Source organism: Notolabrus celidotus, chromosome 15, assembly GCF_009762535.1.
Source record: "Notolabrus celidotus isolate fNotCel1 chromosome 15, fNotCel1.pri, whole genome shotgun sequence".
Classification (NCBI taxonomy): domain Eukaryota; kingdom Metazoa; phylum Chordata; class Actinopteri; order Labriformes; family Labridae; genus Notolabrus; species Notolabrus celidotus.
The window spans coordinates 32,441,162-32,513,250 of record NC_048286.1 but is presented as its reverse complement, the minus strand read 5'-3'; the positions used below and the strand labels follow the sequence as shown (position 1 = coordinate 32,513,250).

General features: G+C 39.8%; 3 protein-coding genes across 3 annotated transcripts in view; all 3 read right to left on the bottom strand.

Annotated features, from left to right (window-relative positions):
• The window catches only part of LOC117826695 (potassium voltage-gated channel subfamily B member 2-like), a 5,121-nt gene extending 1,771 nt beyond the window's left edge, over positions 1-3,350 (bottom strand). The window contains exon 1 of the mRNA XM_034702950.1: positions 2,766-3,350. Within this exon, the coding sequence (XP_034558841.1) occupies positions 2,766-3,350 (585 nt within the window). The remainder of the gene's footprint in view (positions 1-2,765) is intronic.
• A 12,738-nt stretch (positions 3,351-16,088) lies between these two features.
• On the bottom strand, positions 16,089-34,087 carry LOC117827165 (dnaJ homolog subfamily B member 6-like). Its single transcript, XM_034703666.1, has 8 exons — positions 33,885-34,087; positions 28,172-28,278; positions 26,451-26,560; positions 24,359-24,424; positions 21,137-21,247; positions 20,902-21,048; positions 19,081-19,321; positions 16,089-17,011 (listed from the first exon to the last, which is right to left on the bottom strand). Exons 2-8 carry the CDS (start codon positions 28,234-28,236, stop codon positions 16,906-16,908), a joined length of 846 nt encoding a protein of 281 aa, XP_034559557.1. The 5' UTR covers positions 28,237-28,278; positions 33,885-34,087; the 3' UTR covers positions 16,089-16,905.
• Positions 34,088-35,939: 1,852 nt separating this feature from the next.
• On the bottom strand, positions 35,940-46,640 carry exoc3 (exocyst complex component 3). The gene is made up of 16 exons (XM_034703622.1): positions 46,494-46,640; positions 45,738-45,948; positions 44,334-44,553; positions 43,991-44,163; positions 43,669-43,881; positions 41,629-41,807; positions 41,394-41,510; positions 38,936-39,053; positions 38,584-38,709; positions 38,370-38,470; positions 38,105-38,215; positions 37,843-37,984; positions 37,533-37,655; positions 36,676-36,837; positions 36,459-36,580; positions 35,940-36,337 (listed from the first exon to the last, which is right to left on the bottom strand). Exons 2-16 carry the CDS (start codon positions 45,879-45,881, stop codon positions 36,142-36,144), a joined length of 2,247 nt encoding a protein of 748 aa, XP_034559513.1. The 5' UTR covers positions 45,882-45,948; positions 46,494-46,640; the 3' UTR covers positions 35,940-36,141.
• Positions 46,641-72,089: the final 25,449 nt, after the last annotated feature.

Below are 72,089 nucleotides of genomic sequence, written 5' to 3'. Positions count from 1 at the left end.
AGCTGTTGAAACACAGAGGGAGTTTTAAGATTCAATATCATGTTTCATAAGGTGCATTTCGACCAAGAGTTCCTGGGTCTTTTAGCACCCCAGAACTACTTTCCCCCTGAACTAAAAGGTTCCTGTGCCCCCATTGTTGTCTGCGTTAGATTGTGCAAATCAGGCGGCCAGTGACAGATGGAGAAAAAAAATTATGTTAAATAATATTTTGAAATCTTAATAAAAAACTAAACTAGTATGCATTCCCAGGAACTCCCTCTGTGTTTCAATAACTCCACAAACACTGTTACGTTCAACCGAAAGTCCCAGGACCTTTGAAAGGTACTACCCCCTCAAAGCAGGGGCTTTTCAGGAGGGGGAGATTATCTACCCCTGAACTAAATTTAGACCCTGGTTCCTCTGGTCGAAACGCATGTAGTTCGGGATCCTTAGTTCTGGGGTAAAGTTCCTGCAGTTGAAAAACGCCTATACATCACAGGGGATGTAGGAGGCAGGAGCTTTCATAATCTGGATAACCATCAAGATAACTCCTTTTGAACACTCCTTTTCTCCTCTCTAAATCCCTCCTCGCTCGTTCTTACCCTCCTGGACTTCTGAGGAGAGTTTTGAGCGACTGTATTAAATCATTTTGTTTGATTTGTATGGTTTGCTCCTTTAACAGGAAGCACTTGTTTTCAGTGTGAAATATTCAGAGTAACAGAGTGGGGGTTTCATTGATATCTGAAAACAAAACAAACCTAACAAACTGTGTCCTCAGGTCAAAACAATACAGAGAAGTCTGATGTGTTATTCCTCATGGCGGCTTTTTAAACGGTCAAATTGACTCTTTTAACACTAAACCCCGCTAACCTTCCACAACCAAGGACAGACTAATGCTGTGCTAACACGCCAGAACAAGGGGGAGAACATGCAGCAGTAATCCCTCCTTTTCCTCCTCCTCCTCCTCCACCTTCCCCTCCCCCTCTTCTTCCTTCTCTTGCTTGGTGTCTCTCTACTTTGCAGGTGAAGGAGGATTATGGACCTGATGGCTCTCTAATGGCCTCTGATGTCTCTACCAGGATCTGCATGGGGCAGCTAATCATAGAGGCGCCTGAGCAGAGCAGGAGGAACACACCTGAATTCACTGGGCATCTGACACTCACTTCTAGGAATGATTTGAACTGAAGGGTTTCCTCGGTCGTGTTGGCGGTACAGACATTTAATTAGTTAGATATTATAATTTAAATATTCACATGAAACTTAAATGTTCCTCAAACTGGCTATTTTTTCCTTTTTTTCTGTTGAGAATTAATCTTCATTGTTATGTGACTTTGACCAATTAGATTCAAGTATTTCACACAGCTGGGTAATAATTTGAAATAATGTATATTTTGTATGTGACATATTCATATTTAGGTCACTCTGCTCTGTACTGTCATTTAAAAAAAAAATAATAATAAGAGAAATAATAAAATTTCTGATAGTAAAAAGAGGCAATAATAAAAAGTAATAACAATAATACTACTACTAATAATAATAATAAAAATAAAAATAGTACAAGTTCTAATTAACTAATTATAATAATAATAATAATAATAATAATAATAATAATAATAATAATAATAATAAATAATACAAGTTCTGATAATAGTAATATTATTAAAAATAAATCAATAAAAATAATACAAGTTATAATATAACTAATAATAATTAAAGTTCTGATAGTAAAAAGAGGCAATAATAAAAAGAATTGCTATTAATACTAATAATTGTAATATTATAAAAATAATAATACAAGTTCTAAAGGTAATACTAATAATAATAATACTAAAAATAATAAGATAAAAATAATACAAGTACTAATAAAACACCTAATACTACTAACACAATAATAATAATACAAGTTCAAATAGTAATATAATAATAATAATAATAATAATAATAATAATACAAGTTCTGATAATAGTAATATTATTTAAAATAATAAAAAATACAAGTTCTAATGTAACTAATAATACTACTACTAATAATAAAATGAAATAAAATAAATAAAACAAGTTTTAATAATAATAATACTACTAATAATATTACTCATAATGTTTTGTTATAAAACAATATGTTGTATCTTGATTTGACAGTCACTGTACTATCTTTTCAAGTTTTATAAAACTCCTACAACATTATTAAATATTTTTCTTATTGAATCAGACCTGAAGTTAAATTCTCTGTATGAAATGTGCCGTCCAGATGGATTTTATTATCGTTATTATTCTAATTAAAAAAGGTTAGGGTTTGGTCACTGTTGTTCCTCTGACCTCATTTCTGTCTCTCAGTGAATTAACTCATTTTACACAACAATATTCAGGTTATAAAAAGACTTGTGTTGTAGTTGTTGGTGGTTATGAGATTTAAAATACAGGTCAGTGAATAATTTAGACTCTTTTGTTACAGCTGAGAAGTTTCTGTTCTGTTTGTTCCTCTTCTTCCTGTCTGCTCCCAGAGTGAGAACATTTCAGAACCACAGACAGAGACGAGGGGGAAGATATCCTCAGTTTGGATCAAGTCTGAAGTCACACACACACACACACACTTACAAACATACCTACATACAAACAACCCATCGCTTGTTCCCCCTCATGTTCTGATGGTTTTGTGAGTCTGACTGAGAATACTCTCTACCTGGCTCTAGGTCTCTGACTGACCCTCATCTGTTCTCAGAGACTAGAAGTCTGAGTTAGGGTGAACACTCCCCAGCATGTCAGTGTGCAGTGTGCAGCTGCTGTTACCTTTGCAGCCACAGAGGAGCTGGGTTTCTCCAGCAGATCCCAGAGCTTCTGCCTCTGCTCGGGACAGCAGCCGTGTTCCTCCTCCTCTCCATCATTTTCCCTCAGCGCCTCTGCCTCCCTCCTCAGCTCTTCGTTCATCTGCTCCTTCTTTTGGTGGTACCGGGCTTGGCAGCACGACTCCAGGTATATCTCATCGATTCCCCAGTAGTCCAGCTCCTGGCCGAAAGACAGGGCGCACATCTCCTCCATCATGTGCAGCTTCCCCGTCCTGTAGAAGTTGAGGATGGAGGAGAAGGCCACCGGGTGTCTGTCGAAGAAGTACTCGTTCTCTGTGAGGTTGTAGTCATCACAGATCTCCAGCAGTGACTCGTGAGTGTTGCAGTCCCTTAGGCGTCCCAGGCGAGTTCTGGGTAGCCGGTCCAGTGTTCTCCACAGGACTTCATGTGTGAGACCGCCCACGTTGAGCCGGACCCGCCGTGAGCGGGCCTTCATGCGGATGATGTCTATAGGCTCAGGGGGCAGCACGGGACCCGCCGGGGCGCGCGGGTTGGTTTTGGAGGTGCTGTAGCTCGCTCTGTCAGTCATGTTTGCTGTGTTTGTGTTGCTCTCTCACTTCAGGATGGGTCAACTCACCAAAGCCTTGGTGTGAGTGTGTGTGTCTGGAGCCTGGGGAGGCTCAATGAGGTGAAGGTGACAGCCAGAGGGGGAGGTTACCCAGACCCACCAAGCTCATCTGGTTGTGTTCAGACCTCTGAACTCCTGGTTAGATCCATGTCTGGAAAAAAAAAAGAGAAGTTAGATTATACAAAAAAGATTGAACCATACGAATCTCCTGAGTGACCTCTTGAGCCTCTTCAGGGAGCACAAGATGTGCCATACTGTCAGCATTTGGGACGGTAGTATGTTCACTGGCAGCAGTATTAATCCTCTGACCTGCACTCTCCGGGCATCCATCCCAGAAATCTGTGGCTCTATTCCTAGTCCAGGTAAAATAACCAGGAGGGGATCGCACCGCCATTATCACAAGACATGACCAAGCCCTCGCTTGAATAGAGCCAATGAAGGGATGAATAAGCAGCATTTTAATAGAGAGCTAAAAGTCTGACTCTATACGACATGAGCAGAAAATAAACCCACATCCACCTGAGAGTTATATAAGTCATTGATCTCAGTTTAATGGATGTCCTCTAGCTCTCTTTGCTGATCAATGTTTGTTATTTTCTTCTGAGCGTAGGAATCAAAGTGTCGCCCAGGAATCTTACCAAGTGAAATGGTCTCATTTTTAGTCTAAATGTCTTCTCCCACTTGATTTAAGATAAATTTACTTAACAAGTAACATTTGAGCAAGATAGAGGGACTTGTTTTAAGACATCTTACATATCTTGTTCAGTCAAACAATCTTGAAATGATCTTGTTTTGAGTTTTAATTTAGAAGAAACAAGGTTTATTTAACATTTCAGACATTTTTCAAGCTGAGATCTTATTTGTAGAAGACGGATAATCTTGATTTAAGACAAACACTTTACTTGATTTAAGGAAATGACTTTTATAAGAAAGAAAGAAAGAAAGAAAGAAAGAAAGAAAGAAAGAAAGAAAGAGAAAAAAGAAAGTACGAAAGAAGGCAGGAAAGAAAGAAAGAAGGAATGAAGGAAAGAAAGAAGGAAGGAAGGAAAGAAGGAAGGAAAGAAAGAAAGAAGGAAGGAAGGAAGGAAAGAAGGAAGGAAGGAAAGAAAGAAAGAAGGAAGGAGAGAAGGAAAGAAAGAAAGAAAGAAAGAAAGAAGGAAGGAAGGAAGGATACAAAGAAAGAAAGAAAGATAAGGGAAAGAGGGAAGGAAGGAAGGAAAGAAAGAAGGAAAGAAAGAAAGAAAGAAAGAAAGAAAGAAAGAAAGAAAGAAAGAAAGAGAAGTTGTTGTTTTTAAGGGTGGGTTTTCAGTTTCAGTTTTCAGACTCTGTTTCTTTAAATCAGATAAAAATATTCCTCCTCAAACTCCATGCACACAATGAAACACCTCCTTTAGAGCAGAGCTGGCTTATCCTGAAAAACAACCTGACTGAATATTAGTATATCCAGCTCACTATGAGAAGACATTATATCTCAACATGAGACAATTCAACTTTGTCATCTTATTTCAAGTACAAGATGGTCTTAAACCTAGAGAAGTGCTGCTATAATACAACTCAAATGAAGGTGAATATATCTCAAATGAAGAAGTTTAGTGCAGAAATATTTTTTTGAGTTAATTGTTATCATTCCTGTCTTATTCTGAGACACTAAGCTTTAAAATACTGTAAAATATTACTTAAAATAAGTTTTCCCTGCTGATTTTAAGATCACAGTTTTCTAAATATCACGTCTTATCTTAAGAAATTCACCAAGCACATTTTCACTTCTTCTATTAGCAGATTTTTTTGCTTACTTCAAGTTAAAAGCACCTTGAAATAAGTGTTTTTTCTTGTTTTTGGAGGGGCATTTCTTCCAGTGCTGCTGAGTTGTGTTAACTACAAACTAAATAAAAGCTCTTTGCAGTCCTGAGCGGTGAGTATTGTGTTTCAGTGCTGCGTATTCCTGACAAATCTTCCACTGACCGAGCACAGCAACACAGTAAGCTGCAGATTTCCAAGGCAGGTGAAAGATTCTTAAAGGTCTTAGTAGAGTCTGCATGATCAGAGAGGAGTCATGCTGCAAATGTGTCAACATTACATTTCAATCTCTTGTAAAGTGGAATGCAAAAACACAATGAGACATCTCTGTCCCATTAAAACTGAATCCATGTTACACCAGCACCGTGTAAGCTGATCGTCTCATTTCTCCACACCATGGTTAGGATTCAGCGAGGTCCATAAGCTGTCAGCTGGGAGAGTTATGATCAGTAAGCAGCCGAGTCTTACAACAAACAAAATGGAAAAATCTGATGATTTACATCTGAATCCGACGCCTTGTTCTCTTTATGGATTGAACATGATAAAGTGTGGTGATATCTATAACAACTCCACACACAGAGAGGGAGACTCAGGAGCTTTTAATCAGAACGACTCCTCTCATTAATCAGAGCATGATTAAAAAAAGTGTTTCTTTCTCTGGGTTTTCTTATGTAATGAAAACTAATTTTAATCCACTGTTAGGGAATGAATGGAATCTTCCTTCTGTTGGACTATAAAGGCTTATGTTTCCATTAGAAGTGCTCTGACTGTGAGACCTTTATCTGATTGTGTAATGGAGTTCCACAAATCCCAGTAGTGGCATTAGGGCTTCGTCTCCCCTGGCTCAAGTCTGCCTTAGTTAATTATAGCCTGTCTATCTTCTCCTGGGACACTCATAGGACACATGTCTATGTCAGGAATCAAGCTGCTACGTCACTACTAAAAACAGGCTTATCCGGCCCCTCCACCTTTCAGATTAATTATAGGAATGTGACAGAAACATTAGAATAATAAAAATAATGCAAAACACTCACTTTAAGGTAAGTTAATGACACTACAGATCACCTGAAACATCATTTTTATAATCTGAATTTGAATTTTATAATTCAAATCTGACTTAATGTGTATGAAAGCACTTTAAATCAGCTGCAGAGACAGAGTGAATCCTGCACAAACAACTCAGAATAAGACTCCAAAGTGAGTGCGTCCAATTAGTTGTCAAGAGATTAAGAGACTGAGGCTTAACTCGTGATTAAGCATCTGAGTCTATATGAAGTTTAAGAAGAACAAGGTGGAAGAAAGTGAACAGAAAGTATGTGTGCATACTTGTGCATGCATGTTCTGTCTGGTTGAATACTTACAGCACATAGTCAAACAAGTGTTGATGCAGTAGGTGACCCACCTGTGTGGAAAGTGCTCCTAAAAAAGCAGAACTCCGTCCCGTCCTGGAGGATCCACCATAGCACCCAGTTCGTTATCTCAGCTGCTTCTTCTCCTCCCCTCCGGCCGCCGATTCACGAAGCCTCCCGAGAGCAAGCAGAAACATACACATCCACATTTTGGCGAAGAAGAAGAAACATCAATGCACCAGAGGAAATGTCCGGGAGGGTGTGTGTGCAGAGCGAGGAAACGCCATAAGGAAGAAACACACACACACAGAGAGAGAGAGAGAGAGAGAGAGAGAGCAAGAGGAGACAGGGAGAAGAAGAGCGCACCGGCCGGCCAGGGGAGAGCTGTCGGCCTGGAGGAAGGGAGAGAGAGAGAGAGAGAGAGAGAGAGAGAGAGAGAGAGAGAGAGAGAGAGAGAGAGAGAGAGAGAGGTAATTGGATTGAGGCGTTCAGCACCAAGGACAGCTCCAGATCAGCAGCCTGTTTCCACCTGAACTCCCACTCACCGCTCAGCCCTGCCAAACTCTGCCTTCTATTAGTTTAGTTCATACACACTGAGAGAGACAGAGAATGAACTCTGAGCTATTCAAAGTAAGTTTACTCCTGCAGACTCTTTGTCGCAGAGACAACTCAACTTTATTTATAAAGCACCTTTCATACATATAAACATGCAGCAATGGTGAAATTATAAAAGACATGATAATAAATAAAATACTTAAAAATAAAATCAATACAGTAAAATTAATAAAATAATTAATAGTGGAAATAAAAGTTTAAAATAAGTAAGCGTTAACAAGATCACATGAATACAAGAAATACATAGATAAATAGATAATTCAATAAGATAAATAAATGTTAAAGCAATGATTCAGATAATAATGATTAAAATAATAATAATGCAGTACAGGGCTAAAAATAAATGACTCTGAATTAAAAGCCAGATTAAAAAGCTAAGTCTTAATGTTTACTTTTAAACATAATAATAAAACATTTTTGCAGGATAAGCCTTGGCTTCAGCCTACACCTTTTTTTGGTCTGCATGGAATTGGCAAAAATACATGTGGATGTGTTTGCATGTTTATATGTATGCATGAATGTACTTGTGTATGTATGCATGTGTATGTGTACGTATGCATGTACAGATCGATATGTGTGTGTATGTATATGCTGGACTCTATATATATTGTCTTGATGAATCTCTCAGTGATTGTTTTGTTTTTTGCTTTTATTTTTAATTTTTTCATGGCTCCTATGTTGTGTAGAGACGTGTTGGTTGTTGACACAGAACAAAATAAATCTAATCTACTCCTGCAGACTCTTTGTCGCAGAGACAACTCAACTTTATTTATATTTCACCTTTCATACATATAAACATGCAGCCCAAAGTGCTTCACAGAATAACAGAGACAGAAAACAACAGCAATGGTGAAATTATAAAAGGCATGATTAGAAATAAAATACTTAAAAATAAAATCAATACAGTAAAATTAATAAAATAAGTAAGAGTGGAAAGAAAAGTTTAAAATAAGGTAGAGCTAATAAGACCACATGAATACAAGAAATAAATAGATCAATAGATAATTCAATAAGATAAATAAGGATGGATGTATATTCAGTATTTGGGAAACAGTGTGTGTGGTTCTGTTTTTTGTTTACTTGTCCTTTCTTATATGTTTGTTTAACAGTGTCTTTGTTTGTTACCCTCTGTCTTTGTCAACATACTATGTCTATGTTACACATGGGAGTATATGTTCATGTAAGATGGAGTCTTTGTTATTTCTTGTCTGAAAATCAATAAAAACTGTTGAACATAATAATAATTATAAAAAAGGTAAATAAATGTTAAAGCAATGATTCAAATAATAATAATAATGCAGTCCAGGGCTGAAAATAAATGACTACATTAAAAAGGTAAGTCTTAAGTTTACTTTTAAAAACACCCAGCTTGAAATATATTTTATTTAAAGGGTTATTTAGTCAACAAAGAAACATAAAGTACCTGACACATAATCCTGAGGTAACAATCAGCTTCTGGAGGTTTAAATTGCTGGGGTCAAATTGACCCCAAGGATAAAAGATGTTAGTAATTTTAAGGGTAACAGGAGGGTTAAACATCATTAGAATGACAGTCTTGGTTTCTCAGTGTGTTCAGTCCACTCACAGTGTTGTGCATTATTATTATTTTTTATTATTATTATTATTATTTTAGGTTTATTAGGTTTATTTTGGTCTGCCTCAACAACCAACATGTCCCTGCACAACATAGGAGCCATGTAAAAATTACAAATAGAAGCAAAAAACAAAACAATCACTGAGAGATTCATCAAGAAAATATATATAGAGTCCAGCATATGGTGACAGATATGACACTCATCACTGTGTCCTGTATGAGAAGGTTGGTTGGCCCTCTCTTGAGCAAAGGAGGAACAAACACTGGCTTTTATTTATTTTTAAAGCACTTGTTGGAAAGCTCCCCACCTACCTCACAGACTTGTTGGAATGGATTTGCCGATCCTATGGGACTCGCTCTCCCGATTGACTCATTCTGAAAGTACCACGAATAAATACTGAACTGGGTCGATCAGCATTCTCCATTGATGCTCCTAAATCATGGAATACCCTCCAGCAGACTTTGAGGCTGAGATCCTTTCCATCTCTTGCAGAGTTCAAGACCTTGATCTCTGACCACTGTGTCTCAAACTGTATCTGTTTTAATTAATCTATCATTTTGTGTATGATTGTGTTTGTTTGTTTGTTTGTTGTTTCTAATCTAACTGTGATCTCGACGACATTGGAAATGAGGGAAACCTCAATGTCTTTTCGAGAATAAATAAAGGTTTGAATTGAATATACATACACACACATATCAATCTGTACATGCATACGTACACAGACACATGCATACATACACAAGTACAGTCATGCATACATATAAACATGCAAACACATCCACATATATTTTTGCCAATTTTTTTAATCATTATTATTTGAATCATTACTTTAACATTTGTTTATCTTGTTTAATTATTTATTTATCTATTTATCTCTTGTATTCATCTGATTGTGTTAACACCACCTTATTTTTAACTTTAATTCCACTATCAAATAAAAATAATATAAATAATAATAATGCACAACACTGGTTTATGTGTCAGGTACTTTATGTTTCTTTGTTGACTACCTAAATAGCCCTTTAAATAAAATATATTTTAAGCTGGTTGTTTTTAAAAGTAAACTTAAGACTTACCTTTTTAATCTGGCTTTTAATTTGGAGTAATTTATTTTTAGCCCTGGACTGTATTATTATTAGAATCATTATTTTTATTATAAGGCCTATTTAATCATTATTATCTGAATCATTGCTTTAACATTTATTCATCTTATTTAATTATGTATTTATATATGTATTTCTTATATTCATCTGATCTCCTTAACTCTACCTTATTTTTAACTTTTCTCTCTAACTCCACTATTGCTTATTTTATTAATTTTACTGTATTGATTTTAGTTTTAAGTATTTTATTTCTAATCCTGCCTTTTATAATTTTACCATTGCTGTTGTTTTCTGTCTCTGTTATTCTGTGAAGCACTTTGGGCTGCATGTTTTTTTATGTATGAAAGGTGTTATATAAATAAAGTTGAGTTTGACCCCAAATAGACCCCAAGGAACACTGATGCTTAATTTTTTTTACAGCATATTGGAGCATATCAACATTTTAATTTGATGTTGTCCCAGTTGTCCTCATTAAATTAGGAAAAGTCATGAAATATGAAGCCAAAAATAAATAATGTCAGTCATTAATTTAGAGACATTAAACATTGAATGGGGTCCAGTTGACCCCAAGGATAATAGGAGGGTTAAACACAGTGAGCCACTTCTTGTGGTTCCCTTATCTTCTGTTCAGATCTTAGTGTGGACTTATTGATCAGTTTGTATTTAATCACACTGGGTGAGTTTTTAACATAAAGGATTATAACAGAGTGGTGTTGTCTGCTCTGTCAGGATTTGCAGTCAGAAACCAGCAGCCTGGTTTTGGCAGTGTGTCCCTCACTGCTGATTAATTGAAATAATGCAGGTGTACAGCACTTCCGCTCTGCCTTCACATTTCAGAGGAAAGCTGCAGTCCCCCAGGCGACCTGTTTTAATACCAGACACTCCTCCTTCACTGCATGGTGGCTTGGAGTCTGCCTAAGACCAAAAAGGCGTGTCCTGGAGTCCTGCACACTGGGGTAAATCTGCAAACAGCACCCTGAGCTCAGGATCCAAAGCCAAAGCTGCTGTGAAGTGAGGTCGATAATTCTTTACGATTCAACTTCTTCTTTAAGAGCAGAAGCGCAACTGCATCAAACATCCAGCTGAGGGCAAATGTACAACCAGGAACATGTGGAAACTTATCAATGTCAACATACTTTACACACTAGATGAAAACAAACGTGACAGGAAAATCACAAACAGCTTTTTGAGATACTTCAGAAGCTTTAAACAAATTCAGTGAGTCACGGAAGAGGATGAGGGCCACTGGAAAAATAAAATTAAGGTCAACATCTTTTTGAATTATTATTATTCTGAGAAAAATGTCAGAATTCTGACTTTAAAGGCACTTTGAGGAGTTTTGAACTGGCTGAAAAACAGACTGAAACTGATACTGATGCCTCTTTATGACCCTCAAAAGCAAACAAGACCATCCACAACAACACTGATACCTTCTCTGTTGTCATTTTGAATGCCTGAAACTGCTCTGAGGGGGTAGGTGTCAGAACAGATGATTGACATCCTGCTTTAGAAACAGCATTTTTTGGCTGTTTTCATGGCAAATAATCACATTGTGTGATAAATCTAAATGTTAAAAGACAGCAGGGTGAGGTTATTGTCTGAAGACACTTATTTTGCATGTACAGGAAAAGAGATAAGAGGTATCACTTTGTCCACAAGGGGGCGCCAGAATCGATACAAACCAAAAGTTTCTCACAGCAGCTTTAATCTCAGAATTATGACTTTAAAGGTGACATATCACGCTTTTTTCATCAACATATATTGGTCTAAGAGGTCCCCAAAACAACTCTTTAAAGTTTATGCTTAAAAAAACACTTTGAAATCAGATTTTGGTCTGCCTGAAAAACCCTCTTCTTCAGTCCTCCTCAGAACACTCTGTTTTCTCTCTGACCACGCCCCCTCAGGAAGTGGATGTGCCCTCGGCTCTCCAGCACGTTGATCTAATGTTTACATGTTGGCTGAATATACACGGCTGCTCAGAGATCACGTTACTTCAACCCTCTGAATCTGATCCTGAATCTGATCCTGACGGAGAGGCGCCTGCAGCAGGACCTTTCTGAACCATTGGTCACAGATTTAGTGTTTCTTGTTGTTTTATTTATCAGTATGTCAACGTGTGTCTTGGTACACAGCTACGACATGTAGCTATGTGGCTATGCTAACTAGCGCTAGCACTTATCCATGATAAATAAAAATCATCCACTAGATCTTCAAATCTGCAGACGTGGGGAGTAAAACCGACCTCTACCAGAAAGGCAGCGGGACCTTTTCTGAAGGATTGGTCACAGATTTAGTGTTTCTTGTTGTTTTATTTGTCAGTATGTCGACGTGTGTCTTGGTTCACAGCTACAGCTACGAACATGTAGCTATGTAGCTATGCTAATTAGTGCTAGCACTTATCCATGGTAAATAAAAATCATCCACTAGATCTTCAAATCTGCAGACGTGGGGAGTAAAACCGACCTTTGTGTTTATTAAGACAGCCTACAACTAGCATGCCTCCCTCCTAAGCTCCTTGTTAGCACACATTTGTGCAGGTAATGAAAAACGGAGGAGGGGATTCAGTATTATTTTATACAGTCTATGGGCTGAACAAGCTCCGAGCTCTGACTTCCTGTTACAGACCGGATATTGTTGTTACGTAACAAAAACACTGAAGTCTGAAACGGCTCGTTTCAGCACACATTTACAGAAAGGTGGAGAAATCAGAACAGGGGCAGAATGGATTCTTTTCATTTTCAGGGGGTTTGTAGACAGGGACACATATTTCAGGTAGAGAACCATTAAAAAGTCCATTTTGCATGATATGTCACCTTTAATCTCAGAATTATGACATTTTTTTCTCAGAATAATAATAATAAAAACAATTTTGGACCTTCATTTTTCTTTATTTCTCTGGTGGCCCTCATCCTCTTCCGTTCTTTAACCCTCCTGTTATGTTGCGGGTCAAATTGACCCTTTTTAAAGTTTAAAGTTGTTAAAAGTGTTTTTTCAGTATGAAACTTCTTCTGCTTGGCTTAGTATGTGAAACCAACATATAAAATGAAAATGGTTGATTTCACATATTTGCAACCCCCCCCACCCAAGTGGAGGCTAAAAGGGGTCAGAAGTGTCAAATACTAGTTGTTTCTTTGCAACTGTGTGACATATTTCACCCCCCTCACACACACACGGACACACATGCCCTTTTAACATGAATTTTCATTAAAAACAAGTGAGATATCCTCATTAAACCATGATCTGTGAGAATTAAAGAACACCATTGCACTAAATATTGATTTAAGTGGTTAGTAATGGAGTTAATCATGAGATTAAAATCATGTTTATTGGGATTTTAGGAGGTTTCTGACACTTCTGGATAATTAAACATGACCAGTGTTAAATTGACCCAGGAACATTATTGCTGTACCTGAGAAACGAACATAACAGGAGGGTTAAAAGTTTGTAGGGGAGACCGGGGTAAGTTGTCACATCGCTCATATCAAACATTTGGCCTGATGCAATGCTCAGCTTTATTTGGCCTTTTTTTTTTAAGCAGACATAAATGAGGTGCTGTTTGTAAAATTGTGCTAAGTGAAAATAACAGCAACAATTCTCCACATTCAGCTTCAAAACATCATAAAAATGTAGAGTGAATTTTTAAAAGTCACTTTTTTTAATCACATTTAAAGCAATAGGCCTATTTGTGATCTTATTCACATTCAATTTTATTGTGACAAATATATGTAAGTTAACAGCACTGGTAAATCCTAATGCTAAATATAAATACTCACCTTCTTCTTTGGTGCATGAACTGGACAAATATCTGCAGAACCTACTGACCTGTTTATTGACATGTGAATCACTGCAGCATGTTGCTGTCATATGATCTGTTAGAAAGAGGCTTCTCCAGTTTCCTGAGAACAGGAGGAGAGCAGGCCCGCCTCTGACAGGCAGAGATCTGACTTCACAGTACATCATAGAGAGCAGATACAAAGGAGGGGATTTAAAATCACTGAGGAGGTTCAAGGATTCAGAGGAAGCTAAGAACTATGAGTTTGAACTTTTTAAGTAAATGAAGAAAAATAAGGATAATGCAAATAGACGAGACATAAAGAGAACAGCAGTGTGCAGGACCTTTAACTGGTTGGTGATACTGATAGGAGGAAGGCTAGTTATTCAATCCTGTAGCAGTGCAAATTGCAGGATGTGTGTGTGTGTGTCCTGCTTGCTGCAGAGCCCTCCCAGGGTGTTGATGTATTCGTGGCTGTCCTGATAAGCAGGACTTTTATCCCTCTTTGCTTTCTCCCTCCGTCTTTACGCTGATTCAGGACTTTGTGCACGAGCATTTACTGACATTTTGATTTGTGAATCCCTTTCTTCAACATAAACTGCTCAGCTCTTCAATTACCCTGAAGCTGCTGACCAACAACTGTGGTTAGAGGGCGGAGCTCCTCTGGTCACCTCTTCCTAGATAGATAGATCTTTATTGTGCTTTTAATGTTTTAATGTAAAGCACATTGAGTTGCCCTCGTGTATGAAATGCGCTATACAAATAAAGCTGCCTTGCCTTGCCTTGCCTTAATAAGGAAATGTGTTGTCACCGTCTGAGCAAGTATACATACATAAACAGAATTAATAAACAATAAGCACCCACCCAACCTCACAACAATATGCACACCCAGGACACATTACTGGGGCATGTTGTTCAGTAGTGCAACAGCACTATTATTATTATTATTATTATTATTATTATTATTACTATTATTATCATTATTATTATTATTATTATTATTATTATTATCATTATAATTATTATTATTATTATTATTATTATTATTATTATTATCATTATAATTATTATTACTATTATTATTATTATTATTATTATTATTATTATCATTATAATTATTATTACTATTATTATTATTATTATTATTATCATTATTATTATTATTATTATTATTATTATTATTATTATTATTATTATCATTATTATTATTATTATCATTATTATTACTATTATTATTATCATCATTACTATTTTTTATTTTACATTTATAAATGTATTATCATTATTCTGATTATTAAAATTATTACTACTTTTATTATTATTTTAATTTTAATCTATGGAAGGAATAAAAAGAATAATGTCTAGAAATTACAAGACCACACCTAACAAACAAAACAGTACAAAAAATGTCTCATCAATTTAATAATATTAATCACAAAATATTCTCATATAATTTACTATTTATCATTATTATTATTATCATTATTATTAATAATGATAATTATTATGATTGCTAATTATTATCAGTATTATTATTATTATGAGGATGATTGTGATTATTATATTTTTTTATTTATGGAAGAAAAAAAAAAGATTAATGTTTAGAAATTACAAGACCAAACGTAAACAAACAAACAAAACATTACAAAAAATGTCTCATAATATTAATCACAAAATATTCTCATACTCTCTTCTTTTTAAAATCTCTTGTCATGGAGTTTGTCCCGGGCTGGTCTGATGTTTTTCCTCTGAGTGATCATTTCATCGTACTGGTTTAATATTGAACACATTCAATGTCACCTGTCCCTCCTGTCTCTGTGTTTCCAACCTGGTCCAAGCTCACCTCAGACCTGGTTGGTTGGGGGGGGGGGGGGCGTTGAGCCCTCACATGCTCCATATATTCAAAAGAAAACAGCTCTTAAAAAGCTCACACTCATGTCAGAGGTTAGTGTAATGTTGCTCTAAATATTTAAGCTGTGATTGGACATGTTCTGATTCTTCATGACTTGTGATGCTGACACATTTGAGTACTCCACTGTCTTTCACTGTAGCCCCTCCCTCCTCTCCTGCTCTCTGATGGGAAACACATAATCTTAATATTTTCCAAATTGCAGCGTTATAATTTTTTTTTTACCCCATACAGTGTGTGCCGATAGAGACATGAGCTATCCAGACTACACTTGTTTTTTGAACCAGGCTGTAAACATGTTTATTTCTGCTGTGAAGATCAGCTTCTTTGAATTGGTGTGTGTGTGGTTTCTGGTACTTCCAGAGCCAGCCTCAAGCGGATCCTGCATGAACTGCAGTTTTGAGCACTTCAGCACTGGCCTCATATTTTTAGACCGGAGGTTGCCGCTTGTTCACAACACTGATGTTTCTAAACCGTGTGTTTACATCTCCTTCCTGTATACACTCTGTGACGGGGGGAATGCTAACATCTACAGAGCAGTCACACAGCACACAGCATGTCAGAATCCTGAAAACAGGATGAACTCATGATTTATTGGTTTACAAAGTACACAAAATTCCTCCCATATTCATATATCATTTATAGAATGCCCTCCATTATTTGTGCATCATGATGCAGCTTAAACATTAAGACTCGACATCTACAGGTGTACATGCATTATTAAATAAACAGAAACACATTGGTTTTAAAACATATAAAATTGCATAACTCATCCTACCGTTGTATTTTCATAAAAAAGAATCATGGCTAAGAAGAGGTTAGACAAGCAGCCAACAGAAAAAGAGAGAGAGAGAGAGAGAGAGGAGGGCGGGAGGGGAGGGGGGGGCTTCACTTATTCATACCCTCCTTTTTTTTAATGTCCAGATGAAAAAGCAAAGTCATGCCATAACTTCTGACACAAGAGTGGAGTGCATACAGAAAGTACTGGAAGGGGTTCATACACATCAGAACAAATACTGTGGTCCCAAACACTGAAAACAAAAACACCAACCTGAGCCAAAACTGAAGGAAAGCTCAACTGAGAGAAAAAAACATCAATGAATGCATAGAAATGTCTGCATCCAAAAACCTCCTCTGAAAACAACAGGGTCGACGGAGAGAGAGAGAGAGAGAGAGAGAGAGAGAGAGAGAGAGAGAGAGAGAGAGAGAGAGAGAGAGAGAGCACATGAGGGAGATAAACACAATCTAAGTATGTACATCCAAACAACAGTAGAGCACTATTATTACATCGCTTTTTTTTCCTTCTGTTTCCAGCTCAAGTTTGTTGGTGTGTTTGTGCTGAGGTAACACTTCTCCAGCAGAGGGCGCTCCTGTCCTCACTTGTGTTGCAGTCGCAGCAGCTGCTCCTTACCGTTAATGGTTATTGACCGCAGCTGCCCGTCCTCCTCCACCTCCACCCGCTCCTGACCGTTCTCAATGATTCTGTTGGAAAACACACACAGAGTCAAACCAGGTTGTAGATCATGGACAGTCTAGAGCGTTGACATGCAGGAGCCAGGGAGGCTGTGGAGGGCTGGCTCTTCTGGTAACAGCTGGATACTTGCGCCTGCCTCAAATGCTGAATATTCCTTCTGCAAAGTGTTCAAATAAATGAAACACTCTTCCTGAACATGCACTCTGTGTGATGTGATCTCAAACTGCATCAAAGACGTGGTGAGATCTGATCACTCCTCACTCCTGGGCCACACGGGCAGGGAGGACGATGAGTGACAGATCTCTGTCTCGTCATTCTTGCTTGAGTAAATGGTTCTTAGCTGTGAAATGTTTCCCTTGACCAGTTTGTCGTAGTTTATGAGACGGTGTGCAGAGGACACAGACGTGTGGTGTGGTTCATTTTCATATTCAAACGATGAGACGCTTTATTTGCATGTTGAGCGAGACATGAGGAAAAATGCTCCCTAGAGGAAGGTTTTGCCAGTTGTGACTGATCACAAGACCTCTGTTTGAATTTCCATTTTCCTGACATGTTTCAAGTGTCTCCTGAAACCTCCTGTCTGTGTCTCTACGTGCCTGTCTCTCTGTCTCTGCCTGTCTCTCTCAGTCTCTCTGTCTCTGCCTGTCTCTCTCAGTCTCTCTGTCTCTGCCTGTGTGTCTCTTTCTCTCTGTCTGCCTATTTCTGCTTGTGTCTCTTTATCTACCTGTCACTACTTGTGCGTCGGTGTCTCTGTATCTATCCGTCTGTGTCTGTCTGCCTGTATCTGCCTTTGTCTCTGTGTCTCTGCCTGTGTCTCTTTCTCTCTGTCTGGCTGCCTGTCTCTGTCAGTGTCTGTGTCTCTCCATCTGCCTGTGTCTATCTCTCTGTCTGTGTGTCTCTGCCTGTGTCTCTGTCTCTCCTTCTGCCTGTGTCTCTGTCTCTCAGTCTGTGCATCTCTGCTTGTGTCTCTGTCTCTTCGTCTGCCCGTCTCTGCCTGTGTCTCTTTATCCCCGTCTGTGTATCTCTGCATGTGTCTCTGTCTCTCCTTCTGCCTGTGTCTCTCAGTCTGTGCATGTCTGCCTGTGTCTCTGTCTGTCCTTCTGCCTGTGTCTCTGTCTCTCAGTCTGTGCATGTCTGCCCGTGTGTCTGTCTCTCCTTCTGCCTGTGTCTCTGTCTCTCCGTCTGTGTGTCTCTTCCTGTGTCTCTGTCTCTACATCTGCCTGTGTCTCTGTCTCTCCTTCTGCCTGTGTCTCTGTCTCTCTGTCTGTGTGTCTCTTCCTGTGTCTCTGTCTCTCCATCTGCCTGTGTCTCTGTCTCTCCTTCTGCCTGTGTCTCTGTCTCTCCGTCTGTGTGTCTCTTCCTGTGTCTCTGTCTGCCTGTCTCTGTCTCTCCATCTGCCTGTCTCTGCCTGTCTCTGCCTGCCTGTCTCTCCGTCTCTGTCTCTCTGTCTGTGTGTCTCTGCCTGTGTCTCTGTATTTCCATCTGCCTGTCTCTGTGTCTCTGTCTCTTCATCTGCCTGTCTCTGCCTGTGTCTCTGTCTCTCCGTCTATGTGTCTCTGCCTGTGTCTCTGTCTGTCTGTCTCTGTCTGCCTGTCTCTGTCTCTACATCTGCCTGTATCTGCTTGTGTCTCTTCCCTCCGCCTGTGTGTCTCTGCCTGTCTCTGCCTTGGTCTCTGTCTCTCCGTCTATGTGTCTCTGTCTGCCTGTCTCTGTCTCTCCATCTGCCTGTCTCTGCTTGTGTCTCTTTCTCTCCACCTGTGTGTCTCTGCCTGTCTCTGCCTTGGTCTCTGTCTCTCCATCTGCCTGTGTCTCTGTTTCTCCATCTACCTGTGTCTCTGTCTCTCCATCTGCCTGTGTCTCTGTTTCTCCATCTACCTGTGTCTCAGTCTCTCCGTCTGCCTGTGTCTCCGTCTCTCCGTCTGCCTGTGTCTCTGTCTCTCCGTCTGCCTGTGTCTCTGTCTCTCCGTCTGCCTGTGTCTCTGTCTCTCCGTCTGCCTGTGTCTCTGTCTCTCCGTCTGCCTGTGTCTCTGTGTCTTCAGACCACATCAAAGACTCACTATCTTTTTTCAGACTCTACCTTTTAGTCGTGATCTTTCTTCCGTTGATGATCTTGGTGGAAGTCGACACAGAGCGGAAGTTTCCCATCCCTCCTCCTCCTCCTCCCCCTCCTCCTCCCCCTCCTCCGAATGAGGTAGAGGAGAAAGAGGTGAATCCTCCTCCTCCGAGACTGCCCATGGTTGTCATTTGACCCATTTGACCCATTTGACCCATGTGACCCATATGACCCATGGCGCTCATGGATCCAAACGAGCCGAAGCCTGAAGAGAAACAGGAGAGAGTGAGTTTCTACAGGGGGAAGGTGTCTTCAGTAGATTTCCATACAGCCACGTGGAAAAACATCCAACGGTCAGAGTTCAGAGCGTGGTTTGCTCAGCTGTGACCCGCTACATGTGCTGCAGAGCGAACCCTAAGATCTGTCTGCAGCACATGTAGCAGCCAGGGTATTAGGAAGTGAAAGAGGAAGCATGATCTCTGCTGGACAACCTGAGAAAATCATTTAATGATAGTTTGAAGATCTTTAAAATGTCAAAGTGTTCATATCATCGCACAGAAGAGAGCAGACACCACATCTCTCTGTCTGACTCTGCCTGTGTCTATGTGACTCTACATCTGCCTGAGTCTGTCTCTGTGCCTCTCTGACTGCCTGTCTGTGCCTGTGCCTCTGTCTCTCCGTCTGCCTGTCTCTGCCTGTGTCTGTGTGTCTCTACCTGTGTCTGTGTGTCTCTACCTGTGTCTGTGCGTCTCTGCCTGTGTCTGTGCGTCTCTGCCTGTGTCTGTACGTCTCTGCCTGTGTTTGTGTGTCTCTACCTGTGTCTGTGCGTCTCTGCCTGTGTCTGTGCGTCTCTGCCTGTGTCTGTGCGTCTCTGCCTGTGTCTGTGCGTCTCTGCCTGTGTCTGTGCGTCTCTGCCTGTGTCTGTGTGTCTGTGCATCTCTGCCTGTGTCTGTGTGTCTCTGCATCTCTACCTGTGTCTGTGTGTCTCTGCGTCTCTGCCTGTGTCTGTGCGTCTCTGCCTGTGTGTCTGTGTGTCTACCTGTGTCTGTGTGTCTCTGCCTGTGTGTCTGTGTGTCTCTGCCTGTGTCTGTGTGTCTCTGCCTGTGTGTCTGTGTGTCTCTGCCTGTGTCTGTGTGTCTCTGCCTGTGTGTCTCTGCCTGTCTCTGTGTGTCTCTGCCTGTGTCTGTGCGTCTCTGCCTGTGTCTGTGTGTCTGTGTGTCTCTGCCTGTGTCTGTGCGTCTCTGCCTGTGTCTGTGTGTCTCTGCCTGTGTCTGTGCGTCTCTGCCTGTGTGTCTCTGCCTGTCTCTGTGTGTCTCTGCCTGTGTCTGTGTGTCTCTGCCTGTGTCTGTGTGTCTCTGCCTGTGTCTGTGCGTCTCTGCCTGTGTCTGTGCGTCTCTTCCTGTGTCTGTGCGTCTCTGCCTGTGTGTCTCTGCCTGTGTGTCTCTGCCTGTGTCTGTGTGTCTCTGCCTGTGTCTGTGCGTCTCTGCCTGTGTGTCTCTGCCTGTCTCTGTGTGTCTCTGCCTGTGTCTGTGCGTCTCTGCCTGTGTCTGTGTGTCTGTGCGTCTCTGCCTGTGTCTGTGTGTCTCTGCCTGTGTCTGTGCGTCTCTGCCTGTGTCTGTGTGTCTCTGCCTGTGTCTGTGTGTCTGTCCGTCTCTGCCTGTGTCTGTGTGTCTCTGCCTGTGTCTGTGTGTCTCTGCCTGTGTCTGTGCGTCTCTGCCTGTGTCTGTGTGTCTCTCTGTCTCCACTACAGATGGCAGGCCCATATCAGCTCCATAATAAGGCCCTGTGGTTTGATCGGTCCCGCTGCGGTCCAACATGTCCTGTCTTCATTAAAGCACGTCTTACCGGGGTCAAAGGGAGAGAAGCCGGCACCAAAGGGAGGGAAACCAACAAAGCCTCCGTAGAAAGAACCCCCTGTCCGGTTGCGATTGGATCTGTTCTGGTGCCGCCGACCGTTGCCGAAAAATGGATCCTCACTAAATGGATCGGTACCTGAGAGAACCGGTGAAGAGGAGTTAATCAGAACTGGAGCAGGATGAAAAGAAGACCAGGTTTCAGGCTTTCACTCGACATGACTCACCAAAGAAATCTGCAAAGGGGTCTCTGCCACCGAAGAACTCCCTGAAGACGTCTTCTGGGTTACGGAATGTAAATGGTTCATGGAAATGGTCCCCGTTGTGGAAATGTCCCCCTGAAACGTCACAGTGAGAAGAATAAGGGATGAGTCAACCTGTTACCAAACAGCTTTAAGAGAGATGAATACGTCAGAGTGAATCAGGTGTTTACATCTCAGAGTTTAATATTCTCAGTGTGTGATAAAAACTTCTCCCTCTAGAAAACGTGACTTATTTATTATTTGCTTTATTAGTCACGTGACCTGAAACCACGGGGACACACAGTTCCTGTTCCCCTGACAGAGAGGGGAGCTGTCCTGAAGCTTTGCAGCTGTATCTACACACAGCGATGCAGAGCGTCTCTCAGAGTGTCTCTCAGAGCGTCTCTCAGAGCGTCTCTCAGAGCGTCTCTCAGAGCGTCTCTCAGAGCGTCTCTCAGAGCGTCTCTCAGAGCGTCTCTCAGCTCAGGAGTCAGGAGGGTGAGAGATAAGCCTCCATGTTTACTGACGTCCTGAAGGTGGAGTTTAACAGTTTAGTTTGTGCCGTCTTGTTTTCTGAGTGAAGTGAACAGATATGAAGTTGAATCTACGATGTAGTGTCTCTGTACTGGTTGACAGCTGCACCCTGTCCTAACTCGACCCTGTAGACTTGTTTATTATTCTCTGTGCATCCAAAAAAGACTTAAAACTGGTGACTGAGCAGAAACTCATCAGGAGTATGTTTCCTCAGGTATCAGGTAGGTTGACTCACATAAAACTGGATTTGTTTTAGCAGCTCGTTCAGTTCCCTCCCCTTTAGGGCGTTAGAATAAAAACAGGTTTTAAACAAGGAAGGTTATTCTTGTTACCAAAATCAAACAAAATAACAAAAAGGATAATGTCAAACACATTTCATTAAGCTCCTGTGAAGATTCAATTTGTTTACTAATATTATTTTATTTTATCATAAATTATTTTAATTAGATTTAAAGGTGACATATCACGATTTTTTCATCAACATATATTGGTCTAAGAGGTCCCCAAAACATGTCTTTAAAGTTTATGCTCAAAAAAACACTTTGAAATCAGATTTCGGTCTGCCTGAAAAACCCTCTTCTTCAGTCCTCCTCAGAACACTCCGTTTTCTCTCTGATCACGCCCCCTCAGGAAGTGGATGTGCCTCGGCTCTCCAGCACGTTGATCTAATGTTTACATGTTGGCTGAATATACACGGCTGCTCAGAGACCCGCGTTACTTCAACCCTCTGAATCTGATCCAGAATCTGATCCTGACGGAGAGGCGCCTGCAGCAGGACCTTTCTGAAGGATTGGTCACAGATTTAGTGTTTCTTGTTGTTTTATTTGTCAGCATGTCGACGTGTGTCTTGGTACACAGCTACGAACATGTAGCTATGTGGCTATGCTAACTAGCGCTAGCACTTATCCATGAAAAATAAAAATCATCCACTAGATCTTCAAATCTGCAGACGTGGGGAGTCAAACCGACCTTTGTGTTTATTAAGACAGCCTACAACTAGCATGCCTCCTTCCTAAGCTCCTTGTTAGCACACATGTGTGCAGGGAATGAAAAACAGAGGAGGGGTTGAGTTGTATTTCATACAGTCTGTGGGCTGAACAAGCTCCGAGCTCTGACTCCGTGACAGACCGGATATTGTTGTTACGTAACAAAAACACTGAAGTCTGAAACGGCTCGTTTCACACACATTTACAGAAAGGTGGAGAAATCAGAACAGGGGCAGAATGGATTCTTTTCATTCTCGGGGGGTTTGTAGACAGGGACACATATTTCAGGTAGAGAACCATTAAAAAGTCCATTTTGCATGATATGTCACCTTTAAAATGTATAAAAATAAATTAATTAATAAATTAATTATCTTGAATGTATTAATATTATTTTATTGTAAATTATTTTAAGTAGATCAAAAATATAAATTCATTATTTAATACATTAATTATCTTTTATGTATTAATATTATTCTAGTTTACTGTAAATTATTTAAACTAAAAAAATATATATATTTAAAAATAATCAATTAATACATTATTTATTTTTTATTTATTGATATTTTATCGTAAATTATTTAAACTAAATTAAAAATATATACAAATTAATTAAGTAATGAATTAATACATTCACTATTTTTAATGAATTTTATTTTCATTTTTCTCTTCAGGACTATGGACTTTTTATTTTTGTTCAATTTAATGAAATATTTGTGCATGAGATCAGCCTCAGAGTCTAATGGCTGCATTGAGGTTTTGTGCTGTGTCTAATAAAAAAAGTAAAAACATAAAAAATCTCCTGTAAGTAACTTTCCATGTGAGTTGATTTTGGCGCCCCCTGTGGACAGAGCAGTCTCTGCTGATCTTGTCTTGTACCTTTGTGTTTTAAAACATCTCTTTCTGCCTTCTCTTAACAGTCATTTGTTTCATATCTTAATAATCTGATGTCTGAGGTCTTTTTTTTATCCCTTCTTACCCTGATGCAGCAGATTCAGACTTTAAAAATAACTACAGAAATAAGCTTCCTTCTCTCTGATGGTCTTCTTTGATTTTGTGTGTCTTTAAGAGGCATCAGTATTCATTTCAGTCTGACAGGAGCTTTAACTGAAATACAAATAAAAACTAATGAAGACGCTTGAACTCTTAGCACCTTGATTATAAAACCCTTCAGAAGAGTCTCTGTATTTAAAACAAAGATGGTGCTTCCCCCTCTTATAAACGTGTTTCTTCTGAATTACCCAGAAGCCACCTCTGCTGGCACTGGACACACACTAATCTGAGAGTGAGTCAAACTAAACGGGTCCAACGCGTTTTTAAAATCGCTTTGAAGTGAGTTAAAGTCGCTGCAGGGCGAATGAATGAATGCATGTTCACACAATGAGCTTGTTTAGCCACAAACAGGACCAGGTTGTTATTCAGGTCTCTGACATCATCACAGGAGGGTTTCTAGAGACACACATCTTTGTGTGAACGATGTAAGGTGCTGCAACAGCTGTTTATCATTTTCTTTGACGCCACAAGACTCCTTCAAAACAAAGGAGACACGCTGCTCCACTGTGGATGATCTGGATCCATCATGATACACACAAACAGTCTAACTACTCCATACATCTCTTTGTTCTTCTGAGTGAAATGTTTGACCTCCATGTTTTTAACATTCAAAAGACGTTTAGTTATGATCACGTACCCCTTCCTCCGTTGTTCGCCGTCAGTCCCTCTTTCCCATAGCGGTCGTATAAGGTCCTCTTATTGGCTGGAAGAGAAAAGAAAGTTAAAATGTATCCACAAAGACAAAACTGGTTCTCTTCAGTACGACAGCTTCCTGTTAGAGGAGAAACATGTAGTCACTTTACTTTTTTCACATACAAAAAAGATAGAACAAATAAAAACTAATGAAAGAAAGAGAAATCAAGAGAATCACAGATGGAAAAAACAATGAATGTGAATGGTTTTTGGAAAAATTGACAAAAAATGTTTGACCAAAAAATTTTGAACAACAAATTTTGAACAACAAATTTAAAAAAAAAAAAATTCACTTTTTTATTATTTTTTTTTTTTCTGAAAATTATTATTTTTTTTAAATGTTTTTTGGTTTTTTTTGAAAAATACAAAATTGCAAAAAGAAATTTGACAAAAAAATTTTTACAAAAAAGTTGACCCAGGGCCTGTCGAAAAAAAAAAAAAAATCTCAATTTGAAATTGTGCTCCAAAAGCAGAAAAACATGAAAAAAGTGAAAATTTTGCGCCTGCGGTTAAAAACATGTAAAAAGCAATGAATGAATCAACATGTGAGAGGAGATAAGCGCGAGTAGCAAAGACGTTTCAACACGGCTTTAAAATCCTTTTGAACTCAAAAAGCCGTGGCAGAGATCGGCCGGTGTTCCGGTTTAAACAGCGACCCTGTTAACTGGAGACTCTCAGCCGGATGCATCCCTCATAAACGTCTTTAGACGATCATTAAATATCTGATGAGGATATTTTGAAATCTTAATAAAAACTAAACTAGTTTGCATTCCCAGGAAATCCCTCTGTGTTTCAACAGCTGTGTAAACTCCACAAACACTGACACGTTCAGCTGAAGGTCTCCAGTTTACAGGGTCACTTTTAAAGCCGGAACACCGGGAGAGACGCATTCACGGTGGGGCTGAGAGAAGACTACTGTTACAAGCTGCTAAATAAAAACAAATAAAAACTAATGAAAGAAAGAGAGATCAAGTGAATCACAGATGACTGTGAATGGTTTTTGGAAAAATTGACAAAAAATGTTTGACCAAAAAATGTTTGACCAAAAAATGTTTGACCCAAAAAATTTTGACCAACAAATTTTGAAAAAAAAAATTAGATTTTTTTTTTTTTTTCTTTCTGAAAATTATTTTTTTTTAAATGTTTTTTTTTTTTTTGAAAAATACAAAATTGCAAAAAAAAAAAAATGACAAAAAAATTTGACAAAAAAGTTGACCCGGGGCCGGTCGAAAAATTTTTTTTCTCAATTTGAAATTGTGCTCCAAAAGCAGAAAAACATGAAAAAAGTGAAAATTTTGCTCCTGCGGTTAAAAACATGGAAAAAGCAAAGACTGAATCAACACGTGAGAGGAGATAAGCAGCAGCAAAGACGTTTCAACACGGCTTTAAAATCCTTTTGAACTCAAAAAGCCGTGGCAGAGATCGGCCGGTGTTCCAGTTTAAACAGCGACCCTGTTAACTGGAGACTCTCAGCCGGATGCATCCCTCATAAACGTCTTTAGACTGTGTAAACTCCACAAACACTGACACGTTCAGCTGAAGGTCTCCAGTTTACAGGGTCACTTTTAAAACCTGAACACCAGGAGGAGAGACGCATTCACGGTGGGCTGAGAGAAGACTACTGTTACAAGCTGCTAAATCAAGAGAATCACAGCTTCTTCTTTTGAAAAGTACACACACATACAAAAAAGATAGAACAAATAAAAACTAATGAAAGAAAGAGAAATCTAGTGAATCACAGATGTGTGTGATGTTATTGTGCACGGCAGGCTGATTGAAGACACATTCAGCAATGCAGGCCCTGCCCACCGAAAGTCCCGGGACCTTTGAAAAGTACTACAGGGGGAGATTATCTTCCCCTGAACTAAATTTAGACCCTGGGTCCACCGGTCGAAGTCCACCAGTCCCTGCGGTTGAAAAATGCCTCCTGTGTACTCTTTAGGTCTCTGTTCCTCTGAGGGTGTACCTGGATCTCCTCTGCCCTCCCTAACACACTGTGCTGCTGGTTTAATACATCAGAGATCTGTGATACCAACCGTCTGACAGGACTTCATACGCCTCTGACAGCTCCTTGAACTTCTTGTCAGCCTCGTCCTTGTTCTCTGGGTTTTTATCAGGATGCCACCTCAGGGCCAGCTTTCTGTACCTGTACGGGGACAGAGGACAGAGGGGAGGAAAACCATCTTCATCAGGTTTTTATATGACCTGGTGTAGTGATGCATGATAATAAACATAGTAAGTACAAAGTATAACTGATTAAAAACAAACATGGGATACATAAAAACTGTCAGAGGCCTGAACCTCACAGCAGGACGTGCAGAAGTCAAGTTTGGAGGGATGGAGGGAGAGAGACGAGCACAGTTTGACTCTCCTGAGGATTTTAATATTTATTGAAGATGTTTAATCTTCACTGAAATCATCAAATCACTGACGCCTCATCCCTGTTAAACTTAAAGACATGAGATAAGTATGGACTGCTCTGAACCGTGTTCTCATCTGTGTTTATGTATCTCTCTCTGTTGGCTCCCGTCCGTCCTGCAGCTGATACAACACGTCTGAAACTGTGAAACACGCCACACAAGATCAGAGCCACTGAACCAATCAGAGCTCAGAGTTCATTAAAGGAGTACACACGTTGTTATCATGTTGTTCTTCTTGTATTTGAAAAGGAGATGTGTAGATGTTTGATCAAATAAGACAATCCCCTGACGTCTGACTGGTTCATGTTTTGATTGATCTCAGGCTGCGTTATGAGAACAGGCTCGTGGAACTGCAGGTCAATTGTCTTTGCAAAGCACAGTGATAGCAATTAATCAGAATACAGTGTGGATATATTGAACAGGAAGTGATTGATTGTGGCTTCAGCTAATAGAGCACACAGGGAATCTGCCTCTTCTTCCTACAGAGGGCTAACAAGGCAGCCTCCTGTTCCACATGGCTCCTGTGTGACGTTTGGATGGAGACACTGAACTAAACAGAAGCAAAGAGAAGACAACCCACACATACTTACTCTCCCTTATGTCAGAAATCTAACCACTCATATGCCTGAGGTCAAACCATCACCCAGAGGCATATCAGGTGGAATCAGAAGACCAGCAGAGTGACCCTCAGATTAATCCTTCAGGCTAATCGATGGATATGAGAACGTATTTGTTAGATCCTGAGGGGCAGGTTGGCTCCTTGCACAGCAGTGTCTGTTATTCGAGGAGGACAGACTAAAGCTCACTTTAGGGCCTGTTAGCTCACTGAGGTACCCGCATGCACTGAGAAGAACTAGATCTTAATGAAAACCTGAAGTCTGAAGATGCTCGTTTATTGAATGGGGATCAGGTGGACTCGTTCTGTCACAGTCTCTGGAGGTTACCAGGTAACTACCACAGCCAAAGCAACTTTCCAATCCAATTTAACCTGGTGAGTTGGTGTGACTGGTGTCACCTTGTGTGAATTACTACATGTGTCTTGTCTTTGCACTGACGTAAGATGCAATATCAGCATGCAAAGCTGTGGCTGAGCATTTGGTTGAAACACACCTTAGAGCCTGTATGAGGATTCAAGCTTTTAAAGTCAAGGTGAGCTGAGAGATTGAGCATACTGTTTGAATCTTAACCCATCACTCGACCCTGATATGATCCAGTTACTGATGTGAGCGTTAACACTCATAAAGGCAGAGCTGTGGGTCGATCAGTCTGATTGGTTGAGCTGGTACAGAGGTAGGAACACCTTCATGGAGGTCAAAGTTTGAATGTTATCAACTCACGCTTTTTTGATCTCATCTGCAGTGGAGTCTCTCCGGACACCTAACACCTGGTAGTAGTCCCCCATGATGAGCGGATGAGGGGAGACACTTCAGGGAGCTGGATGAAACTGAAAAAACAAAGAAGTGATGAGCAGTGTGTAACACACACACACACACACACACACACACACACACACACACACACACACACACACACACACACACACACACACACACACACACACACACACACACACACACACACACACACACACACACACACACACACACACACACACACACATCCTCGAATGCTTCCCTTTTAAATGTTCCTCGTGTCGTGTGAGAGCTTCCTGTTTGTATGCCCCTAAACTCTGAACTCCCTGCCTCTGGACATTAACCCTCCTGTTATGTTAGTTTCTGAGGGACAGCAATAAGGTTCCTGGGTCAACTTGACCCAGGGCATATTTAACCCTCCTGTTATGTTCGTTTCTCAGGGTCAGCAATAAGGTTCCTGTGGCATATTTAACCCTCCTGTTATGTTTGTTTCTTCGGGTCAGCAATAAGGTTCCTGGGTCAACTTGACCCGGGGCATATTCAACCCTCTTGTTTCTTAGGGACAAAAATTGAATCCCCCCCGGGGATTCATAAAGTACGCTTCTTCTTCTTCTTCTTCTTCTTCTTCTTCTTCTTCTTCTTCTTCTTCTTCTTCTTCTTCTTCTTCTTCTTCTTCTTCTTCTTCTTCTTCTTCTTCTTCTTCTTCTTCTTCTTCTTCTTCTTCTTCTTCTTCTTCTTCTTCTTCTTCTTCTTCTTCTTCTTCTGTTCCTGGGTCAACTTGACCCGGGGCAAATTTAAAACAGCGAGTGTTTTTGAAAGTAAACTAAAGACTTAGCTTTTTAATCTTGCTTTTAACTTGGAGTATTTTCCTTTTTGGCCTGGACTGCATTATTACCACTATGACCATTGTTTTAACATTGTTTTTATTTTTTATATCTTATTATATTATATTTTTCATTTATTTCTGGTATTTATCTGATTTAATTTTACTGATTGTATTGTACTGATTTGATGTTAATTTTCTGGTATTTATCTGATTTGATTTGAATGATTTTATTATTTTCTGATATTTATCTGATTTGATTTTCAATTATTTGATTAATTATTTTATGTTAATGTCTGATATTTATCTGATTGAATTTTATTATAATGATTTTATTTTATTTTGCTATTTGTATGGTATTTCTCTGAAGAGGATTTGGGCCACTGGAAAAAAATTTGAGTTGGAAAGCACATTTTTTTCTCTAAAAGGTTGTATTTATTTTTTATTCTAAGATTAAAATTCTGACTTTAATCTCAGAATCTTAAAATAAATGACACCTTAAATTTTACTTTTTATTCCCCTCCCTCCAAAAACATTTGTCTCCAGTGGCCCTGATCCTCTCCTGTAGAAAAATCAGCCTGTATTCTAAGTTTGCCGAACACTTACCATGATGTTTCTGTCAGCACAGGGAGAAACCAGCACAAGTGTCCTTCTGTGTGAACACTCTAACAACATTTAAAGCTTCTAAAGCAGCTTCAGTCAAAGTCTGCTCCACACCACGTCCCCACAGCCTGCTGCTGTGAAAGTCTGAGCAGCTCAGAGATGTTGTCTCCTGACACTGCCTCAGTTTAATGTCTGTGTGTTCAACAAAGCCTCTTTTGTTTGGAGTACAAAGGTTTATAACAGAGCTTCTGGTGCACTGAGTCAGCAGCACCAGAGGGTCTACAGCAGCAAGTAGACAAAGCAGAAAACTCCTCTGTAGCTTTGTCACATTTCACCTCAGCAGATTCACAAACCCTGCACCTGCAACCAGCATCTCTGTTACACCTCTTAATCCAGTGTGCTCTTTGTTTAAGACCTGCATGGTGCCATGTTCCCTCTACGTGTACTCACCCCAGTTTATCTAATTCAACACATTCAACAGATAGTGCCTCCCTCTCTCTTATCTCCCTGTGAACATCTGTTGGTGGTTTCAGCCTCGACAGACTGCACCACACTGACCGCTGACCTCCCGCTCCCCCCATGATCAGATCCATACTATCCCTGCATTGTCTGCCACACTCCACCATCTCATCCTGTACTGACTCTCTGACTGCTGATGACATTATAATGCATATTACATTATATTATATAATTATCTTGCTATATTATATTAAAATACTATTGTTTACTACAACTTACGGTCATATATATACCCATATTTACTTATCATAGTGCTTACTCGGTCATTACCAAACCATAACCATTTTATGGGTTTGGGGAAACACCTATAAAAGCTCCCTGCAACCACTGTCAGTCCTACAGAAAAGAGCCATCAGAACACTTCACAATGTTGATTTCTGTTTAATTATTTGACCTTGTAGATGTTAAAACTGCACAAATTGTGTTTAAGGCAAGGAAAAATCTCCTTCCAGGAAATATTCAAAGATTGTTCTTTGAAAGAGAGGGGGGGTTACAACTTCAGAGGGAAGTTGAGATTAAAGACGGTGAGTGTTCGGACCACAAGGAGAAGTTTCTGTATTTCAGTCTGTGGAGTAAAACTTTGGAACAGTCTCAATATGGAGCTACAGCAATGTCTGAACATAATCCAGTTCAAGAAGAAGTACAAAGAAATGATTTTCATGAAGTACAAGGAGGAAGACTAGTGCTGAGAATCATGAGGGGTTCACTTTTGTTTGTTGGTGTAAATATGAAGATAATATATGAAGATATAAGGGCAGAAAATGGTGAATAGAGGGGGTAGGATTAGATCAGTTTGAACTTCTTCCTACTCCTTTTCACACATGTAAAGTAAATTGTTTCACTGCTTGCTAATATTAATATCTGGGGCGGCAGTAGCTCAGTCCATAGGGACCTGGCTTGGGAACCGAAGGGTCGCCAGTTCGAGTCCCAGCATGGACGAAGTTTGGCAAGTGGACTGGTGGCTGGAGAGGTGCTGGTTCACTTGCCTGGGCACTGCCGAGGTGCCTCACTCTGACATCCCTCCCAAAGTGCATGTCCACTGCATGTGTGTGTGTGCTTGATTGTATGTATATACTAAAAAAAATAATTGAATTTCCCCCTGGGGATTAATAAAGTACGTTTCTTTCTTTCTTTCTTCTTTTCTTTTGTAAAACTGTTTTTTTTTTCTTGTATGTTTGTAGAACTCTTTCTTCTTTTCTACTTGTATGCTTTTATTTTGTATTTTCTACTTTGACATGTTTGAAATAAAGTCATCAAAAAAAAAAATCAAAAAAAAATCACTCCATGTCAACCTGTCACTACTGAAACATTTTAAATACTGCCTTTAATTAACACTATTTAATCCATTTGTAACATTTGTATTTATCTTAATTAAAGAGATATCACTTTGTCCACAAGGGGGGCGCCAGAATCGATACAAAACAAAAGTTCCTCACAGCAGCTTTAAATATATATATTTTTTGTAATTCTCTTTTAATTGAGATATCTTGTCATTATAACACATTTCAATTAGGGATGTACATTTTAAGTATTTTCTGTGATCGATTTTTGGAAATGTTAACGATCAATTATCGATTAATTGATGACATTATTATTCTTACGTCAAAAACAATGCCAAATACGTTGTTTTCCCCCTAAATTGTATTTTCTACAGCAACAAAATGCAAATCACTGACGGGATTGAATACAGGCACACGTTTGACACGCTGATTATCAACGATCAGGCTCATTAAAATATTCTCCGCGGACATAATCTTATAAAGTGAAGGCTCATAATACTAACAGAAAAGTCCTTCAGACTCACAGTGTCCAGTTTTCTGTCTACTCGTTCTTATTGAGAAACATAATCATGTGTATTCGGTCAGGTGTCAGCCGGGAGCGCAACCGGGTCATAATCAGTCCCGCTGGAGAAAAGCTCAGACGGCTCTGATGTTGCTGGTCTGTAAACGTAGCGTACCTGAATTTCCCACCTGTCTGTTGCCTTCGTATCCAAAGGTGGGAAATGTTCTGTTTAAAGCTGTCAACCTTTGTGTCTGTGTTGTTGTTGGCAGCAGTTTTGTATTGATCCTCTTTTAAAAAGCGCACGTGGAGACCTGACGCACAGCCGCCAGCTGAGCGTCTCCGCTGTGCGCAACACCTTTAACACCTGATTCACATCGAAACATGCTTTAAACTTAAAACACCTCCCTGATAGATGAGTGTAATATGAGCCACATGATGTTTGTTCCACGTGACGGAAAATTGATAACAAAAATGTGTGTTTCGAGTAATTTCTTAATCAATTAATCGATAATCGATTAATTGTAGTCATCCCTAATTTCAATACATCTTATAATAAAACAAAATACATATAAAGTAAAAACAAAAACAAACAAAACACAACCTGATAATAGGATGTCGTTATCACATCTGGTGAGAATTTACTTTTATGCAAATATATATCCAAATATCTCTATTCTAAAATCACTTTCCTTTTTGTCAGTCATACAAGTCAACTGGCCCTTCTTTAAAATTACACTTCAAGGAACAGTCATAAAAGCCAAGAGACAGGACCAGAAGAATCGTATATAAATAATAAAAGCAAAGTAATTCAAGTAAAATAAAATACAACAAGATTAATATAATGAAATAAGAATTGTGATAATAATGACAGTGATAATAACATTCACAATACTGATAGTATAACATGAATACCAGTAACACTTACAAATCTGTAGCAATGAACCATGGGGATGGTAGTTTGCATTTATCTTGTAAATTGTAATCTAGCTGTTGTGTGTCCTTTGAATTTATCCATCTCTAATCTGGTCAAATAAGTCAGTTTTTCCATGGTATAAATTCTTTCAGCCCAATCCTTGACCTTAGATATCTCTGTCATAAGCCATTTCTGTGTTATGGCTTTTTTACTTGCAATTAACATTACCCTAAACATATATTTCTCTGCAAAGCCTGTAAGTTCTACTGTCATTTTTCCCAGATATAATAGTTCAAAGGTAAGTGGAAGTGAAGTCCTCAGAATGATCTCCATACTTTTCTGAAGCTCCAGCCAGTAAGACTTAATTAAAGGATAACCTCAAAAGATATGGAAGTGATTTTCCCTCCCTTCTCCACACTTCCTCCAACACCTTGTGTCTTTAGACTTTTGTTGTAATTATATTCTATCTTAATTTATGTATTTGTACTTATTTTATTTCACTAATTGGAACTTCTTCTTGATTGTATTTATGTCTGGGTTGCTGCAACAACTGGATTCACCCCCAGGGATCAATAAAGTAACATCTTTTGTTTTTAATGGAACAATAAAAGCCCAATAATTACACTGTATTATATCAAGCACTACTCTCCAAGGTAACCCCATGATTGAACCTGCATGATAAGGCTTTAGGTAACCTCAGGTAAATCAAGGCATTAAGATGAACGACGCCAACCATCTGCACCTGACCTCCATACCGCCTGATCCAGTTCTCTCTGATCCAGTTCTCTCTGATCCAGCTCCCTGAGACCACCTGCCTCACATCATCCCCACCACAGAATACCTCAAACATGTACAGCACAGCTTCCACATGTTTAACTCCCCAGTATTCCTAAAGAGGGTTCTGGTCTGAATGAGAGGGTTTGTTTGTGCTCGCTGTTGTTAGCTGCTTACCTCCACATGCTAACATAAGCTGGTTACAGCGTTAGCAGTAAACATCATTAGCCGCCGTTAGCTTCTCCTGTATCACACAGTCTCACCTGATTCACGTCCCGGAGTCAGTGAAGTCCGTGGGTACTCAGGACAGACTCACAGTTTGTCATTGAAGCAGTGACACAAGCTAAACGGGAGATTTCCACGGACTGTTCATAGATTTATTCATGTTCAGAAATCTGCAGCTTCTCCTCCTCAGCTCCGACGCAACTTCCTGTTTCTGTCTTCTTTGTCATGCGCAGTTTGTGTGCAGGGATTAAAGAGGAGAGGCTCACTACCGCCACCAAGTGGACAGACTCTGTACTCACCTGATCATTGGATGACCCATTTATCTGAAGTCTGTGTGTTCATGACTCTAATGTGGAAATGTATGGAGACAAAACAGTGACTTTAATGTTTTGCATTGGAAACACACCCTGAAATAATTTTTTTTTTTTTAAATGGCATTGAAAAAAAATTGTAAAGGCATCTTAACATGTATTGCGTTAGATGTGTCTGATTCCTGAGCGATCAAAGGGACATTTCACATAAAAACATACATTTAGCTAGACGTGGAAATACGTTTTGTATAAAAGTTACAGACATGTGTAGAATAGAATAGTTTGAGAAAGCACAACTCCATAATGTGCTCAATAATGTATTTTTTTATCTCATTATTGTCCATATGAGCATGCTTGAACAACGTATTCCTCAATAAATATTTTATAAATAGTATTTATACAATTAAAATCGCAAATTCCAACCCCACACAAACATTGACCCTAACAAGACACATTTTTTGTTTATTTATTTATTTTTATACATGTATATATAGGCTATATAATTATTATTATTATTGCTAATCATTATTGTTATCATACTATCAACCTCTTGAAATCAATACTTAGTAAACTGTCATTCAGCCTTCATTTTTTCATTATCATTGTTAATAAACTGTATTTATTTTCATTCAATTATTATTGTGATTAGTATTATTTTTCCTTCTTTCATTGCTTATTTTTTAGAGGTTATTTTTGTTGTTGTTCTTTTGTTTTTATTTTTCTCTTATTATTATTGTTAATATCATAATTATATTATTATTATCACTTCTTTGTTTGTCTTCTTTTTTTAGTTTTATGTTGTTCATATTCGTGCCTTGTTTTCTTGTTACTCTGTCCACTATCACCCTCGTCTTGTAAAGGACATTTCTTGCACAATTTCTTTTTTTTAAATCTCAAATTCCAGGTGATTAATAATGCAACTAGTGTGATCAACAATGCTACATTAACACCCAGGATAATAACATTTGACCACAGCATGTTTGCGTGTGATAAATTGTTCTTGCAATGTCATAAAAATTTAGGCTTTAAAATGTTGTCAGTTATTTAGAATAATCTTTTCTCAACATTTCTCCTAAATTTCAAACAAAAATGAATTAAAAAAGAGCCTTGCAGATTTTTTCTTACTTTAAAGAGCTTTCTATCAAACATTGCATCAATGCAGGGACAAAAGAAAAATATGTAATCAACAGTAATCAGCAAAACTGTAACTGTCACTAAATGGATAAAGGCTGAAGTCAAAAGAGACCAAAGTCAAAGCCTTCGGGGGGCAGAGTACGGTCACATGGAGTATGCCAGATCAGGGAAAAAAAACTATTTATCTTTATTGTCTGAGGAGAGATGTCCTACCATCTGTAACATAAGTTTGACATCCCTCACAGTCTCACATTCAGGACCTTGGACAGCACCAGTTTGTTTCATAGCAGTACACAGGGCTGTAGATAAACACAGCATGTGTAATCAATCAATCAATCAATCAATTAACCCTTTGTAATATCATTCTATTGTGCATGACTAACATCTGTAAGTAATCTGAGCAGACACCACAGACGACTGAGCTTTCTTTAAAAAGTATGAATTGCAATTTTGGCATAATTAAGTTTTTACTTCACCTATTTGAGTTCAACATTTCAATTTATGTGACTTTATTAAATATATCCTGACCTAAAATCAATGCCTGACTCCGGGGAGAGCAGCACGAGGACATAAAGAGTTAAAAAAGAGAGGAGGAGGAGGAGGAGGAAGAAAGGAGGCCAAACACTGATGCTTCAATCACACCACAGCTCAATGATTCATCTATAAGTTTATTGATTAGTTAAAGTGGATATCAGCTGGAGGAGGACTGAAAACATGAAATGTTGAGTAAGAGTGAATCACAACAGAAGCTGCATTAGAGATTAAAAAAAAAAACAACGGAGCATCAGTAACTCGTGTTCTCGTGCCTGAAGGTGCTCAAGGTGGTCTTTAGTGTCATGTGGACTTGGCTTTACTTCAGCAGCTTTGCAGTGGCCATGGATGTCATGGACGTCATGGTGATGGTTGGCACAGTGATGTCTTTGAAGATGGGCTGCGTCACACCAGAGTAAGACACTTTGTTCTCGCTGAGAGTCCCGATGATCATCTGCCGCATTTCCCTGCTGGCATCACCGCGCACAGCCAGCAAGGCCTGGATGTGTTCCTCCCTACAGGGGAGCAGGAAGGACAAAACACCTTAGGTTAGAGTGCAGCCACATGGAGGGTCACCTGCTTTGTGAATGACACCTGATGACAGTGTGTGACTGTGCAGTGTGTGACGGTGATTACCTGATGTCAGGATATTTGGACACCAGAGTGCTGACCTCCAAGAACAGCAGCGTGGGGTCAGTCAGCTTGAAGACTTCAGCGATGGCAGCTATGGCCCCACAGAGCGGGTCAGTGTCTTCACCCTACACACACACAGACACACACACACAGACACGTCACACAACATTAGACCTCTCACCTGTGAGGAGTAAGCAGGTAACGCTTGTGGTGAACTTACAGCAGCCAGTTTCCTGAAGAGGAACTTGAACTGATCGGCCTCTTTGATCATCCTCTCCGCTCCCTCTCTCCTCTCGTCCGCGTTCTTAAAGGTGATCCTCTTCTGCATCACTGCTTTGATGTACTCCACCACCACCCTGCGCAGGGCCTCGCTGGTCATCTCCTGTACACAACAAGTCACACGTTCACACTCAGACAGACTTGGTAGGAATGGAAAATCAGAGTCATGGTCATGGACACAGTTTGGGTATGTGAAGGTGTCTAAAATATAACAATTGATCTTAAATTCACTGTGAGTGTATTTTTTTCTATGTACAGTCATGGCCAAAAGTTTTGAGAATGACACAAATATTACATTTTCCCAAAGTCTGCTGTTTCAGTTTTTATAATGGCAATTTGCATATACTCCAGAATGTTATGAGGAGTGATCAGCTCAACTGCAATTAATTGCAAAGTCCCTCTTTGCCTTGAAAATGAACTTTCTCACCAAAAACACATTTCCACTGCATTTCAGCCCTGCCACAAAAGGACCAGCTAACATCATTTCAATGACACACAGGTGTCACACACATTAACACAGGTGTGGGTGTTGATGAGGACAAGGCTGGTGATCAATCTGTCATGATTGAGTGACTGGACACTTTAAAAGGAAGATGGTGCATGACACCATTGTTCCTCATCTGTTCATCCGGCAAAAAAATAGAAGTCTTGCGTATCTGATCTGTTGTGTTCCGACCTGCCGGATCAGAAGCAGCCGGAACGCAACGGAGTGGATCCAGTGGAAGTTAACACATTGACTGGAATAGAACCGGTCACGGATCTGGTAGAATTTAGCCATGAGTGTTGCTCCGTTCTCACCTGATTGAAGGGTTTCTTGATCTTGTTGAAGTCGTTAAAGTAGTCCTCCACGGTCACACAGATGGTGTCCACAGCATGAGAGCCCGTCAGCCACTTCCTGGTCATCAGCTCATTCAGGTGATGCTGTTAATCAAAGCAATCAAAACGATTCAATGCAGTTTAGAATCAGTCTGACTGTTCATCAATTATCTGCCACCATCAGAGAGTCATTAAGACTCATATCTGACATTATTTAAAGACTCATGTTGAACAAATACACATTGATATGTATGATCATAAACACTCAGAGTCCTACAGGTCCCCTTCTTACTTCAAGATCCAGGAAGACTTCATCCAGTAGGAACTGACATCCTTCCTTGGCCACCTCATTGAGGGTCCGCTCTATGGCAGCGTCGCTGTCGGTGGGCTCCGAGGACTGAGAGTACTTCCTCTTCAGACTGTTGATCGATTCTCTGAGGGGAACATTCAACAACGATAATCAGCCCTGGAGTCAACTACACACATTCAACTTTCACAAAGACAGAACTCTTGATTATTAAATTGTAAACACGGTTTTATGATGAAAGTCTCACTTGAAGGTCTGGCAGTTGTTGATGATAGCGATCATGTACTGAACATAGCACTGAGGCAGCTGTCTGTCCCTCAGGTGCTCCTCTTTGTATGTCATCGCCTCCTCTCTGTACCTGCACACACACACACACACGCACACATCTGTTAGGTTTACACATCAGTGTTAGAGTGCAGCACATTTGTGTTTAACAGAACTTGCAGAGCACCTATCCTCTGCACTCGTGTGATGAGGCATAGAGGATTGAAGTCTGAAGTGTAACAAAGTACCTGACGAGGAAAGAGTTCATCTGTTTCAGGCAGAGCTTCAGGACTTGCTCTTTGAAGTCTCCGTCGATCTGAGCAGCGACCTGCAGGTTCTGCTCAAACATCTGATGACGAGGGAGGATATGATAAGACAAGAAAGGATCTGGACTCACTTCTATATCACAGAAAATCTTTGTGTGTGTGTGTGTGTGTGTGTGTGTGTGTGTGTGTGTGTTACCTGAAAGACGATGGCAGGCAGGGTGGTCTGGTAGTATCCGTCCTGGTCGGCCTCAGGCTCGGTGTCTTTCTGCCAGTCCTTCTTGTCCGTCTCCAGAGCTTTCCTCAGCCAGCCTGTGATGTTAGACTGACGGCAAGGCAAGGCAGCTTTATTTGTATAGTGCATTTCACACACGAGGGCAACTCAATGTGCTTTACATTAAAACAATACAAGCACTGGAAACACTCATATGAGCATAAAAGAGCAGAATTAAAATGACAAATCTAATAAAACATAGAACAGAAAAAGGAAACTCTGACTCTAGATTAAAGATAAAACATCATGAACACTTCTGTTAGAGTCTGGCTCTCACTGTGAAGGTCTTGACGTATTTGCTGAGCAGGTCGTCCACCACGTCCTTCGGCAGCAGAGGCTCCAGGAGGTTGATGTCGCACTCTGACATGAGCTCAGGATGGCCCATCATCTCCGTACTGGAACACAGACACGCACACAGACTTACTCAGGGTTCCCACTCTTCTCCAGAGATCATTTTCCAGGACATTTTCAGTGATGATCAAGCTGGTACGACAGTCTAAATGTAGTTCCTAATTTAGTTCCTAAATAGTCTAATATGTTCCTCTCAGTGGAAGTCTACATTGAAAGACGTGCAGTCTATGGCTATCCACGAAATCATCTCTTACATGCTTAAAGTCTGGGTGTCATCCTCGACAGCTCACTTTCTTTCAACTCTCACATCAATAACATAACCCGGTCTGCATATTTCCATCTCCGCAACATCAACCGTCTCCGCCCCTCTCTCACCCCTCACACCACTGCTATCCTGGTCCACAGTCTTGTCACCTCCCGTATCGATTATTGTAACTCACTCCTCTTCTGTGTCCCTCACAAATCCCTCCATAAACTTCAACTGGTCCAAAACTCTGCAGCCCGCATCATCACCAGAACCCCCTCCTTTCACCACATCACCCCTGTCCTCCAGCAGCTTCACTGGCTACCGCTCAAACTCAGAATCAATTTCAAAATCCTCCTTTACACATTCAAGGCCATCCACAACCTCTCCCCCCCGTATCTGTCTGATCTCCTCCACATCGTCACCCCCTCTCGCTCCCTCAGGTCCTCCTCCTCCTCCCTCCACCTCTTTGTGCCCCCTGCCCGTCTCAGCACCATGGGGAGCAGAGCTTTCAGTCGCTCTGCTCCCCAACTCTGGAACTCACTCCCACCGGACATCCCGAACTCTGACTCACTACCCCTCTTCAAATCAAAACTCAAAACCCATCTGTTTCAAACTGCATTCCCTGCTTCATTTCCACTGCTTCATTTTAACTTGGTGTTACTTTGCTTGTTGTTTTTATTTATTTTATTGTGTTGTTTTATTTATTGTGTTTTAATCTGTCTGTAAAGCGACCTTGAGTGCTTTGAAAGGCGCTTCTAAATAAATTGTATTATTATTATTATTATTATTATTATTATTATTATTATAAAATGATGGCAAATTAATTGAACAATGCAACCACAGATGTACAGCACTTCACTTTATTAGTGCAGCCAAGTAACAATGATGGGCAACTCTCATCTCAGCTTTCTCTTTTCTCAAAAAATATTAGATTAGCTAAGAAAAAAACAGAAGAGCCAGCAAAGGACTCTGGAAGCTGCCTCACTGAAATAAATAATAATAATAATAATCAGAGGATCAGTGCATTAATGACCTAAATAGAACTGAATGACAAAAATGGCCACAAATGTTGAATGGGGATGTGTTTTTTTTAACCTTATCAGGTCGCATGCAGTCATGTTGGAAACATTTTCCAGGACATTTTACTTTTCTCCCATTTTCCAGGTGTTTTCCAGGACTGGAAAACTGGTCAACTGTTTTCCAGGTTTTCCAGGTTTTCCAGGTTTTTCCAGGTTTTCCAGGATGCGTGGGAACCCTGCTTTCTTCATCTTTCATGTTTGTCTTTCTGTCTTTGTTTTTTTTCGAAATAAAGTTTTTTTCTTTTCTAAAGCTGCGTTGAACAAAGTCGCCAGCACGCCTCAGAGGAAGTCGTGACACTACAGAAGGTTCATGAACTAAAAGGTGGAAAGGCAGAGACTCTCACTGCTTATTTGGCTCATCACATTTGTTCTAACTTAAACCTAGTGTTGTATTTCTTTACTGATTGTTTGTTGACAGACAAAAGTACACACACTGATTTTAATGTATCTAGTTTATTAACCTTATCTAAGTTAAGGAGTGCGACAAATCTCTAATCTCATGATTTGGTTTGGTTTGCAGGTCGAGGGTCACAGTTTGGTTTATTTTACAGATCGGCCAAAGAGAAAATATAAAAGAAAAGATTCTTATGATATTATATTTTCTACTCCTCACTCAGCTGACTCTAACATTTCAAGGTACAACAAATCCCAATGCATCTCCTACACCTCAATAACAGGACTCTCCACTAACATCCAACTAAAGCCTTTAAAAGCCTGATTCAACAAAGACGTGATTTTATAAAGACTATTTCAATATTGTGTTTACATTGAATTATAAGCTTAAGCAAAAGCATACATGACACAAAACAGGTGAATCACTCGACTCAAATCAGGTCACATGAAGTGTTCCTGTCCTACATCTCTGCTTCATGAGCTAAATGCTTTCATTCCCCCGCTCTGAGGTGTGAATACGGCGTAATAATCGTCCCTGCTCTCAGCCGTGTGTGGGAGATGTTTTGAATGCTAGCTAAAAGTTTGCCTATGGAGTGAAATTCAAACAAACACCATGTACTCAGGCAGACTCTGAGACTCTGTGAAAGTGTTTCTGTGTGGTCTACCTCTTGTACGTGTTGAGGACCCAAGTGAGCATGGAAACGATTTCATTAGCCTCCAGGTCCTCAAAGGCCAGCTCTGTTACACGAGTGGACACAGCATTGTGGTAGAGACCGAAAAATCTGAAACACACACACAAACACAAACACACACACACATGAAACAATCCGATCATTCTGAATACAGAGGAGCTGTTACGTGCTTCATAAAGACGGGACGGATTCATGGTCTCTGTGTTACCTGTTGAAAGTGTCGTAGTGTGGAGGGAAGCACTGCACCATGAGGTTCTTCACAACAATGAGGTCATCCAGGACGTACTTCCTGGTTATTTCTAGGAGACGAACCAGCCACATCTTATCGGCCTCCCTCGTCACTGACTGGGTGCCTTCGATTCGGGTGCTGACTGTTCCCTCCAACACCTGACACAGAAACAGAAACACACAACAAGGAACGTTTTAGTTCAGAGCTCAGTGTCGTGGAGCAAACACACTGTGGTCAATGATTAATGGGCGGCACTTATACAAAGGGTTTTCTAGTCTGTCCAACCACTCAAAGAGCTTTAACACTACATGAAACATTCAGCCGTTCATTCAGACACTGAGGATGGATACCAGCCTCCACAGCAGCCTGAGCCTGGTCTCCATATTTAGGTTTACAGCTTTATGAAGTGTTCAATGTTTTCCACTAAGAGGGGAGCACAAGGAAAACAAATGTTAAGGTGTGGTGATGTTTTTAAAGTGACTCCACTAGGGGTGACCCCAAATAGTTGAATATTGGACGATTGGTTCTAACGAGCCTTAGTCGACTGCCAATCTCATAGTCGAATATTTGCATATGAAACGTGGATCATTCCATTCAAACCATGGGGGTGCTCAACGTCTAATTTTACATTATTTACCTTTTTTCCCATAAAAATAGTGTCTCATTTAGCCAATTTTGATATAAATATAGACTTATTTAATGTAATTCTGAGAACAGCTCTTGAAGTGTTAAATCTCCTTAAAGTGGTAATTAAATCTCCCCTGGTAATTAAAGGTGGACTCTCCCATTTAGCGGGACCTGTGGAGCAGACGTACCTCAGCTGGCCTTTAAATCTTTCTACGTTCATGGCAGCTCAAAATGTCAGAAATAAAACTTCAGTTGATCCTAAAAACTAGTGATGAAGATGAGGAGCAGCTTCATGAAGAGGGCTGTGAGATCAAGGATTACCGGACCACTCAAAAACTGTACGGGGCCAAAAGAACAAGCAGGAATACCCAAAGCTGTCCGAAGCCTCAAAAACAATCAACAGCATCCCATCCACCTCCACACCATCAGAGAGGATATTCTCAAAGACAGGATTTACAGTCAACAAAGCAAGGAGCACACTTCTGCCCGTACACACGATGGTTTTCCTCACTTACAATATGAAAAGACTCGAGCGGACAAAGACGCGATGAAAGACTGTTTTAAAAGGTTCTGTTAAGAGATTTAAAAACCCTTTAGCTGGTTCAGGTTTGATTTTGAACATTATACAAATGTTTAGCCTTAAGTTGGACAAACTACCCTCTGCAGTGCTGCTCTCTGCTGTGTGAACACTGTTTAAATATCTCCTGATTCCTTTCTCTATAGTGGAGCGTTGTTCCATGTTTAACTGATGGTGGCCTTATTTGAGTTTTCTCTCCTTCATCACCTCGTTGTTTTTGCAATATAGATTTAAAAATCTAAGTTTTATGCTTATAATATTCTGTTGTCCCTTTTACTTTAAGCTATGAGTCTCTTAATTGTAAAGGGTTATGTGTAATATTGTCATGCGGTCACCATCATGCAGACTTTGGGTCAATAAGGGACAACAACAAACATTTGACTATGGGCAAAATCTGATGGATCAGGTTCGACTAAGCAAATCCTTAGTCTGGCTCACCCCTAGACTCCACCCAAATGATTTTACTCATAACATTTATCCTTCTGTTTATTTCGGTGCCTGAATGAGATTGGAGTGAAATATCTGAGAATGAGTCGGATGAAAAGCTCAAATTAAACATTTTCTAAACTAACAACAAAACAAAAGTATGCCGTGAAGAAAAGGAAGAGTTATTGGAGAAGGGAGCCAGACAGGTTTATAAAGAAAATGAAAGGAAGAATAAAAGGAGGGTTTGAAAAAGGTAGACTATTAAAACAAAATAAGGAGAGTCAAATGTGAATAAAGGGACAGAGCCATAAGAGGAAGCCATCATATCCCTGGAATAAGAGGCTCATAGTGGACAGCAGTTAGGTATCCTCTTTCTTCAGTCGTCTCACCTCAAACATCTTGTCCTTCCAGCGTTTCGGTCGCCCCGGTGGGATGAAGCCGCTCTGTTTCTTCCGGTCGACCATGCGCCGATCAATCTTCTCCTCTCGCTCAATGATACGAACCACCGACACAAGCATGGTGGGGTCACGACGCACCATCACCATGGACCTCTGCAGTACCATCCATAACTGTTTGGCCAGCTCGTCTGACAAACCCTGAACCTGAAGGAAGCACAAAGAGAGGAGAGTTAAAAAAAACATAACCATGAAAATGAGACTTAAAGAGCTCTACCTCCAGTCAGAACACAACCTAAGGCTCTGTGACTCTTACATCCTCAAAGTAGATGGAGATAAGGTGCATATCACTTGTGTTCTTGCTGTCCATGCGGTACTGCTCATACATGAGGTCATCTCGAGAACACTCCAGCTCCATCAGCTTCCTGTGGGCCTGCAGCAGATCCGCCTGCTCGATCAGCTGCTGTGTGTCTGCCACGATCTCTGGCACTGAACATAGAGAGTCAAACACAGTGTCAGACTGATGAAAGCAAGACAGAGGAGGAGATTACGACACTGACGTTATGACAGCTCCTTGTCTCAGACCCAGAGTATCTCCTCTGATATGACATCATCATCATCAGAGATCAAATCTGTGAGTAACGCTGAGTGAAGCTCACCTGAGAAGATGTTTTTAAGGTTCTCCACGGCGGAGGCCAGCTGACTGTGTTGAACGACGGCATCTTTAACATCTTTCAGGTTCTCGATGGTGTTGATGCTCTGCCTCCAGTCTTTGCTCACGTCAGCCAGCGAGCTCTGGATATCTTTGACGTCGATCAGGGCGCTGTGCAGCTGGGTCAGTCCAGTGCGAACGCCATCCAGCTGGGACTGGATGGCTGCCTGATAGACATCAAGAGCAACAAAGAGACACGTCATGATTTCAATAACTGAAGCTTGTATTGTTACAAAACCAATCAGACTTGATAATTAAAGCAGGTAACAATGTGACAAAAAGCAGCTGAAGGTTGAAAAATGTGTTGACCAGCTGTCCAGATTTTATTCAGAGGTCTCCCAAACAAATTCATCTGTGAATCAAAACATGTTCAAACACGACACAGTGCAGATTTGGGTTAAAATTGGAGCCTTTAAGACACTTTCGGCAGGATTCAGGGAGCCACTACGAATTTTCCTCATCAGCTTCCTAACATCCTTTAACTGATTATAATCCACTACATGGACAGAAGTATTCAGACGCCTGGCTATCACACCAACAGAGATATTAAGGAGTTGGTTCTTCTTGCAGCTCTAACAGCTTCCACTCTTCTTCTTCCTTTCACAGATGTTGGAGTGTTTCTGTAAAGCGTTTATGAGGTCAGGCGCTGATGTTGGACGAGAAAGCCTGGCTGTTCCAGGTCATCCCAAAGGTGTTGGATGGGGTTGATGTCAGGGCTCTGTGTGGGCTAGTCCAGTTCCTCAAACCAGGTCTTTATAGTCCATGCTTTGTGCACCGGGGCAGTCAGAATAGAAGAGGGCTTTCCCCAAGACTGTTTCCAAATAGTTGGAAGCATAGCATCGTCCAAAATGTATTGTTATGCTGAAGATTAAGATCGCTATTCACTGGAGATAAGAGGCCTGATTGAAACATCTGAATGCAACAATTAACAGGTGTGGACAAATACTTTTCTCCAGATAGTGTATGTTTTTGTGTTTTTCTAAGACTGCATGAATCCCTACCTGAAGAGCACCTCAAACTTCCACATTTTTAGTCCAGGAAGTGCTCCTTCCTCCATCTTTTGATTCTACAAACATTTGGAAGTAGTTTGTGAGGAGCAGCTCGAAGGCTACTGCTCTGTGTGAAGTGTGTTTTTAAGATCAACATGACCATGCCATGAAAATAAAGACATTTAAATCATTCTAAAGAGGGGATTTGTCTTGGTTTCCTATGATTGTAACATTCATCTGAACTGTAATGGAGAAATAAGGGCTCAAATCAAATCAAATGAGGGATTATTATTCTCTGAGCTGTCTGTGAGAGGTTGCCAATGTATATTATGACATGTCATCATCAGCCAACATGTAATCACCTTCAGCCTGGCTTCTACAGAGGCCTTTTTGCGGGCCTCTCTTCTTCTGTACTGCTCCACTTTGTCCAGCTGGTCTGACCTCTGCAGCATCCCTGCAACACGCTGCACGGCCGTGGCGACCGCCTCCCGACTCGTCTCCTCCATCTCTGCACAGTGTTGTGAAGTGATCACCAGCTGCTGAATCCAAAGGCTTCAAGCCAACGCCCGAGACCTGAAGGAGAAAAATACACCAAATAATACACATGAAATATCATGACTCTTTAATTACAGGCATACATGTTCAGATTTGAAGGGACTGAAGGTTTGTGATGCATTGTTTACAACATGTCATTGTTTATGAATCTTCAGCTGGCTTGAGATGTTTACTGGAGTAGATGTGCAGTGAACTGTGTGTGGGAAAGTAAAGGTGAGAGCTTGATCCCTCCACAGAATCACTGACAGCAGACAGACTCAGATCACGTGACTGTGAGTAACATGACTGCGCACGCAGGTAGCTCTTTGACACTGTTAATGACAGGTAGAGAGCTAGCTGTTAGCTAACGTTTGTTTGAAGCTAATTATGACTACATCTGACTCATAAAGCGACTGGTACAATCATTTTAAATATGCCACCAGCTGTTCCTTTCAGGGTACTCCTTTTAAATCAGTCCATCTGAAAGCATCAGCTAAGCTAAACATGGAGAAACAAGCTAACAGACGTTATCTCACCAACCAGGAAATACACTCTCTCAACAACAACTCCAAAATCATCCTTACCTCTTACTCATAGAAGAACCGTCTGCAGGAGGAAATGCATTCTGAACCACAGATACTATTATTATTATTATTTAGAAAGGAGAAGTGTTGTTGTGGTTCCACTTCCTACTTTGAACTCCGCCCCGGAAGCTGCGGCCGCTCCTACTTCTTCTTCTACGATAGAAATACCGGCAGGCTTCACACCCGGAAGGGTAATGCTGCCACCTACAGGTGAGTTTTATTACCTGTATTATATTTTGGCACGGACACCTTATTTATACAGTCTATGATACATGACCTTATTTATACAGTCTATGATACAGACCTTATTCATACAGTCTATGATACAGACCTTATTCATACAGTCTATGATACAGACCTTATTTATACAGTCTATGATACAGACCTTATTTATACAGTCTATGATACAGACCTTATTTATACAGTCTATAATACAGACCTTATTTATACAGTCTATGATACAGACCTTATTTATACAGTCTATGATACAGACCTTATTTATACAGTCTATAATACAGACCTTATTTATACAGTCTATGATACAGACCTTATTCATACAGTCTATGATACAGACCTTATTTATACAGTCTATGATACAGACTTATTTATACAGTCTATGATACAGACCTTATTTATACAGTCAATGATACAGACTTATTTATACAGTCTATGATACAGACCTTATTTATACAGTCTATGATACAGACCTTATTTATACAGTCTATGATACAGACTTATTTATACAGTCTATGATACAGACCTTATTCATACAGTCTATGATACAGACCTTATTTATACAGTCTATGATACAGACTTATTTATACAGTCTATGATACAGACCTTATTTATACAGTCTATGATACAGACCTTATTTATACAGTCTATGATACAGACCAGCTGATTTAAAAAAAATGATATATAAATTTCTATATGCCAATTGATGGAAATTGCGAGGAAAAAATAGATTTAAAAGAAAATAAAGAGAAACCAAGATCAGATAAATCGCTTAATTCTTCTTCTTCTTGGTGAGTCTATTGGCGGTTAGCAACAAGCTTAAATGCACATTACCGCCACCTACCGGACTGGAGTGTGAAACAGTGGATTTGGAGTTTAATAAATAAGATAAGATATTACTTTATTGATTGAAATTCAGTTGTTGCAGCAACCCAGACATAAGTACAATCAAGAAGAAGTTCCAATTAGTAAATAAAATAAGTAAAAATAAAAATAGATAAATAAAGATAGAATACAATTTAGATATATACAATGTTACAAATGGAATTTAGATAAATAGAGATGTTATGAATGGATTAAATAGCAGTAATTACAGGAGGTATTAAAAAAGTTTCAGTCGTGAAGGTTGACATGGTGTGATTATGGTTGGTAATGACAGATTAAGCAATGTAATAAATACATATGGGTATATAATACTCTTGTCTTGTATGTATTTCTTTCATAAATCTGACAACTGATGTGATTGAAATAATGTATTTCTGTGAGAGGTAATGCTCTGCTTTGAAACAGGCTCAGCAAACACATGAAGTAACTCCTTAACCAATGATCTGTTTACTGTGAACAAACCACGAACAAACCATATCACATCAAAGTGAATCAATCAAGTTAGAGATATTCATGAAGTCTTACTCTGTGCATGAACTCTTGCATTAAACCATTGGGAGTCATGAATTTGTCAGAGATCATGACGAACATTATTTCTGTCCTAAATGAAAAGAGTAACCTAAAAAAGAACATCCTGTTATTGGTTTATTTCTCACTTTTTTTTCTACAAACAGTTTTAAACATTTAACCAACATATCAGAGCTGTGGTTTTGCTTTTCCCCATAGCTGACATTTCTGTGTCACTGCAGACCAGATCAACAAACTGACCATATGTCCGCCTATTTGCCTCTGCACTGATTAATAACACTACTGTAGAGTATTTACATAAAGCCCTCCGCTCAGGGCAAGGATTCTAAACAGACCCAAACAGATCAATATGGTGCACCATTTGGTCCAAAACATGTCCGTCTGCCCCCCTAACTTCAATATGTCAGCATGTCAGCATGTCAAAGGGCTCCTCTGTTTAGAAGCTTTATATTACTAGTGTTTAAAATCATAGCAGTAAACATGTTCTGATGCTTCTCATGTATGAAGTAGAAAATGATCCAATAAAAAGGATCTATCTATCTATCTATCTATCTATCTATCTATCTATCTATCTATCTATCTATCTATCTATCTATCTATCTATCTATCTATCTATCTATCTATCTATCTATCTATCTATCTATCTATCTATCTATCTATCTATCCCCCTCTCATCCTCTCTCACCCACCCACTCTCTCTCCCTCTTCCTCTCTCTCCTGCTATCCCTCTCCCACTGACTCTCTCTCTTCCTCTTTCTCTGCCTCTCTCCCTTTCACCCTCCCTCTTTTTTCTCTCTCTCTCCCTATCTCCATCCTTTTCCCTCCCCCATCTCTCTCTCTTTCCCCCCTCTCTCTCCTTCTCTCCCCCCTCTCTCTCTCTCCCTCCCCTCCCTCTCTCTCTCCCTCTTCTCTCTCTCTCCTCTGCCCATATATCTCCTCTTCCTCTGACTCTCTCTCTCTCTCCCTCTTCCTCTCTCTCTTTCGCCCCCCCTCTCTCTAGCTCTCCCTCTTTTTCTCTCTCTCCCCCCTCTCCCTATCTCCATCCTTCCCCCCGTCTCTCTCTACCCTCCCCCTCTCTCTCTCTCCCTCCTCCCCTGCTCTCCCTCTCTCTTGCTCTATCTCCCTCCCTCCCTCCCCTCTCTCTCTCCCTCCTCCCCTGCTCTCCCTCTCTCTTGCTCTATCTCCCTCCCTCCCTCCCCCGCTCTCTCTCTCTTCACTAAACAGTAGTGACAGATCCATTGTTCCTGATCACAGATGGTCTATTGTTCTCACTTTGTGTTCTCACAATAATTCTGTCGCACAATTTGGTCTTTCAAAACAAACAACAACAAACAACAACAAACAAAACAGACTCTCTTCAGAACACTCGATTAAAACAACAACAACAACAACAACCCAGAGCCCAGAGATGCTGCAACAGGTTAATCCTGCAGCCAACAACAAGTGTCTTTTTATGGAGCGTGTTAATGTGTGTGATTGTTGAATTTCAGTGTCATTACTCTGAGATAGAAGAAGTTCTTCCTTTGTGACTGTGAGAGTGATTCAGCCTTTATAAGTGTTTCCTCAATCCTTTAACGCTTCCTTCAGACAGTCTGCTTTCCTTTCATGAGGGATAAAATAAAGAAACCACACATGACGCAATTAAAGCAACCACCTGAACTCAGCTACATTTACAAAATCATGAGAAACAAAACTGAGAAGACCTCCACTAACTCTGATGTGACAACCTCTGAAATATCTGTGAAGTTTAATCTGATCATGTCTCTTTAAGGGGAAGAAGTGTCCTCCCTGATGTAACCAGCAGAGGGAGCTCAGAGTGCAGGGAATGATCAACATGTGTCACAAAAGGATTGACACCATCTCTACACACATGCAAACAGCTCAGTCAGCTTAGGTACATAATGCACTCATGACTCAGATGATAGAAGACACAGAAAAGGGAAAGTACGGCATTGCAGTTGCAATTAGTATGGACATCAAAACTTTATTGGAGGGCAAAATTACATAATTCAAAGAATTAAAATGTGATTTATTGCAATTAATTGTCAAATTCTGCGATTAATCAAGATTTAAGAATGCATCGTTTGGCAGCTCAAGTTGTAATCAGTGTTACAAGGCCTACAATATAATCTGCTGTTTGTTTGTCATCTAATAATGAGTGTATCTGACTTTACTGGCTCTTCAGTCTGTCAGTGCTGATCAGTGTCTCTTACAAAGACTGTCCTGAGGGCTCCAAAACAAAGTTATTCTAACGTATTTTTGAAGATGTAACTTTTTACTAAAGGGACCTAACAGAAGCAGTTAATCTTTGTTCATTAAGTCATTAAATTCATCAGTCATTACATGAGCTGAAACATTTACAAAATGTTCTTAATTTCCTAAACTAACCAATTAAAAAAATTAAATAATGACAAAATGTAATAAAAATAAAAAAATAAATTAATAAAAAGAGAAAAAAAATTAAATAAATATAATATGTAGATAAATAATTAATTAAATAAATAAATAAATGTTTTTGCAAATGTTGTTTCTTTTCCTAAACTAACCAATTAAAAATGAAATAATGAAAACATAAAATAAAAAAAAATAAAAAATAATAAACAAAAAGAGAAAAAAAATGTAGATCAATAAAAAAAAAGTAATAACAATATAAAACAAATAATTATAATAAAGATAAATTACTAAATATTTATTTTTGCAAATTTTGCTTAATTTCCTAAACTAACAAATTAAAAAATGAAATAAGAAAAACTTAAAATCAAAAAATGAATAAACAAAAAGTGAAAGAAAAATTTAGATACATAATTAATAAAATAAATAAATGAATAAAGTAATAAAAAAATATATATATATTTTTTAATATAGATAAATAAATAACTAAGGCTTTATTTAACACTAGTTAGGACCACTTCCTGATGCAGTTAACGTGTTGTTTATGCCATCAATGTTGATGAATTCAACAATTAACCCTAAACTTTATTTTTAAACATAATCACTAAAGAGCACACACAAATAAATCAGCACTCAAATTAGCTCATCATTTAGATGATTGTAAGTGACAATTGTGTTAATGTATGAAAAACAAAAGCCCTTCTACCTCCCCCCCTCCACCCCCCCACCTATCCCAGATCTTGGAGTTGTCTGTTGATATGTGTCATTGATCCTCCATTCATTCCTCGACCGGCCCAGCTGTCTATCACTTCCACATCACTGCTTCCCCAACGGCTGCACTGAGTCCCAGTGGAGCTCCAGACGTCTATCTGGGCTCTGTTACGCAATTTACTCCTTCACTGCAGCAAGGCAGCACAGGGGGGACGGGCACTGATCCTGAGTCAGATCCTGCTGCAGCACTCAGTGTGTGTGTGTGTGTGTGTGTGTGTGTGTGTGTGTGTGTTGGTGGATACATGAAGAAAGGTTGAAATAGAAAGAAGGAGAAAGGGAAGAAGCCCATCATGGTTTAACATCCTGAGTCAATCAGTGCAGATTTGTCCTCAGAGATTTGAATGTTGATAATTAAAAAAATAGGAGCATATTGTTTAGCCCCCAGGGCAGACTCATACAGTAGAGAAGCTACGCCAGAGGAGAGGGGGGTGGGGTCAGCTCTCCTGCCACCAACAGAGATATCCAATAGAGGGCTGGAGGGGCCGGGGGCGGGGGCCATACATTTCCTCATCCAGGGATTATGCAGCTCAATCAGACTCTGGCAGATTATGTCTGACCAAAACAGACTCAGCCAGCGACGGAGATTAACAACTATTTCCAAATAATTTTGCTGCATGAAAACAATCAGCTTGAGATTAAGGGGAGAGCTAGAGGCTTCAAATGGCCCACAGATGTAAAAGCGATGGTTTTGGAGGATAAATCCGTCCTGAAATCCCCTCGGATGCAATGGTTTCAATATGTTTCTGAGGCTACATCATAATTGGATTGATTTTACTAATCCAACAAACATTCTCTGAAAAAAACATGTCACATCAGGGAAGTAATTAAAACTCTGTATAGTGTCATGAACACTAATCCATGTTAAATGGATGAGATGTGCAGATTAATCTTAGAAGCATGGGGAAAATGTTGTCTGAGAGTAAGAACAAATTGGCAGGATCTTTGGTTTGTTAACTAAAAACAGAGCGATGCATCACTTCTTTCAGAGGAAGGATATTTAAACACACATTTCTGTTAGCTGGAGTTATGATTGTGATGCATCATCAGCTGAGATGTGGGAACACAGACCCAGCAGTACAAATACTTCCTCTGAGTAGAGGTTAAAGTTGCGTGCACGATAAACATTAACATGGACCCATTTCAAAGTTCCAAAATCTAAAAAAAAATTGTTTTAATTATGATTGCGCTATGAAACTTCTTCTGCTTGGCTTAATTAGCGTAAATAACATAAAATGAAAATTCCTTGCCCAAGGACACTTTGGCATGTGACTGCAGGAGCTGGGATTGAAGAGAGACAAGCTGGCAGTGCTTAGAACAGTGAGGGACAAGAGGGTAGAGCAACTTCCACTCCTCTATATCCCAGGCCCTAATGTCACAGTGGATGAAAGGCTAGAGGTATTCAGAGGTTCCTTCATTTTAGGAAATATCTACCTTCCAAACCAGCTAAATACAGCATCAAAATCTGGGCAGCATGTGACAGAAGAGGTGCCTCTTGTGTATTTATCAGCATCACTTCATAAAAAAAAAGATTTCAAAATTTAAAATACAATAAACAAAAATCTATGTCATGTAAAACATACAAAACAAAATTAAAAAAAAAAGTTTTAACATGGATTTTTATGAAAAATGAGCCATGATCTGTGAGGATTAAAGAACACCATTGCACTAAATCTTGATTTAAATGGTTAGTAATGGAGTTAATAATGAAATTAAAATAATGTTTATTGGGATTTTTTGGGGATTCTGACACTTTGTGATCATTAAATAATCCCTGGGTCAAGTTGACCCAGGAACATTATTGCTGTCCCTAAGAAACAAACATAACAGGAGGGTTAAGTTCAAACTGATCTACTAGCAATCTGTTATTTGGATTTCTTTGAGGTGCTTGTTGTCGAATGTTAGACGTCAACAAAGTGAGAAAAAGTTTAAAATACAACTTTTGTAGTTTAAACCAGAGTTAGACTTTAGAATGAGCTGAAGGGAAGTTTAATGTCGTCTTAGTTTTGGCATCTGCTGTGGAATAAAGACAATCCCAAATCCGGTTAGAGGAAAATTTTACTGCTGAAGGCTTTCTCTTCTAAGTCTCTGGAGACAAAATTGAGATTCTCACTTCAGCCTCATTCAAGTTTCAAATTGTTCTCATCAGTTTCTCCTAAAATTCACTAGGAGAAATAGTTGAGACCATGACATGAGTCTTATTTGAGACTTAAATGAGAGATCTCATTAATGGCTAATTTTCTTCTCTTTTTTAAAATATATTTTTGGTCTTTTTGCCTTTATTTGACAGGACAGCTGATTAGAGACAGGAAATGTGGGGAGTAGTGAGCGGGGGAAGACATGCAGGAAATGGTAAACCAGCCGGGAATCAAACCGGCGACCCCTGCGACGAGGACTGTAGCCTCTGTATGTGGGGCGCTTAGACCGCTAGGCCACCAGAACCCAAGAGAATCCACCCCTTTAATTATAATAATGTGTCTAAATCTGGTCAGCCCTTTTGCGGCCCATATTTTAAATAAATGGTCGGTCATACCTGGAGATATGAAATCTCTATCTTTTGCAATTTCTCTCAAATCCACTAAATCTTTGTGAAGTTGTTTTGTTCCAAACAGACTTGTAAAGGAAGGACCATACTGTGAAGTCAAAGAAGAGATCATTTCACATCTAAATATCTGATCTTTCAAGTGGATCAAATGTTTTCATGAGAATTGTAAGTTTGTGGACAATTACATTGAAATCTTAATTTTGCAGGGCACTATAAATGTTGATGAAAAGATGAGCTCAGGCTCTTTCTTTGCTCCATCTGAGCTCAACTTGAGACACAAAAACTGAGTCTGACTAAGACTAAGACTAAGCTGAGACTTTTTACAACTTTTTTTCTGGAGGCAAGAATGAGAAACAGGAGACATAAGCTATAGTCTCATTTTGCTTTCAAACAGATCTTCATTGTTGTCTAGGAGACATAAATGAAACACTTTTGAGATCTCCTCTCTGAATTTATTTTCCTATGGACGTGTTTGATGGACGTGGAAGTAAAAATCTGAACAACAGTTTGTCTTTGCTGTTTGCAGACGCATGCAGCCAACAAGGTTTGGATTTTTGCATATATGCAACATTCAATCTGCTGATTCGGTGACTTGTTAACTTTAATCGTGTTTATGAAGTTACCGCCAATTTCTAACATTACTGCAGCCAAAATGAACGTCACTTTTAGATTGAGCTGTTAGCTGTTAATGTCTTTATTTGAATATCTGACTCATGATGGTCATGACAGGCGCTCAGGATATCTTTATAGAAACAGTCTTCTAGCTGGTCTGAATGCAAAGTTTTGAGGCATCATCTTTAAATCATCTTTACTAGTTTTTAACTTCAGTTTAGTTCTACGGGTAAAAACAAATCTTATACCCCTTTAAGACGACATCAGAGGTATTTTAAAGTCATAAAAATGTCGATCAGGAGCCATTCATTCAAACAAAAAGTGCTGAACAACAATGATTTTATCATTATACGTGTTTAACTCAAATTATTATGCTGGAATTGGATTAACCTCCGTGTTACTGAGAGTGTGAAGTGTGGGTCTGTGGCGCTCTGTGAGTGTGGGGACTGTGGAATAGAGCTGCAGGCCCAATGATGAGTGACACTCTGAATGTGCATTCCACTTGATTTGCTCTCTGCTTCAATTCACTGATGGTAGTCCTTTCATCCCATTAGCTCCAAATTCCTATAACGGGGTCTCTAAATGCATGGGCCCCAGAATCAGGGCCGGCTCCTGCTGGGAGGGCATATGGGGTGCTTTGTTGGCAGGAAGAGAGTGTGTGTGCAGGGTCCACCAATCACTGCCCTTGCCTGGGGAGTTAAACAAATTGATTGGCAGGCAAGTGGCGGCCAGTTCCAGACACTGTGGTCCCTATTCATCTCAACACAGAGCCCAAAGAGCTCTGCAGTGAGCCAGCTGAAAGGCCCGAGGAGTCATAAAAGGGGACTAGTTTATTCTTTAAACATACACTTCCACATTTTGTTACAACACACCACCACCGAGCCTGAAATCTTCAATCCACTCACCGTACAAAGCCGCTTCTGGAATTTAACATCAGCAGCGAACTGGGAGGAGGAGGATTGGGATTTGGCTCTACACTCTGGGTTAGAGCAGGAAGTGTGTTTATATGAAGTAACCTTAAAGGTGACATATCATGCAAAATGGACTTTTTAATGGTTCTCTACCTGAAATATGTTTCCCTGGCATGTCTACAAACCCCCCGAGAATGAAAAGAATCCATTCTGCCCCTGTTCTGATTTCTCCACCTTTCTGTAAATGTGTGTGAAACGAGCCGTTTCAGTTTTCAGTGTTTTTCATACGTCACAACGCCATCCAGTCTGTAACAGGAAGTCAGAGCTCGGAGCTTGTTCAGCCCATAGACTGTATAAAATACAACTCAACCCCTCCTCCGTTTTTCATTCCCTGCACACATGTGTGCTAACAAGGAGCTTAGGAGGGAGGCATGCTAGTTGTAGACTGTCTTAATAAACACAAAGGTTGGTTTTACTCCCCACGTCTGCAGATTTTAAGATCTAGTGGATGATTTTTATTTATCATGGATAAGTGCTAGCGCTAGTTAGCATAGCCACATAGCTACATGTTCGTAGCTGTAGTTGTGTACCAAGACACACGTCTACATACTGACAAATAAAACAACAAGAAACACTAAATCTGTGACCAATTGTTCAGAAAGGTCCTGCTGCAGGCGCCTCTCCGTCAGGATCAGATTCTGGATCAGATTCAGAGGGTTGAAGTAACGTGATCTCTGAGCAGCCGTGTATATTCAGCCAACATGTAAACATTAGATCAACGTGCTGGAGAGCCGAGGCACATCCACTTCCTGAGGAGGCGTGGTCAGAGAGAAAACAGAGTGTTCTGAGGAGGAATGAAGAAGAGGGTTTTTCAGGCAGACCAAAATCTGATTTCAAAGTGTTTTTTTGAGCATAAACTTTAAAGACTTGTTTTGGGGACCTCTTAGACCGATATATATTGATGAAAAAAGCGTGATATGTCACCTTTAATGTGGTCAGACAACAGAAACAGCTCCCTGTCTTATTTTCATTACAAACTTTTATCTATAGGTGTGCTACAGCATCTAGTGCAAGCTGCCCTCCACAACCACAATGCTTTAACGGATGTGTTTCCAAAAGATTTTAAGCATGCTGCAAGATATCACATGAAGAAAGAATGTGAAGTAACTTGTTTGTTACCCTAGACCATATATAAATAATATCCGTGACGCCACCCATCTGTTCCTGAGCGCTGTTTTGAAGCCAATCGGCGGCGGCAGCCATACTGGTTATGCATAACTCAACCAAGCTTAGTGTGAGGTAAAGAGGCGGGGTTTGAGACTCCTAGCCAACAGCTATATGTTCCTGCCTGTTAATCAAGTCAGTCACGTCCTTATTTGGGCAAAAACTTGTAATCTTAATATCTTCTGAGCCGTTGCATTAAAAAAAAATTCACCCCCTGTACAGTGTGTGCCGATAGAGAAATTAGCTACATAGAGCCAAGCCATTTTTTAAACCAGGCTGTAAACATGTTTATTAATGCTGCAAAGATCGTCTTCTTTGAATTGGTGTTTCTGCAAGTGGACGCTCAATGAACTGCAGTTCATAACACTTCCACATGGGCTTCATATTTTGAGACCGGAGGTTGCCGCTTGGTTTCTCCCTGCTAATCACCAAAGCCTGATAAAGGATGCTGCTCATTGAAATTAAAGGATGGTAATATGCTCACAGTGATCATAGCTTTGAGCTTGAAAGGTTTGTTATACACAAGTGCAAGTTTCTAAATGTATTCAACTCCTTCCAAAAGACAAAAACAATTATAGGGAAGTGATGTTTTTCTTGAGATGCTGATGACTTTGGTTAAAACGTTAGATCTCTGATTAACAGCCCCTGTTTCAGACTTCTCTGTTATAACAGCGTTTAGCTTGTATGTTAGGACCATAGGCTGTATAAATAATAGACATAGTATCCGTGACGTCACCCCCGTTTTAAGGCTAATCGTCGGCGGCAGCCATATTGGAAATGTTGAAAGCAACCTAACTTCTGTTGAGCGATTGTGACGTAAAGAGGCGGGCTTTGAGCCTCGTAGCCAACAGCTACAGTGTTCCCACCTGTCAATCAAGTCAGCTGTGCCTCTCATTATGGAAAACTCGTAATCTTAATAGCTCTGAAATTGACACGTTAGACAAAAATCCACCAATTATTTTATTATACCTCCAAAGGAACTGTCATCTTCCTTTGGGTGGCACAAACACACACACACACACACCCACACACACACGCGGCCTGCGCTGTGATTGCAGAACACAAACAGGCCTGATGGGAACACAGGCGGTCAGTGGTCATCTGTTGATGCCAAGGTGAATGGCCCAGTGCCCACACAGATTAAACTGGCCAGCAATTAGCCAGGGCCAGTCAGCCAGCAAGACACCATCACACACAGGCGACTACTAAAACCAGCCAACCAAGCACACACACACACACACACACACACACACACACACACACACACACACACACGCACACACACGCTGAAGCCCAGATGCCAGGCCCTAATCTCTGAATGATGGTTGTTCTGTCTTTTGTTGGACTGTTTATGATGCTCTGTGCTCTGGTTGTGCGTCTGACTGTGTACAGTTAGCCTTCACACACTCTCAGCTTCATGAAGCGTGACTTCTGACACTGAATCCTTCTCCTTTGCACTCTGTGGTTCAGTTTGCCAACATGCAGTGTTGTGGTTATGGTTATGGCCTTTATTGCTCTCGCTGTGTTGAAAAGGTTCGGACTCCTTCCAGCAGAAGTAGAAATAATCGTTTACCAGTTAAAAACAATACAGGAGATTTTCTTTTCTCATATTTGATCTTCAGACACAAAACAGAACTGATGTCTTTCAGAGTGAATGAAACATCACCAACAGTGGGCTGAAAGACTTTGAACATCCCACCTTAATCCACCATCAGCATTACACCTCGTAGTATTTAGCTAGTTGCAGTGGTGAGGAAAAACTTCCTTTAAAGGTGACATATCACGCTTTTTTCATCAATATATATTGGTCTAAGAGGTCCCCAAAACATGTCTTTAAAGTTTATGCTCAAAAAAACACTTTGAAATCAGATTTTGGTCTGCCTGAAAAGCCCTCTTCTTCAGTCCTCCTCAGAACAGTCTGTTTTCTCTCTGACCACGCCCCCTCAGGAAGTGGATGTGCCTCGGCTGTCCAGCACGTTGATCTAATGTTTACATGTTGGCTGAATATACACGGCTGCTCACAGACCCGCGTTACTTCAACCCTCTGAATCTGATCCAGAATCTGATCCTGACGGAGAGGCGCCTGCAGCAGGACCCGATCTTTGTGTTTATTAAGACAGCCTACAACTAGCATGCCTCCCTCCTAAGCTCCTTGTTAGCACACATGTGTGCAGGGAATGAAAAATGGAGGAGGGGTTGAGTTGTATTTTATACAGTCTATGGGCTGAACAAGCTCCGAGCTCTGACTTCGTGACAGACCGGATATTGTTGTGACGTATCAAAAACACGGAAGTCTGAAACGGCTGGTTTCAGCACACATTTACAGAAAGGTGGAGAAATCAAAACAATGGATTCTTTTCATTCTCGGGGGGTTTGTAGACAGGGACACATATTTCAGGTAGAGAACCATTAAAAAGTCCATTTTGCATGATATGTCACCTTTAACAGGCAGAAACCCTCTAGCAGGACCAGACTCATGTTAGACAGCCATCTGCCTCGACCAAGTTGGGTCTGGAGAGAGGGATAGGGGAGAATAAAAGATTTCTACACACTGTACCTTTAAGAATATATGAATTATGAATTCCATTAATAACAGAGATCGTGTTTAATTTGCAAATTAGAGTTAAGTGCTGACTTCACATCAAAGATTTAATTGTTGGTGGAATAGTTTTCTTCGTGTAGAATGTTTACAGATTGTTTAGTGGAAGTGGACTTTGGTGGGCTTCAGTGTGTGTGTGTGTGTGTGTGTGTGTGTGTGTGTGTGTGTGTGTGTGTGTAGGTGGACAGGCCCAGCTGCCCTCTACAAAGCACTGACCTGAGTGACATCGAGCACCAGTATGAGGCATATTATCCAGCTCATCAAACAGCCTCTCTGAATTACTCTTTACTCTTTCAATCCTCTTTGTATCTAATGTAATGTGCTCATTTCAAAGGGCTTGGCTGGGGGACGGAGAGGGAGGCAGGGGGGGTTTGGAGCGACAGAGAAAGAGGGAGAGAAAGGAGAAGGAGAGAAACAGCTTTTTATTATACACTGGATGGAGAAGAAGGCAGAAAGTTGCCCTCATGCTTTGTCCCAGAATGGAAATCATATTTGCTGCTCAGCCGGGGAGCCTTCTCCTTTGTTAGGCGTTAAAAGAATAGTTGAAAAGACAGAGCACGTCTTTGTGTGTGTATGAAGTGTGTCAGCATGCTCCTCATAGCGTCAGTTTTAAGAATGTGTTAACATGTGTCTATAGCTCTAGATTTAGAAATGTAACTTCATGTGACACGTATAGCTGGATTATTCTGTTTGCAGAAAAGTTATTAGAGATGATGCATCCTGCAGCAGAGGAGGCGTCGCTGCAGGAGAATCACTGTTTGTACATATCCTTGGCAGCTCAGTGACACTCAGTTCAAAGCTACGATGCTATTTAGCATGAGTGATTCTGGTCCACAGAGGATAAACCTTTGACACCTTCCATTCATTGTTATTAAAATATGTTCAATACACTGCAAAAACTCCAAATCTTACCAAGTGAAATTGTCTTTATTTTTAGTCTAAATGTCTTCTCCCACTTGATTTAAGATAAATTTACTTAACAAGTAACATTTGATCAAGATAGAGGGACTTGTTTTAAATACATCTTAAATATCTTGTTCAGTCAAACAATCTTGAAATGATCTTGTTTTGAGTTTCAATTTAGAAGAAACAAGGTTTATTTAACATTTCAGACATTTTTGAAGCTGAGATCTTATTTATAGAAGACGGATAATCTTGATTTAAGACAAACACTTTACTTGATTTAAGGAAATGACTTTTATTAATCTATCAGAAAACAGATCCATTTATAAAAGAAAGAAAGAAAGAAAGAAAGAAAGAAAGAAAGAAAGAAAGAAAGAAAGAAAGAAAGAAAGAAAGAAAGAAAGAAAGTAGGAAGGACAGCAGGAATAAAAGAATGAAACAAACAAACAAACAAAAAAAGAGAAAATAGGAAGGACAGCAGGAAAGAAGGAAAGAAAGAATGAAATACAGAAAGAAAGAAAGAAAGAAAGAAAGAAAGAAAGAAAGAAAGAAAGAAAGAAAGAAAGAAAGAAAGAAGGAAAGAAAGAATGAAAGAAAGAAAGAAGGAAAGAAGGAAAGAAGGAAGGAAGGAAATAAGGAAAGGGAAAGAAAGAAAGAAAGAAAGAAAGAGAAGTTGTTGTTTTTAAGGGTGGGTTTCAGTTTTCAGACTCTGTTTCTTTAAATCAGATAAAAATATTCCTCCTCAAACTCCATGCACACAATGAAACACCTCCTTTAGAGCAGAGCTGGCTTATCCTAAAAAACAACCTGACTGAATATTAGTATATCCAGCTCACTATGAGAAGACATTATATCTCAACATGAGACAATTCAACTTTAGATTAGATTAGATTAGAGAACTTTATTGATCCCCCTGTGGGGGGAAATTCATGTGCCACAAGGGTCACAAAATCAACAAACAATAAAAAATACAGTCACAAAACACAACAAATAAATAAACAAATAACACAGTCACACCATCTGAGGCATAATAAACAGCTATGGGTCAGATCCATGGCTACAAGTGCTCATTAAAAAATCTGACTGTTGCAGGAACAGAGAACCTTCTAAGACGTTCTGTGGAGCACTGCGGCATCACCAGTCGCTCACTGAAGGAGCTTCTCAGTCCATTAAAAACACCGTGCAGAGGATTACCTTTGAAGACCAGGACAGTTTTTAATTTTCTCCAAGGTAACCTCAAGAGAGTCAGGGGTAATCCCAATAACAGAACCAGCCTTTCTGATCAGCTTATTCATTCTTTTTCTATCACAGAGAAGTGCCGCCATAATACAACTCAAATTAAGGTGAATATATCTCAAATGAAGAAGTTGACATGAAATAAATTCGTGCAGACATTTTTTTTTGAGTGTAAAAATACTAATTGTTATCATTCTTGTCTTATTCTGAAACACTGAGCTTTAAAATACAGGTAAAATATTACTTAAAATAAGTTTTCACTGCTAATTTTAAGATCACAGTTTTCTAAATATTACATCTTATTTTAAGAAATCTTACCAAGCTAATTTTCACTTCTTCTAATGGCAGATTTTTGCTTATTTCAAGGTAAAAATACCTTGAAATAAGCTTTTTTCCAGTGTACTTGTCTGAAACATATTCTCAGATCATGCTTTGTAAAAGTCTTGTGATCTGTGTAACACGCTCTCAGCACGGGTCAGACGATTAGCACTTGCACATTACCCCGGTTCAGAGCCACCGACCGCTTGTATGACTCGTATTATCAAGCTGCACGCTGCAGATTGCAAACACGCTGCAGTGTTTGACAACACCTCTATATTTGACTACTGTCTGACAGTGTGTGGGAGCTCTGTGAGGGAAGACAAACAGCATCCAGCTGCATTCACAGCTTTCAAGGGCTCCTTTATCTTGCTCAAATGTTTGTCTGCCATTCATGATGCTTATGTAAGTTGGCCGGCCCTCAAGGGCTCCAGAAGAAATGCTAACAAGAATTTTATACACCATACCTGTCACTGATTGATGAGCTGCTCACACAAGCTACAGTCATTACCCCAAACCTAATCTGTCCTCCTCTCTTTAGGAAAGGATGTATGTCAGGGTACGACTGTGATCCAATATGAAGAGGCCTTCAAATCAATACAGTTATTTCGTCACACATTTAGGTACTAAAACAAAAATTCAATTATTTTCTCTTTCATTTTATATTACAAATTATTTTAATTTGCTTTATTTTGTTGATAAGTTAGGATGCTTGAACTGGCTGACACTAAGTGTTACATGTACAGGACAACATTTTTCTTTTCTTTCATTTTTTACATTTTCTTTTTTTTTTAGTTTTTCTGGACATTTCTGGAGTTTTATTCTGGAGCCTTATAAGCAGTGGTGGACCAAGTACACATCTTCATTACTGAAGTCACAGTATAGATCCTCCAGGTCAAACGTTACTCCAATACAAGTGAAAGTTGTTCCATCGACTTGAGTTGATACTTCAAAGTTTTCACAAAGCACGAGGTCAGCCAAGAATGCATGGGTGAACATTCTGTTTATCTAGAAAACATGATTTCATATCTAAAAAGTCTACCATGAAATATAAACTAAGTTACTACAAGCACAGACAAGTTTCAAATGTTCATCTGGAATCAAAGCAGTGTGTTAGCTCCAGACCTCCACATGCTCTCTCAGGTTAGATGCTGATGTTTTGTTTGTGTGGTAAACAGATCAGAGATTTACATCAATACAAACAATCATTCTTTATTTCAAAACCTCAAACGTGGGTTTAAAATATGGCCGTGACGCTCAGGTAGAGAATCATCATCCTTCTCAGTCATAGCCATCATCACCACGACTAAATGAACGACTGATCTGAAGAACGTTTGATCTACGCTCAACCGAGGTACGGCTACACCACTGAGACAAACCAAACACAAGGACACCAACAGTTAACGGTCTTTGGGATCTGATTTCAGAAAAAAAACTTTATCAGCTGACTTCAAAGCAAAAGCAGTGAGTAACTAGAGCACTGATGGAAATGTAGAGGAGTCAAAAGGATGAGATTTGTCTTTCAAATGGAGTAAAAGTAATAAGCTCCTCAAAAAATGATGCTCAAGTAAAGTACATATACTCAAAAAATGGTTCAACAGATTTATCATTGCGACCTCCTCCCCCCAAAATCCTGACAAAATCTGTTGCCTAGTCTAACCCACAATGCAACAAGACAGATACCAATTTGTCCAGAGATGTGTGTGCATTATGCAAGAACAGCTAATGTAACGACAACATCAGGACTGAGTTAAAGTGTTTTTTAAGCTCATATCCTTCTTACTTCAACGTCCCTTTGCCAATTTTCAAAGATGACAATCAGCCCAAAACAATACTGTGAGTGGCATCACTTAATAACATTGATCCCCCTATACAAATATATGTGAGGGATAATGTTTGGTTAGCAGGTCATTATGGGGAATAGAATCACGGCTGAAGGGATAGAAACAGAGGGGATTTTATTTCCCATACCTGTTAACCATACAATTTCCTACGTATTACCCGGCTACTAATTTAAAACACAAACACGTTGATCAAAGATCATTTTATTGATTTAAAGTATTTATATTCACAGTTTTTAGAAAATAGTCCCAGTGATTCCTCGTCAGTGATCGTTCCATGGTGATGGATTCTTATCTGCCTGTTGCGGTGGATTGAACATGAAATGGTCCTCATTCAGCTCTCCTTCTTCTCTGAGCTCTGAGGTTCACACACCTTTAAAAATAAACTAATGTCACAACTTTGAACCCTGAATCTGACGGTTTCCCCTCACCTTACGGTCTGTGTTGTCAACACACAGAAGCTAAATGTGTCTGAACTCTTTTCTGTGGATTGATTTGACGTGCTGTGTGATCAGTTTTCCTCTGGTGTCGCTCGTGTTAGTGAAAGTTAATAACCGTCAAGGGGTTGTAACCAATCAGTGCGAGTTCATCTTCATTCAGCCTGAAGCGTAGCGGATGAGACTTGTTGAAGTGATCATCGATGGACCTGACCAGCATTAACTTCTCATTACCACCTCGTCTCTTTTGTTGCATCTGAAGAAGAGTGAAAAGAAAAGCAGAGAGCCGACCCAGCCTTTATTTTATATTAGTGTGACCGGCTCAGAGAGCGCCGTGCAAACACTCAGCAGAACTTTGAACTCAGTGGTTTGAAGGTCAGAACCTGGTCAGACCATGTGAGGACCAAGAGGGGCCCTACGGGTTCAAGTGGATCCTCCGAAAGTGACCGGGGACAATGGGCCATGGAAACACACACACACACACACACACGGCCACACATACTTAAACTCCTTTTATCCATAAACAGAGGTGAAGTGTCATTGCAGATGTTTTGTGTTGTGTCCAGCGACCCATTAGGACACCAGGGCAGAAACTTGATGCTTGGCCAGTCTTGAAGTGATTAGCAGGCTGACTTATATCGTCCCTTTTTATTAAGGTTGGGACCTTATTAACAAACACTGCAGTTTGTCAGTGACCAATCACAAAGCAGACAAATACTAGCATCATTTTGGATGTGTATCTAAAACCTTAAAGGTGACATATCATGCAAAACTGACTTTTTAATGGTTCTCTACCTGAAATATGTGTCCCTGTCTACGAACCCCACGAGAATGAAAAGAATCCATTCTGCCCCTGTTCTGATTTCTACACCTTTCTGTAAATGTGTGTGAAACCAGCCGTTTCAGTTTTCAGTGTTTTTCATACGTCACAACAATATCCGGTCTGTAACAGGAAGTCAGAGCTCGGAGCTTGTTCAGCCCATAGACTGTATAAAATACAACTCAACCCCTCCTCCGTTTTTCATTCCCTGCACACATGTGTGCTAACAAGGAGCTTAGGAGGGAGGCATGCTAGTTGTAGGCTGTCTTAATAAACACAAAGGTCGGTTTGACTCCCCACGTCTGCAGATTTGAAGATCAAGTGGATGATTTTTATTTATCATGGATAAGTGCTAGTGCTAGTTAGCATAGCCACATAGCTACATGTTCATAGCTGTAGCTGTGTACCAAGACACAAGTCAACATACTGACAAATAAAACAACAAGAAACACTAAATCTGTGACCAATCCTTCAGAAAGGTCCCGCTGCCTTTCTGGTAGAGGTCGGTTTTACTCCCCACGTCTGCAGATTTTGAAGATCTAGTGGATGATTTTTATTTATCATGGAAAAGTGCTAGCGCTAGTTAGCATAGCCTAATAGCTACATGTTCGTAGCTGTGTACCAAGACACACGTCTACATACTGACAAATAAAACAACAAGAAACACTAAATCTGTGACCAATCCTTCAGAAAGGTCCTGCTACAGGCGCCTCTCCATCAGGATCAGATTCTGGATCAGATTCAGAGGGTTGAAGTAACGTGATCTCTGAGCAGCTGTGTATATTCAGCCAACATGTAAACATTAGATCAACGTGCTGGACAGCCGAGGCACACCCACTTCCTGAGGGGGCGTGGTCAGAGAGAAAACAGAGTGTTCTGATGAGGACTGAAGAAGAGGGTTTTTCAGGCAGACCAAAATCTGATTTCAAAGTGTTTTTTTGAGCATAAACTTTAAAGACATGTTTTGGGGACCTCTTAGACCAATATATATTGATGAAAAAAGTGTGATATGTCACCTTTAAAAAAACCTATTTACAGCAAAACCGTGATCTGATCTTCTGAACCTATCCCAGTAGTTTTGATACCTGAACCTACCAACATACTGAACGTTGTCAGCCCTCCAAGAAACCAATCTGACCCTGGGGCTGTTTTCTACATACTGCGTTTGAAGGTAGTCTGTAGTATGACTGTTCTGTTGGATCTGGTCTGCAGGATGCTGGGTCAGGTGTTGCTGGATTTCTGGTTTCAGAAAGCGGAAGTAAACAACGGCCAAGCTGATAGAGAAACTGCTTCTTTAGCATCACTCATGATTTATATGGAATTAATAATCTTCACAGCACCTAAAAACTGAAAAATACTTATAATCTAATCTTTTGATACACACATAAATACTCTGCTCACTAAGGTCCAATCCTGCATTGGTTTAACATCGTAACAAATCCTCCTTCACACACTCTGCTAAACAGCTTCTGGTTAAAATGACAGTTCTCCCAATTCTCAACTACGGTGACATAGCCTACAGGTCTGCCTCAGTATCTGAGCACCATACGCTGTCTCCCCATCCTTCCCGGCATGGCCCATATTTGTACAAATATAAAAGATGCCAATAGATTTGAGGCTATTTGAAACAGTAAAGCAACAGACCAGTGATGGAGACACTCTAAATGTCTTTATTAGATGTTATCAGCCTGTCAATGATTGGCGACGTCCTGGCACATGTAGACGTTTGAGACACATGGTGGACGGGTGAAGTGGTTGTAGCTTTGAATATTTATGATCTCGTAGGTTCCCAGCAAGTCAAAAGCAAATACTGATAAGTAGCTCAGGTACGCTGGCATCCTGCCACTGCTCTGACATGCAAACTGAGATGTTGTCATTTTTTTATTTTTTTATTTACATGTAGAAATTCTGGGTCTCACGATAAACTAATGTGAAAACTTTCTTGTGTCAAAGGTTTCTGGATATGTCTCTGATCACGATCTTTGGACAATGTTTTTTATCTGCGCAGAAATTCAATTCAATATTTTTTTTCAAGCGGTCGTGACTCGGCTGTGCTGGTGTACCCAAGAGAGAGAGAGAGAGAGAGAGAGAGAGAGAGAGAGAGAGAGAGAGAGAGAGAGAGAGAGAGAGAGAGAGAGAGAGAGAGAGACAGAGATAAATACTGACCCTACTGGATGTAAGCTGCATGTGTGCATTTACAAATAATACTAATGCTGATAAATATTCCATCCATCCATCCATCCATCCATTTTCTTCCGCTTATCCGGGGTCGGGTCGCGGGGGTAGCAGTCCAAGCAAATTGACCCAGACATCCATCTCCCCAGCAACACTTTCCAGCTCCTCCTGGGGAATCCCGAGGTGATCCCAGACCAGGCGGGAGATATAATCCCTCCACCGTGTTCTGGGTCTACCCCGGGCCTTCTCCCAGTTGGACGTGTCCGGAACACCTCTAAAGGGAGGCGTCCAGGAGGCATCCTTATCAGATGCCCGAACCACCTCAGCTGACTCCTTTCAACACGAAGGAGCAGCGGCTCTACTCCGAGCTCCCTCCGGATGTCCGAGCTCCTGACCCTCTCTCTAAGGCTGAGCCCAGACACCCTTCGGAGGAAATGACCCACAGCTCAGGACCATAGGTGAGGGTTGGAACGTAGACCGACTGGTAAATTGAAAGCTTTACCTTCCGGCTCAGCTCCCTCTTCACCACAATGGTCCGATACAACGCCCGCATAACTGCTGACGCTGTACCAATCCACGCTGTGGATCTCACGCTCCATTTTACCCCCACTCACGAACAAGACCCCGAGATACTTAAACTCCCCTACTGGGAGCATATTCTATCTATCAATCAGCCAATCCATCTTTTTTTATACAGTGCCAAATCACAACACATGTTCTCCTCAGACTCTTTCCAAACAGAGCCGGTCTAGACCGTACTCTATGTTCTATTATTAACAAAGACCCAACATCAAGACAGGATAAGATCCAGTCCCATTTTACAGACAGGACTCAGTCTGATCTCATCTTAATCCACCATGAGCAGAGCACTTTGCAGCATTTAGCAAGTTACAGTGGCAAGGACAAACTTCCTTTAACAGGCAGAAACCTCCAGCAGGACCAGACGCAGATTCACCTAACTTCAGCGTAAACTCGGAGTATTTTTAAGATGAATATGTAGAAAGAGCTCACAAGTCAGGGTGGTGGCTTGGCAGAGAGATCAGGACCACAGGGGACAGTCCAGTGTTTTTATCATCTTTACTATGCAGCTTTTTTAGCTTTAAACTCGTCAAACAGGCCTTTTCATGTACCAACTTATCAGAGAGAAAGAAAACTGACCTCAACAAGCCTTGAAACAGGGTACCTTGAAACAGATGATAATCATAGGCCACCATGTTCTTCTGCCAAAGAATCAGTTGTTGACAACCAGGAGGGTGTTCGAGAATGACTGTGAAGTGTGCACAGATTGTGTCTGATCTCATCTTAATCCACCATGAGCAGAGCACTTTGCAGCATTTAGCAAGTTAAAGTGGCAAGGACAAACTTCCTTTAACAGGCAGAAACCTCCAGCAGGACCAGACTCATGTTAGACACACATCTGCTGAGACTGAGTTGGGCTCTATCTATCCATCGATCCATCCTGGTCTCCTAGAAACTAAATTGGTCTGTCTCCAAACATTGCTGTTAGGTTACAAAGGTAATGGGTAATATGGTGTTCAGACTAAGATCCTTGATGCTGTTCTCATAGGATGTTTAGTGTTTGAGCGGCGCTGTCACTGCTTTCATTCAAAGAGGCCACTTCACCACACAAGTGTCCTGACCTGACCCCTCGCTGTCTCTCAATAAGAAAAGATGGATGGCATTATCAGCAGCAGCAGCAGCAGATCAGCAGCTTTGTGATGCAGGGCAGAAGGATATCCAAAGCGAGAGAGCAGTAAGTTAGATATCACGTATATGTCTGAATGCATGCACAGCAGTAATCCTAATTGGAGGGACAGATGAGTGGATGCATGTCTGGATATGAAGTGAACGTTGTAGAAGCAGATGCAGCCTGCAGCCTATGTGAGTTGAGGCCCTCTCTTGCTGCAGTTGACGTCTTGCTCATAAAGACCTTCCCCCTTTAGGTCACTTCAGTCGCCTGCCATGTTTTGTCTCATAACCCATCCCCCGTTCACCCATCATTTAAGTGATAGCTCTTTTGTGTGTGTGTGAGCGAGTGTTTGAATATGTTTTTAGTCCTTTAACTGGAGGAGCAATGTTCACAGACTGAAAGAGATGAATTAGAGAGGATTGTTATTGTCTTAATTTAAGTGACTCTGAGCATTTCAAATGTGTTAGTGAGGTAAACATATAAATGATAATAATAATAATAATAATAATAATAATAATAATAATAATAATAATAATAATAAATAGATGAAAAGACAGTAATACAAATATTTTAGATGATGACAATAGAATTATTATTATAAATAAATTCATTATTGTTATAAATACTAATACTACCAATAATAATAATGATACAATTCAATTATTATTAATAATAATATTAAGAAGAAGAAGAAGAAGAAGAAGAAGAAGAAAGTTAAAATCAACAATAATAATAATAATACATAAAAAACAATAAATAACAAAAATTTGAAAATACATGACTACTTCTACTACTACTGCCAATAGCAATAATAATAATAATAATAATAATAAAAATAAAAGAAGTAATAGTATTTTAAATGATGATAATATAATTATTATTATAAATAGATTACTTATTGTAATAAATACTAATACTACTAATATTTAATAATAATCAAAATAATGATGATAATAATAATAATAATAATAATAATAATAATAATAAGAAGAAGAAGAAAGATAAAAACAACCATAATAATAATAATACATAAAAACAATAAATAACAAAATTAAAATACATTAATACTACTACTACTAATACTACCAATAGCAATAATAATAATAATAATAATAATAATAAGAAGAAGAAGAAGAAGAAGAAGAAGAAGAAGAAGAAGAAAGATTAAAATAACAATAATAACAATAATAATAACAATAAGAAGAAGAAGAAGAAGAAGAAGAAGAAGAAGAAGAAGAAGAAGAAGAAAGATTAAAATAACAATAGTAATACATGAAATCACAAAAATTAAAAATACATTACTAATACTAATACTACTGCTACTACTACTACAACTACTAATAATGATAATAATAACAATCATAATAATAATAATACAAAAACAGAAAATAACAAAAATTAAAAATACATTGCTTTTACTCCTCCTAATACTAATTGTAATAATAATATTAACAACGGTAAAAAGTAATACATGGTAAAATGATCACCTTCATTATCTTCAACATCCTCATCATCATCATCATCATCATCATAACTACTAATATTTTTTTTACCTGTGGGTCTTATATGTCATAGCTAGCTTAAAGCGACAGTGATGAGATAACTTTTTGTTTTATTTTGAAAAGCCAGCTGACTTTATTTTTGTAATTATTTGAATGTTACCTCATTGATCTCCAATAAACCAGGAGCAGGTGAGCTCCATGCTCTTGCAGACAAACAAAGGAGTTAGCAATGATGCTCGGTTCAATATACAGGTCTGTACACGAGGAGGAAGATGAAACTAAATTGTAATTGATAAAGTAGGAAAATCCATATTAGACACTTTACATATATGACAGATCCTACTGTGCATTTAATCAGTTATTTGAATGTTTCCACAGCAGGATAATCACCTATTTAAATATACTTATCTATTTTTATTTGGACACTATCTTGTCACTCGCCTGATAAAACATTTATCATGCACTTTCCACAATCATTGCTGCAGAACTGTTGGCATGTTTGATGAGCACCAAGTGTAAAAGTTGAACTTTGTTTGTTTGCTCTTGATCTAAATATGGGTAAATAAATAGAAATCTCCTTTCTGTGATAATGACACTTTCCAGCTGTAGAAGATCTGTGTTCAGCAAGGTGCAGAAAGACAAGCAGGTGCAGTCTTACTCTGGTCCATCTCTGGTCTCTGTTTTCTCACAGTATTGTGTTGGAGCTTTGTCTCCGGTCTTAATGATGGGCCTCTCAGTCCTTAAGCACAAACAGATACATACATCTTCAACTGGCCACTATATTACTTTACTTCAATGGCACCAAAAGACCTGTTCGATAATAACTCCCGTTCTTTTCTTGAGTTAAAGAAAACTGCTTTTTGAGGAGCCTTAAGTGGCTCTTTCTTAAGTGGTAAGAGTAAACATGAACATCCTAAAGATGTCTGAAATCACTCATCGTCCCGGGGACAATGTGGACATTAGTAATAGGGGGTATATTCAAAGAAGCGGTCAGTCTCTGCACGAGGCTGTGAGGCAACTAAAGACTACAGCTGGAAACTGCTTTAACCTTGATACCATTGTTCTGGCTGGAGCTGAAACAGCCAATGATATGTAATGAGTGCTTTAAGTCCTGAGTGCTGACCCTGGTGATGAACACAGCGAAGCAGCTGAAGCACAACTGACTGACTTCATCCAGTTTTAAATATTTGATATGTTTTAACACATTTATATGAACTATTCAGATATAAGATCAATGATCATATTAACAATATTATTCAAAGATGATATGTCACATCTTCATGAGTCATTCTGATCCACTCATGAGGACTAGAACCAACAGTTAGGGCAGCTAAATAACGGCTTATTATGGCTAAACTTAATGTTTCTGTTGTGTTTGTTTAAAGGTGACATATGCAAAATTGACTTTTTAATGGTTCTCTACCTGAAATATGTGTCCCTGTCTACAAACCCCCAGAGAATGAAAAGAATCCATTCTGCCCCTGTTCTGATTTCTCCACCTTTCTGTAAATGTGTGTGAAACGAGCCGTTTCAGACTTCCATGTTTTTGTTACGTAACAACAATATCCGGTCTGTCACGGAGTCAGAGCTCGGAGCTTGTTCAGCCCATAGACTGTATAAAATAATACTCAACTTCTCCGTTTTTCATTACCTGCACAAATGTGTGCTAACAAGGAGCTTAGGAGGGAGGCATGCTAGTTGTAGACTGTCTTAATAAACACAAAGGTCGGTTTTACTCCCCACGTCTGCAGATTTGAAGATCTAGTGGATGATTTTTATTTATCATGGATAAGTGCTAGCGCTAGTTAGCATAGCCACATAGCTATATGTTCGTAGCTGTGTACCAAGACACACGTCGACATACTGACAAATAAAACAACAAGAAACACTAAATCTGTGACCAATCCTTCAGAAAGGTCCTGCTGCAGGCGCCTCTCCGTCAGGATCAGATTCTGGATCAGATTCAGAGGGTTGAAG

Coding starts and splice junctions, on each gene's coding strand:
- LOC117827165 (XM_034703666.1), bottom strand. CDS start 28,236: ATGGGGGACTACTACCAGGTGTTAGGTGTCCGGAGAGACTCCACTGCA. Junction 26,561..28,171: donor GCAGATGAGATCAAAAAAGC/GTGAGTTGATAA, acceptor GTCCCCGTACAG/GTACAGAAAGCTGGCCCTGA. Junction 19,322..20,901: donor CTTCTCTCCCTTTGACCCCG/GTAAGACGTGCT, acceptor GTTTCTCTTCAG/GCTTCGGCTCGTTTGGATCC.
- exoc3 (XM_034703622.1), bottom strand. CDS start 45,881: ATGGAGGAGACGAGTCGGGAGGCGGTCGCCACGGCCGTGCAGCGTGTT. Junction 38,216..38,369: donor ATGAACTCTTTCCTCGTCAG/GTACTTTGTTAC, acceptor GTGTGTGTGCAG/GTACAGAGAGGAGGCGATGA. Junction 37,985..38,104: donor AACAACTGCCAGACCTTCAA/GTGAGACTTTCA, acceptor TGTTCCCCTCAG/AGAATCGATCAACAGTCTGA.